Source organism: Mauremys reevesii, unplaced genomic scaffold (genome assembly GCF_016161935.1).
Source record: "Mauremys reevesii isolate NIE-2019 unplaced genomic scaffold, ASM1616193v1 Contig137, whole genome shotgun sequence".
NCBI classification, from domain to species: domain Eukaryota; kingdom Metazoa; phylum Chordata; order Testudines; family Geoemydidae; genus Mauremys; species Mauremys reevesii.
Window position 1 is genome coordinate 1 of NW_024100757.1, and position 70,684 is coordinate 70,684.

General features: G+C 51.2%; 1 protein-coding gene across 4 annotated transcripts; it reads left to right on the top strand.

Moving 5' to 3' along the window:
- The first annotated feature begins 3,893 nt into the window (after window positions 1-3,893).
- LOC120393022 (maestro heat-like repeat-containing protein family member 7) lies at window positions 3,894-39,646 on the top strand. Of its 4 annotated transcripts, XR_005591879.1 has the most exons (19): window positions 3,894-4,007; window positions 4,633-4,719; window positions 6,909-7,013; window positions 8,175-8,310; window positions 11,900-12,000; window positions 13,053-13,202; window positions 13,835-13,989; window positions 14,369-14,513; window positions 19,776-19,954; window positions 20,062-20,199; window positions 20,934-21,048; window positions 22,130-22,270; window positions 24,051-24,272; window positions 26,791-26,946; window positions 27,784-27,885; window positions 28,156-28,258; window positions 28,701-28,760; window positions 29,767-30,063; window positions 39,503-39,635. XR_005591879.1 is itself a non-coding variant. In XM_039517654.1 (18 exons), exons 1-18 carry the CDS (start codon window positions 3,975-3,977, stop codon window positions 29,949-29,951), a joined length of 2,313 nt encoding a protein of 770 aa, XP_039373588.1. In that variant the 5' UTR covers window positions 3,894-3,974; the 3' UTR covers window positions 29,952-30,372. The 4 variants fall into 4 exon arrangements, 3 of the variants coding, with proteins under 3 accessions (XP_039373588.1, XP_039373591.1, XP_039373589.1); XM_039517654.1 differs by lacking the exon at window positions 39,503-39,635 and having other exon boundaries at window positions 29,767-30,372; XM_039517657.1 differs by lacking the exons at window positions 28,701-28,760; window positions 29,767-30,063 and having other exon boundaries at window positions 39,503-39,646.
- Window positions 39,647-70,684: the final 31,038 nt, after the last annotated feature.

The following is a 70,684-nucleotide window of genomic DNA, read 5'->3' on the forward strand; positions in this document are numbered from 1 at the left end:
AAAGGTTTTATGAAATTTGCCTCCTCCCTTGATATGGAGAGAGTATGCCTAACCCTTTGCCCTCCTCCCAGTTACTAATTGTACAAACTGCTATGGCACAAATAAGAAGCAGACTCCTAAACTACAAGAGGTAGATTTTAAGTGGTTCTAAGAGATAGCAACAGAACAAAGCAGGATTACCTTAGTAAATAAACACACATGCAAACTGCTTTCCACACTAGATAGATAGGATCTACACTTGGCAAATCTCTGTGTTGGATTCTATCTCTTGCTGTGCAGCTTGGATTTCCTAGGTTTTCTTAGTACAGGTTAGGAATCTCTCTCCAGCCTGGGACTATCACTTCATAATTCACATTTGTCCTCAGGTGTTTGCAGATGTCTTACTGCAGGGAGCGTGAGGTCCCCTGATGTCATTGTTCCCTTTATCTCCTCTTCCCACCTACAAAACTTTTGCTGCGACCTGGGTCCACAGTTCTACTGTGTAGCGTTATCTCAGAGGTTTCTATGCTGTTTGTGTGCATTTCCTCAAGAAGCCATTGTTTGGCATTTTTACTGTTGTATCTGATAGGCTGTTTTGACCTCACAATGTGTTTCAGGATCACATACAGTGCTGAACTTCATAACAACTGCACATACAGTAAATAGCATATTATACAATCCAAATGAGACATTAATGTCTAGCAGATAAAGACTTTTACAATACCTTTACAATATGCACTTCTGTAGGCAAACATATCCTAATCGACATGACAGTGGTGAATATTGGGGTGTCAGGGTGTCCTACCCAGATGTTCCTCCCACTCTGTCAAGCCCCCTGCTAACACTTTCTGTCTGGCTGCTTAGCTGCCATGTTGCAGTTGGGTTTCTCTGACACCTGCACCCCGTGAGATCTGCTCCTCCTCTGGTCCGGTTTCATACAGAGCTGCCCTGCCCCTCCCCAGATAGTGTCACTCCTGTTGCCGGATGATCGGCCTTCTGCCATTTGGGATACTCAAAGCCTGAGCAGCACTGGGGGAAGCTTCTGACATCTCTCCCACTGGCAGCTCCTTTCTCTCCACGCTCTAACCTTCCTGTTTGAAGTTCAATTCCCAAGGGGCGTAGGATGAGGCCAAGAAACTCAAGTTCTTGGATTCCATCAGCACCTCAGAAGCCTGCCTGCTTTTGTGGACAAAGCCCTGCTAGTGGGGAAGATAAAGCGTGAGTAAACACACACTGGGGCTGTGTTATCTTGGCGGGTTTAGTGATTGTCCTGGAGATCTTTGCAGATTTGTCGAACTTCAGCTGCCAATCATTGGATCGAGTCAGACTGAAGAGCCCATTATCCAGTATTTGCTTCCCCAGGTACTTACAGACTTGTCATCAAGTCACCCTGTAACTTTCGTCTGTTAAGCTGAACTGATTGAGCTCCTTGAGTCTCTCACTACTCAGGCATATGTTTCCCAGTCCTTCAGTCACTCTTGGGGCTGTTCTCTGACCCCCTCTCCAATTTATCAACTTTCTCCTTGAATTGTGGGCACTGACCTGGACACAGGATCCCAGCAGCGGTCACACCAGTGCCAAATACAGAGGGAAAATAACCTCTAACAACTGGAGATTGCCCTGTTTGTACATCCTGGGATGGCATTAGCCCTTTTGGCCCCAACTTCGTGACTGGGGAGCTCATGGGCAGCTGATTACCATGACTGCCAAGTCTTTTCCAGAGTCACCGCTCCCAGGTTAGGACCCCCCATGCTGTGGGTGTGACCTGCCGTCTTTGTTCCTAAACATATAACTGTATTGAAACGTAGATTGTTCCCTTGCACCCAGCTTCCCAAGTCACCGGGTCGCTCTGTGTACGCCAGTCTCCCTGCCCAGAGCCCCAACACCCGCAGTCAGTGCCCACTAGGAACTAGCAACAAATCTGCTCCATAGATTTGGAAAGTCTTTGCTCTCCAGCGCTGCAGAAAGCTTTCCAGAGCTAACCTCCTTCCCTGAACGTGGGACAGCGTGGGCTGGTGGGTGGTCCAGTGGGCTGGGGCTCAACACACCGGGTTCTACTCCCAGTTCTGCAGTAAGACCTTGGGCAAGTCACTTCCTCTGTGCCTCAATTTCTCCCTTGCCTTGTCTTGTCTAGTTAGCTCATGAGCGAACTGGGGCAGGGACTGGCTCTCACTGTGTGTGTGCAGCACCGGGCACAAGGGGGCCTGATCTCAGGTGGAGTCCTTGGGTGATAATGCTGATGGAGCCTTTGCAGAGCACTGGCGTGTGACACTGGGACACTGAGCACAGGCCCTGCACTGCGCTCCCCGGCTGGAGCCCTGCACACCATCAAGCCTGCAGTAGGACGACCTGGCTGCCGAGCCCACGTGTTGCAGGCCCTGCGCTTTGCTCCTGTCGGAGGCCTTGCAGGAGCTTGGAGCCCAGCTGGCATTTCCCCACATTGTCTCCTCAGGAGCTGATTGATCACGAGTCCGTCGACTCCCTGACCGGCGTGATGCGTCAGCAAGCTATGCTCGCCATCATGAAGCTGAGGTACCCAGCCTGCCCGGCCCAGCCCCAGCCAGTGCTACGTGCAGTCAGACACGCCAGCCTCTTGGCATGGCCAGTTTTCCAGGGCATTCCCCACTCTGCTCCTCCCCCATGTTCTGATTCCCCCAGGAAATGTGGCACCAGATGATGGTGCTGGTGCATGTGGACTGGCACCAGTGGGTAGGTGGTGGAGGATCCTTCGGTGCCTGGTGACCTCTCCACGTGGCCTTATGAAGATATGGTGGAGGAGCGTGGAAGGCAGGACCGGTCCTCTGGGGGAGAGGGGCAGTTAGGTGCTGCTGGAGCGAGCGACTGGAGTCGGTGCCAGCTGTGCCAGCTCGTCACACTGGCAGCTCCGCGACTCCCAGTGGCTGAGAGGCTGGGCAGGCTGAGCCCTGGAACTTGCCACTGCCTGTGCCATGGGGGGCTCTCTCTCAGTGCCACTAGCGCCCTGCTCTGAGCTTCCCCTGTCCATCAGGCGTCTGGAAGGTGATGGATGCTGCGGGCTGGAGCTGGGCTCGCTGTTGGCTCGATAGGTTCCCCAGGAATGGGAAGAGGAGGCGGGGCAGGAGCTGGAGCAGCTCTCCCACTGCGCACTGGCTTCCTGACAACGGGCAGGCGACGGCATTGGCCATGATCGCGTCTCTGCGGGGTGAGAGGGGAGGGATTTGCATCAGCAGTGGGCGTAGCTGTTCCTCACTGGCTGCTGCCTGCCACGAGGCGGCTGCAGGGCAGCTCAAGTAGTCACCTGGCACCTCATTGCATGTGCTGGGGCCATGCTCTGGCAGTGGGGGTGAAGAGGTTAATGCTGTCTGGGCTGTCCCCACCTTCCTGCCCCCCTGCACACAGCTGTGTGCCCTGTCCAGCAGGCTGAGAGCAATGGGCAGGGGCAGGGCTTAGTTCCCTGCTTCGGTTCTGCCCGGCTGCGGGCTGATGCAGCATCTCTGTGCTGGCCTGGACTGTGCAGCCGCAGTGCAGACGGCTGTGGTGGGAGGGTCTCTTGCCCCAGCGACAGGACTGGCAGGCTCCTCTGCACTGTGGCCGCTGGGTTCAGAGGCGCTTTGGTGCCAGCAGGCTCTAGTCTCCCGTCCATGCCATTTGCAGGATGTTGTTTCTTGGTGAAGCGCAGCGATCTCTGCCCCAGCCGGTGAGTGCTGGTGGGGTCACAGCAGACAGCTGCAGGCTACACTAAGTCCCTGCCTGCTGGTATGGGAGAAGGCAGCACCAACTCCTTCCACCACCCCCTGGCCTGTTCTCATCTGCCACCCGCCAGCTGGAGCCCCTGCAGGTGTTTCCATGTCCTGGGAGCCTGAGGGCAATATTAGCACATCAGTCCCGCCTCAGACCCCAAATCCTCATGTGTCTCTTCTCTTAGCAAAATGAAGCTACCGCTGCTGGTCCTGACACAACCCAGCTTGCTCGCCACCTGCTTCTCCAGCATCTTCTCCCTTCCTCCAGCAAACACCATGGAGGAGGTGGAGGCTGCTCTCTACACCAAAGTAAGCCCCAAACCGGCCATGTTGAGCCGTCCCAAACTGAGTGGGAATCCTGCCACTCGCTCGTGTACTGTCCCCTGGGTTACCTGGCACTGGCATAAGAGTGTAATGATCACAGCTCCCCGACAGGACTTCAGCTCAGGACCTGCAGCACCAAAGCACAGGCCCCAAAGCACAGGCCCAGATAAAGGAGTAACTCCCGCCTAGGGTAGCAGTAGTAGGCATTTATCCTTCACATGCACTGACAATTAGTGGGGAACAGACACTCCCTTCACAAGCACATTCATCCCCCATGTGTGGCTGGGGGCACAGGCCTGAGATCGGCTGCTTCAGGTGCACATAGGCCAGGGGAGCCGAAGCTTGGCTGGAAATCTGCCCTCCAAATGTGGAGTCCTGTCTGACTCTCCCAGTGGGATAGACTGTGTGCAGTGGGCTTTTTGGGGAGAGCAAAGACGGGGGGGCCCTGTTGCCAAGAGGAGTTTGTAGTAGGTCCCCTGCGGGTACAAGTGAGTGGGTGAGCTGTAATACCAGGGGCTGCTATGACCTGGGGTGTCACACGCCAGGCATTGGTTCATCACCTGGCTGGGTAACTCCACTTGCTCTGGTTTCTCCTCTGCTCTGCATGCAGACTTTGAAAACCATGGATGAGATGCTGAAGGCCTTGGTGTGCGAGGATCAGGAGCCCAACCTTCTGGTGCTGCAAATCATCTTGAAGGTCTGGAGGCGTGGGGGCAGGAAGGCGACTAGTCCTGTAGCTGGGGTGGGGCTCAGGGACCAAGGCTCTGTTTAATCCCAAGCATGGGACACCCCCGTGCCTTCGGCTCCTCAGAGTACGTTCTCTACAAAGGTTCTTGGGCTGGAGGGCCAAGTGCCCCCACTACATCTGAAAAGTCTGTATGGGGTGGGGTGGAGGAGCGTGGGCGGGTTCTGCTGTGTTCTCCACTGAGCCCTCATGTGAACCTGGCATTCCTTTGTGTTCACCATGGGCCCCACCAACCTGGCCAAAGCCCGGAGCTAGATTCCCCCAACATTCTAGTTCTGGGGCCACAGGAAGTAGATTCTGTGGGTGGTTTGTGCTCCCAAAAGAGGGAAATGTCCTTAACAGAGATTCGGTCTCCTCGATCCCAGAACCTGGGAAGAGGGAATCACAGAAGTGCAGGGCTGGAAGGGATCTCAAGAGGTCATCTACTCCACCCCCTTCACTGAGGTAGGGCCAAGCATTCCTAGACTGTCCCTGTTGAGTGTTTGTCCAGCCTGTTTTTTAAAACCTCCATGATGGGGAGTCCACCACTTCCCTAGGACACCTGTCCCAGTGCTTAGCCACCCTTAGACTTTTCCCTAATATTTAACTTAAATCTCCCTTGCTGCAGATTAAGCTCATTACTTCTTGTCCTACCTCCAGGGGACATGGAGAACAATTTGTCACCATCCTCTGTATAACAGCCCTTAACGTATTTGAAGACTGTTACAGGTGCCCCCTCCGTCTTCTCAAGATGAAACATGCCCAATTCCTTCAACCTTTCTTCACAGGTCAGGTTTTCTAAACTGCTGATCATTTTTGTCGCTGTCCTCTGACTGGCCCCAGTTTGTTCACATCTTTCTTAAAGCGTGGTGCCTGCAACTGGACACAGAGCTCAAGCTAACACAATTCAGAATGGCATTTCCTTTTTCACAACAGCATCACACTGTTGATTCATATTCAGTGTGAGACCCATGATAACCCCAGATCCTTTTCTGCAGTACTGCCACCTAGCCGGTTATCCCCCACTTTGTTTTTATGCATTTTTCCTTCCTAAGTGTGTTATGTCACATTTGTTTTGACTGAATTTTATCTTGTTGACTTCAGACCAACTCTCCAATTTAGCAAGCTGATTTTGAATTCTAATCTGTCCTCCAAAGTGCTTGCAACCGCTCCCAGCTTGGTGTCATCCGCAAACTTTACAAGCATCTTCTCTTTTCCGTTAACCAAGTTCTTAATGAAAATATTGATTAGTACTGGACCAGGCACACCCCTGGGGGACCTCACTTGAGACACCCTCCCACTTTGCCAGCGAGTCAGTGATAACTCCTCTTGAGTACGATCTTTCCATCAGTTGGGCGCCCACCTTATAGTAATCTCATCTGGATCAGACTGGCTTAGTTTGCTTAGGAGAATGTCTTGTGGGACTGTGTCAAAAGCCTTACTAAACTTCATATACATCATCATATACTGCCTGCCTCCATCCACTAGGCAAGTAACCCTGTCAAAGAAGGAAATTAGATTGGCTTGGCATGGTGCTATTTGTTATTACCCTATTATCTCCTCTAGATTCTTACAAACTGTTTAATAACTTGTTCAGTATCTTTCTGGGTACCAAAGTTAGGCTGACAGGTCTATAATTCCTTGGGGCCTCCTTGTTCCCCTTTCTGAAGACAGGTTCTGTGTCTGCCCTTCTCCAGTCCTTTGGGACCTCAACCCTCCTAAAGGTTCAGCGATTTCTTTGCCTAGCTCCATCTAGGGTGAATATCATGAGGCTCTGCCAACTTGAATACATCTAACTGACCTCAATTGTCTTTTACCTGTTCTCTCCCTAGTCTAGCCTGTATTCCTGCCCCCTTGTTGTGTTAAGCATCTAGTCGTCATTAACCTTTTTAGTGAAAACTAAAGCAAAAAAGGCATTAAACACCTTGGCTTTGTCTGTGTCATCCATTCTTTGCTCTCCTTCCCTGCTGAGTAGTAGCCCCACACTTTCCTTTGTCTTTCTCTTGCTCCTAATGCATTTATAGAGCTGCTTCTGATTGTCTTTTATGTCTCTTGACAGTTAGAACTCATTTTTGCCTTTGCCTTGCTGATTTTCTCCCTATGTGCTTGGACTATTTTTTGGTACTTCTCCTTAGCAATTTGTCCCAATTTGTTTCTCTCAGGTCCTGCTCCCCTGGACCACATCCAGGGAGGTACATGAGCGGCTGAGGGCAGTGGGAAGGATCAGGTGGCTGATGGAATTCATGGGGTCTCAGTGCAAATTCCAGGTGAGCAGCCTGTGACCCTGGCCACCTCCTAACTACACTGAACAGCCTCGCGGTGCAGCACGCCCTGGCATGGAAAATGCAGGCCTAGAATAGTGACTCAGCAAGATCCTCAGTAGGAGTCCAATCTAACGAGCCCTGATGTCGATGGGTCTTTCCTCTGACTCCAGTGGGCTTTGGGTCGAGTTCCATCATTCTGTCTCAAAGGACTCTCCCCGCTGTTCCCCTAGCACCAAAGTCTGCTCTGCAGGGTCAATGCATTTACACAGGATTGCCCTGACAGCAGCCTCCGAACCCAGGTGTCTGTTCACCCCCTTTGTCAGACGCCTGTGGGATGCCTTGGCATCAGCTTCTGCCAGGCTGCCAGATGAACGCCCCTTGCTCTGCATGCTCAGGGCCATTGAGCTGCTCCAGATGCTCCATCCCCCCCTGTGGAAGGGCTTCCCCTCTGGCAGCTGGAGGGGGGCGCTCGGATGATGTGCCCCCAGAGGCTGGGGCAGCAGAACAGAATGAGGGAGGTGGGAGGGGACACAGTGAAAGGGATGGATGGGGCCAAAAGCGCCAGAGAACTGGGGAGTGGGAGTGGGGAGGCTGTGCAGACCCCGGGAGAGGAGGGCAAGGGGCTTGGTGCCAGGTGGGGAAGAGCAGGGAGCCAGTGCAGGGGCTGCAGGAGGGGGAGACGAAAGGACAAGGCTGCAGGAGACAGCCGGCAGGAGAGAGCAGGCAGGCTGGGGGCGGCACAGAAAGGGAGGGCTCTGGGGAGCTCCAGGATGGAGTGAGAGAGGCAGGAGGCAGAGCAGAGGAGTCCAAGGTGACTCCAAGCTCCTGGGCCTGAGGTCAAAGAAGGGAGGGGGATGGGAGAAGGGGCTGGGATTAGGAACTTGCCCTTGAGATGGAGACTGGACGTTAGTTCATTCGTTACCTGGGTCCCCACTCGGGGGTAACGTTTGTTGACTTTGCTGCCCAGATTTCTCCGTCCCTGCTGAGCTTTCCTCAGCCCCTGGTGATGGGCCCCACAGCTCCTCCTGCTCTCATTGTCTCCAGTCTCTCTGCGGTGGCCTCTGCCTCCCCCTGTTCTAACCCACTGCTAGGGCAATGCCAGGGGGACTCGCTGCGCTAGGTCTGCAGGGGCGAGTGACTCCCTTTGCTCCTTCTCTCCGTCAGGAAGTGGAGGAGTTCAGAGTCCTGGGCCAGCTGGTGGGGTGTCTCACTCTGTGCTGTGTGGAGCAGGAGCAGGAGATCTGGCAATCGGCTGTGGAGGGACTTCACCACCTCTTCTCCTTCATGCAGCTGCTAAAATGTAAGAGCACTGGAGACCCTTGTCCTTCCTAAATACACTAACATGGGGTTTCCAACACAAAAAACATATTTATTGAACACTTCCGTCTTTTCTGCAACCTTTTATACAGTCTCCATCTAGTAATGAGCCTACACCACTGCTACGATTTCTTTTGTTCCTAATACACTTTTTTTAAAGAAACCCTCCTTAGTCCTGCAAGCAATTGAGTGTCCACAGATGTATTTTGCTTCCTCTATCCGTATTCTACTCTTCATAACTCACATAAGAATGGACATACTGAGTCAGACCAATGGTTCATCTAGCCCAATATTGTGTCTTCAGATAGTGGCCAGTGCTTCATGTTTCAGAGGGAATGAACTGAACAGGGAAATTCTGAGTGATCCATCCCCTGACATGCAGTCCCAGCTTCTGGTAGTCAGAGGTTTAGGGACATGCAGAGTATGGGGTTACATGCCCTGATTATCTTGAATCCAATTATACTTTTAGCCTTCACAACATCCCACGGCAACAATTTCCACAGGTTGCCTGTGCATTGTGTGCACAGATACCTTCTTTTGTTTGTTTTTAACTTGCTGCCTATTCATTTCATAAAGTGACCCCTAGTTCTCCTTTTATGTGCAGGAGTAAATAACACTTCCCTAGTCACTTTCTTCATACCAGTCATGATTTTATAGACTTCTATCATATCCCCCCTTAGTCATCTCTTGTCTAAACGAAATAGTCCCAGGTCTCTACTACAGACCTATATTGTTATAACTATATTGCTCAGGGGTGTGAAAAATCCACACCCCTGTCGGCAGGAGCACCTCTCCCACTCACCTAGCCAGCGCCTCTCGGGGAGGTGGATTAAGAGCTTGTTTGCATAGGAGCATCTTCACTTAAACGCTACAGCGCCAGTGCAGCTACGGCGATACAGTGTTTGAAGTGTACCCTTGTCCCCCATATTTTTTATCTCTCCTCATATGGAAGCTGTTCCATTCCCCTAATCATTTTTGTTACCCTTCTCTGCACCTTTTACAATTCTGGTATATCTGTTTTGAGATGGGGCGACCAGAACTGCAGGCAGTATTCAAGGTTTCGGCGCATCATAGATTTATATAGAACCAATAATGAGCTGCCAAAATCTTAACAACCGGTTCCCTATAAAAAGTTCTGATTTAAGGGAGGGAAGCAGAGGAGAGTCTGGGGGCCCCTGCAGGGCCTGGGGCAAATTGCCCCACTTGCCCTCCCCCCCGCAGCCCTGGAGCTCGTAGTCTCCCCCGTACCTTACCTTGCCGGCATCTCAAAGCAGCAGGATGACTCAGGAGCTCAGCTGAGCTGCCCAGCTGCTGGCCAGGCTGAAGCTCTGCAGGGGGGGAGGGGGAGGGGGAGGGGCCGGGAGGAGACATCCTCGTGGGGCCAGGGGGCCGTGGCAAATTGCCCCACTTGCCGCCCCGGAGCTCGCAGCCCCCCATCCCCTTACCTTGCCGGCAGCCCAGAGCTCAGATGAGCTGCCCAGCTGCTGGCCATGCTGCGGCTCTGTGGGGTGGGGGAAGCAGGGGAGAGCCCGGGGGAGACATCCTCGTGGGGCCGGGGGCCCCTGCAGGGCCTGGGCCAATTGCCCCACTTGCCCCTTCCCCTTCCCTCCCCTCTGGCTAGCCCTGGAGCTTGCAGCAGCCCCCTCTCCCACCCCACTTGCTGGGCTACTCAAAAAGCGGCAGCAGGACGACTCCCGAGCTCAGCTGAGCTGCCCAGCTGGTGCCGGCAGCTGGCCACGCTGCAGCTGGGGGGAAGCAGGGGAGGGTCCAGGGGAACCTCAGCCTCCCCAGCTGGGAATCCTGGGAGCAACAGGATGGTCCCGCCCACGGACCGGAGTTCTTTGCCCACCTCCTGGCCCTTTAACAACCGGTTCTCCACGGAGGTCTAATTTTAGCACCCGGTTCTTGGGAACCTGTGGGAAACGGCTCCAGCTCACCACTGTATAGAACCATTATGATATTTTTCTGTTTTATTATCTATCCTTTTCCTAATGGTTCCCAACATTCTGTTTGCTTTTTTAACTGCCGCTGCACATTGACTGGATGTTTTCAGAGAACTATTTACGATAACTCCAAAATCTCTTTCTTGAGTGGTCATTTCAACCCCATAATTTTGTATGTATAGTTGGGATTATGATTTCCAATGTGCATTACTTTGCATTTATCAATATTGAATTTCATCTGCCATTTTCTTGCCCAGTCCCTCATTTTTTTTAGATCCCTTTGTAGCTCTTCGCAGGCTGCTTTGGATTTAACTATCTTGAGTCATTTTGTATCATCTGCAAATTTTGCCACCTCACTGGTTACCCTTTTCTGGATCATTTATGACTATGTTGAACTACACTGGTCTCAACACAGATCCTTGGGGACCACGTTATTTACCTCTCTCCACTGTGAAAACTGGCCATTTATTCCTGTCCTTTGCTTCCTATCTTTTAACCACTGACTCATGAGAGAACCTCCTCTTATCCCATGACGGCTTCCTTAGGTTAAGAGCCTTTGGTGAGGGACCCTGTCAAAGGCTTTCTGAAAGTCCAAGTACACTATATCCATTGGATCACCCTTCTCCACATCCTTGTTGACCCCTTCAAAGAATTCTAGTAGACTGGTGAGGCATGATTTCCCTTTATAAAAGGCATGTTGGCTCTGCCTCAACAAATTGTGTTCACCGACGTGTCTGATAATTCTGTTCTTTCCTATAGTTTCAACAATTTGCCTGGTACTGAAGTCAGGCTTACCAGGATCACATCTGGAGACTTTTTAAAATTCACTCACATTAGCTATCTCATACAGAGGCCGATTTAAACGCTAGGTTACATACCACAGCACTGCACATAAGTCTGTCTGGATGTCTCGTGATAGCTGCAACCTTTGCACCAGGCAGGCAATTTACCATGCGGTTCTCCCAATCATCACAAACCCAACTGTTTATATGTCTATTGATTGAATCCCCCATTACTATTTCCTGGCTTCTCTTTGTAAGCGGGATTCCCGCCTCAGGAGGGGTAGCCTCAGTGTGAGAGGACATCATGACTTCATCTGGAAGGTGGGTCCCAACTATGGGATCGTCTCCCTCTGCCCCAGCTCGATGTTCTCCTTCCCCGAAACTTTCACCCTCCTCAGCAGCACAGAGGCTGTCAGACTGGGAGTGGGACTACTCTACTGCATCCCTAAAAGTCTCCTCTATGTACCTCACTGTCTCCCTTGGCTCCACCAGTTCAGCCCCTCTCGTCTCCTGGTCTCCGATGGCCAGTAGCTCCTTGGGCCAAATGCCCACATATGCTACCTGCCCACAGGGCTGGTAATCGTACATGCTGCATTCAGTGCAATCAACTGGAGAGCCCCATGCTGCTGCTGCCCTTCTGCCTGGTTTATTTTTACTCTTCCAGGGAGGTTAGTTTGTTTAGTTTGGGGGAGGGATGGGGGAACAGGTTATTGGCCTGAGTTTACAGTATGTTTGTTAGATGTACTTTTCTCTCACACACCCTCTCTAAACTTGCTTGCAAAACTCCTGTTTGTAACCGAAGGTCTGATTTATATTGCCTGTTGTCTGTTTCCCCTCCCTGGGTCAGCCAAAATGCTGGTGAATCACAGTGCAGAGTATCGGCAGATCCTCAAGGACAGTCAAACTGAGAGAGCCTTCTGGGTCACCAACATCAGCAATATCACATCGGTAACTACAGTCAGTGCTTCCTGGGATTGTTGTGCCCAGAGTTATCAGGAGTCAGAAATTAACACCCTAGGTGTCAGGGGGAAGGGACAGACCCAGGATGTGACTAACCCCATCCAGCTGGGACAGAGACCTGCCTATGGCCCACTCCACCTCATAGAATAATAGACCTCAGGAAATTATCTAGTCCAACCCCTTACTCAAAGCAGGACCAACCCAACTAAATCATCCCAGCCAGGGTTTTGTCAAGCCTGACCTTAAAAACCTCTAAGGATGGAGATTCCACCACCTTCCTAGGTAACCCATTCCAGTGCTTCACCACCCTCCTAGTGAAATAGTGTTTCCTAATATCCAACCTAAACCACCCCCACTGCAACTTGAGACCATTGCTCCTTGTTCTCTCATCTGCCACCACTGAGAACAGCCGAGCTCCATCCTCTTTGGAACCCCCCTGCAGGTAGTGCTGCTATCAAGTCATGTGCCCCAGCCCCCGCATCATTTTCATTGCCCTCTGCTGGACTCTCTCTGATTTGTCCACATCCTTTCTCTTGTATGGGGCCCAAAACTGGACGCAATACTCCAGATGTGACCTCACCAGTGCCCAATAGAGGGGAATAATCACTTCCCTCCATCTGCAGGCAATGCTTCTACTAATGCAGCCCAATATACCTGCCTACATGACACACCGCAAGATGCACTGGGGCTCATCCAAACCTGATCCCAGCTCCTTGTCAGGTTTGCTGGGAGCTTCCTCAGAGATTAATGCAATAAAAGGCATCATTGCATCTGCGCACGAGCACCAGCCCCTGCTGAGCACTAGAGAGTGTATCCGTGCTGCGCAGTATTGTGCCCCCGTGCACTGCCACGCTGGCCTCTGCCATGCATGACAGCTTCCGATTGCTGGCTGGGTACTGTGCTGCCCAGGTGCAGTAAGCCAGGCCTGTCCCGGTAGAGTGGGGTTTGCCTGCACTCCTGGCCGGGCCAGTCCTGGCTGCTAGGCCACTGACCGGATCCGCGCTGGGCAGCAAAGGGGTTTCACTAGCAGTTTGTTTCAGCTGTTTGGGAAGTACTTCAACCCGTCCGAGAGCATGGACTTCCTCCTCGTTGCTATCGACGGCGTGAGAGACTCCAGCGTCCATGACGCAGTGACGGCCAGGAACATGCTGCATATGATCCTGGAGGTTCCCGGCCTGGGCTTGGTGAGGGTAAGAGCTGCAGTGAGAACACCGTGCTGGGGGAGCCCATCCGTGGGAGACTCTGTCTCTGGGTGCTAGGCATTATTGGGGGGCAGTTCTCTGGCCTGTGAAATGCAGGGGGTCAGTCTAGGTCAGGGGTCAGCAACCTTTCAGAAGTGGTGTGCCGAGTCTTCCTTTATTCACCCTAATTTAAGGTTTCACGTGTCAGTCATACATTTTAATGTTTGTAGAAAATCTCTTTCTATAAGTCTATAATAAATAACTAAATATTGTTGTATATAAAGTAAATAAGTTTTTTTAAATTTTTAAGAAGCTTCATTTAAAATGAAATTAAAATGCAGATCTCCCTGGACCGGTGGCCAGGCCCCGGCAGTGTGAGTGCCACTGAAAATCAGCTCACGTGCCACCTTCAGCACACATGCCATAGGTTGCCTACCCCTGGTCTAGGTGATCACCATGACCGCTTGTGGCCTTGCAGTCTATGAATCGGTAGGCTGGGAACTGGTGCTGTGTTCTAGGCCTGGGGCTGGTGAAGAGGTTCTGGGAGGGCAGATGGCTCTCAGGTGCAGCAGGTCCTTGGCTCCCCAGATCAATAGCCGTGCAAGGAAGCCAAGGCCCCCATCTCCCCATTTCCCTTCCAGGTGTCAGAGGCTGTGAGGAGCATTCATAACCACCTGGACTCCATCAGCGAGCCACTTGCCCGGCAGGAGCTGCTCAGGGCCCTTCTCCTGCTGGGTTCCCAGTTCAGCGAGGAGGTGGTCGGAACCCTGCTGGGCTGCTCACTGTCATGTGACAGGTACGGGGCTGCAGCTACCACCACTTGCACGCTGGGTCCCCCGGACTGGTCCCGCTGCCAGAGACAGGGGAGTGCAGAACCCTCCAGAGATCTCCTGCTCCCTGCAGAGCTGCTGCTTCTCCTGGAGGGTTTTGCGGGCTGGCTTGCCCTGGACACAGGCCAATCTGCAAAACCCTGTACGGCATCCCTTGGCCTCTCCTGTGGCTGACACTCAGACCTGGCTCCATGTAGCCTGCACCAGCCAACGGGGTCCTTGCAGGAGCAGGAGGGCAACAAAGGGCCGGCCGGTGAGGGGAGACCCAGCAGGTGTGCCAGTGCTGAGGGGTGCAGGAGGCTGGCAGGGCTCTGATCAGGTGCCACTGGCTCTCTCCCTTTGCAGTGTTGCTGCAGAGATGTGGAAGATACTGACATCCCAGCCCAAGAGCACAGAAAAGATCCTTAGGGAGCTGGTCAGCAGGCTGCAGGGGCAGGCTCCGCGACGGCATCAGCTCTCTCAGAGACCGGCCGGCGTCGCCTCCTTGGCCGTAAGTACCAGCCCCTGCAGCAAGGGAAGGAGTGCCGTGTGTCCCCATCGTGGCCTGAGGGGGTCTCTCAGTCTCCCACGGGGTATAGTCATTGGGCCAAAGAGAGAGAGAGTGTGACTTTAGCCAGTGCTATATTTGAGCCGGAACACGCCAAAACGCTCTCCTGGTGCTATTCAGCAGCACTCATAGAATCACAGGGTGAGAAGGGATCGCAAAGTCAGCTCGTCCAGCCCCCTGCAACAATGCAGGACTTCTTGTTTCTAACCCACCCTTGACAGATGGCTCCAGCCTCCTTCTGAAAACCTCCAGCGAAAGAGTTTCCACAAGCTCCCTAGGCATCTTTCCCATCGTCCTACTCTTCTTACAGTTAGGAAGTTTTTCCTGAGGCTTAATCTACATCTGCTGTGCTGTAGTTTGACCCCATCTCCTCTTGCCCTGCCCTCCGTAGCAAGAGAGAACAACTTTTCTCTTATCTTTTTTTATGGCAGCCTTCCAAGTATCTGAAGACCATTATCTAGTCCCCCCTTAATCTCCTCCTTTCCAAACAAAACATAGCCAGTTCCTTCAGCCTTTTTTCTTATGGCTTGTGTTCCATCCCTCTAATAACCTTTGTCACTCGCCTCTGGATCCTTTCCAGTTTCTCCACATCCTTTCTAGACATTGGTGACCAAAACTGGACACCGTACTCCAGCTGAGGCCTAACCAGCACTGAGTAGAGTGGTACTATCGCCTCCCATGACTTGCATGCTATACCCAGAGGCGGCTCTAGTAATTTCGCCGCCCCAAGCAGGGCGGCATGCCGCGGGGGGCGCTCTGGCGGTCGCTGACCTGCTGCAGACGTGCCTGTGGAGGGTCCGCTGGTCCCGCGGCTCCAGTGGAGCATCCGCAGCCATGCCTGCGGGAGGTCCACCGGAGCCGCGGGACCAGCGGACCCTCCGCAGGCACTTCTGTGGGAGGTCCACCGAGCCTGCTGCCCTCCCGGCTACCGGCCTAGCGCCCCCCCCCCCCGCGGCTCTCATTGCCGCCCTAAGCGCGCGCTTGGCACGCTGGCATCTGGAGCCGGCCCTGGCTGTACCTCTGTTAATGCAACCTAAAATTGCATTTGCTTTTTTTGCAACAGCATCGCATTGCTGACTCATGCTGAGGTTGTGATCCACCACAGCTCCCAGATCCTTCTCAGCTGGTTATCCTCCATTCTGTATCTGTGCATTTGCTTTTTCTTCTCTAAATGTAGCACCTCACATTTGTCTTTGGTGAATTTCATTTTGTTATCTATAGCCCTGTGACGCTGTAGGGAGAGGGATGGATTGATCTGGAAATGGTGTTTAGTTTTACTGGGACTGTCTGCATGGGGGATGGTAGAGCAGGGGATGACTTTAGGTGAGGGTCAGTACCTGAGGCTGTAACCTGAGCCAGAAAAGGGGGTGGGATGAGTCGATACTGCGTACTAAGGTTATTCCCTGTTTACACTGGTGCCCCAGCGCAGCAGCAGCAGCGCAATCCTCTTTATTTCTCTCGAGGAGGTGGAGTACAAGCAGCGCTGTAGCCAGGGAGATACAGCGCTGTATGTGCCTTGCCAGTGTGGACAGGGAGTGAGTTACAGCGCTGTTGGTGGCTTTATTGTGCTGTAACTCTTAAGTGTAGCCAAGGCCTAAATCCACGTTCACACTCAGCCATGCTGCATGAAATCTCACACGTGGAGCTGAGCAGTGGTTTCAGCTCAGCTGGCACTTCTGACCAGTATAATCAAGAAAGTCATGCTAGGCATTGACAATTCCTGTCAGTGACAGGCCAGATTGGTTACACAGCTGCCCTACCTCCTTTTCACTTTATCTAAGGCCTTGGCTACACTTGAGAGTTACAGCACAATAAAGCCACCAACAGCGCTGTAACTCACTCCCCGTCCACACTGGCAAGGCACATACAGCGCTGTACCTCCCTGGCTACAGCGCTGCTTGTACTCCACCTCCCTGAGAGGAATAAAGAGTATTGTGCTGCTGCTGCTGCTGCTGCTGCGCTGGGGCACCAGTGTAAACAGGGAATAATCTTAGTACGCAGTGACTGATCTCCGGAAGCTTCCCATAATCCTTTTAAGTGAAGGTTCAGCTCTTTGTTTTGTTGCAAACTCTGGGCTCCGGGAGCTGCTTATTAAAAAACCAAACACAGCTCCTGTTTGCTGTAAATGAGCAGAGGCAGAGGGCTCCCTTTGGAAGGAACACAGCTAGTGTTTGCTTGAATAGAGGGGGAGGGAGCGGCTGCTTATCTGGTCTGTGAGGAAAAAGACAAAGAGGTGCTGTTCACTTTCAGTGAGTCAGAGAGGGCTAGGGGAGGGGGTTGGAACTTGCAAGGCAGCTGCTGACACAGTGTTGGCTCCAAAAATCCCCCCTCTCTCTCCCCCACGCTCCCTGTCACACTCCACCCCCCCTTTTGAAAAGCACGTTGCAGCCACTTGGAACGCTGGGATAGCTGACCATAATGCACTGCTCCCAATGCCGCTGCAGATGCTGCAAATGTGGCCACGACAGCGCTGGCAACTGTCAGTGTGGACAGACTGCAGTGCTTTCCCTACTCAGCTGTACGAAGACAGCTTTAACTCCCAGTGCTGTACAGCTGCAAGTGAAGCCATACCCTCAGCCACATGACTATGATTGTGAATGGAAATGTAGCAAGGGGCTTATTCCGCATACGTCATCACTCACGTTTAGCAAGCTACATGGCCCTTCATTTTCCATGTGGCATCCTCTCAGCTGTGCCAGAACTTGGCTCAGACATCCTTGTTCTCCCTCTGATTCACAGACATAGAAAATACAATATGGAGAAAGACGCTTTGTGGAAATACTTGTAAAAATTAGATCAATGCATTACAGCAGGCCTTTGCTACTCCAGCCCGTTATGCCTTGATGTATTTTGTGTTACTTGTGTAGCCTACTAGCTACATTTAAAATAAACTTTTATTATTTCAGCCTGATACAGTAATGTCTGTAGTGCAGCAGCATGATTTATTTTCTATTTTCATTAGCCTATAGGCTAAAGTAAAAAGAAAACGTGCTACGCATTCATTGGGTTTTTACCACTGTACTGTACACTACTGTCTAGAGTTATATCTTTTACATATTCTATTGTAGACACAGTAATGGCATTTCTATTGTATTCTATTGCATACACAGTAATGGCATTTCAGCACAATGATTTCAACATTTAAAATAAATTGAATAGCTACTATGGGGGGGGGTGTACAATTAAAAAAAAATCCAATACCTTGTTATTTTGGACAGCTGGCCTGTCTCCAGCCATGCCTGGTTTAGCCCAGGATTACTGTACCAGAAATTCAGTAGACAAATAAAATGTGAATTTCTATAATTCATATTGAAGAAAATCAGTATTTTAGTGGCATTCCAGGACCTTCATATTTTCGACTACACCACTGTCTCTAGCCCAGTGGTTAGAGTACCCAACTGGGAGACCTGGGGTCAAAACTCTGCTCCAATGACTATTTAAGAGTTCCCAAGTAGAGATAGATACCAAATTCCCTTTAGGGGTGGGGCTTAGGCCACATCCCTCTCCGCCGCATTTCCTATTGGTTGGTTTAGGCAGCTCCTCACTCTTAGCTTCATAGAGTTCAAGGCCAGAAGGGACCTCTGCGATCATCTAGTCAGATCCCCTGCCTGACACAAGCCAGAGAACTGCCCCCAGATCATTCCTAGAGCAGGTCTTTGAAGAAAAACATCCCATCGTGGTTCAAACACAGTCAGTGATGGAGAATCTATCACCACCCTGGGTAAATTCTTCCAATGATTAATTACTCTCACTGTGACGTTTATGCCTTATTTCCAGTCTGAATGTCTACCTTCAACTTCCAGCCACTGGATCATGATAGACCTTTCTCTGCAAGACTGAAAAGCCAATTACTAAATATTTGTTTCCCAGGGAGATACCTATAGACTGTAATCAAGTCACCCCTCAACCCTCTCTTTGTTAAGATGAATAGATCGAGCTTCTTGAGTCTCTCACTATATCTCTCACCAGAGGTCCTGATTTTTATAGGGACACTCCTGATTTTAGGGTCTTTTCCTTATATAGGCTCCTATTACCCCCAACCCCTGTCCTGTCTGGTCACCCTATCACTATAAGACATGGTTTCTAGTCCTTTAATCATTCTCATGGCTCTTCTCTGAACCCTCTGCAATTCATCAACATTCTTTTTGCATTGGGGCACCGGAACTGGACCCAGGATCCCAGCAGTTGTCACACCAGTGCCAAATACTCCCACTCTAGATTCTTCTGTTTATTTATCCCAGGATCACATGAGCTGATTATCCACCAGGACTCCCAAGTCCTTTACAGAGTCTCTGCTTCCCAGGATAGAGTCCCTCATCCTGTTCCTAGATGTATTCATTTACAATGAGCCATATTAAAACACATACTGTTTGATTGCTCCCCAGTTTACCAAGTGATTCAGATCGCTCTGTATCAGTGACTTATCCTCTTCATTATTTACCACTCACCCAATTCTTGTGTCATCTGCAAACTTTATCAGTGACGATTTAATGTTTTCTTCCAGGTCATTGATGAAAATGTTAAATCGCTTAGGGCCAAGACCCGATCCCTGCAAGCACCATCCTGGAAACACACCTGTGCAATGCTGATTCCCAGTTTACAATTACATTTTGAGACCTATCAGCCACTTTATAATCCAATTCAAATGTGCCACGTTACTTTTGTATCTTCTAGGTTTCCGATCAAACTGGAGTGCAGCGCCAACTCAAGCGCCTTACAGAAGTTTACATACATTATGTCAATACCATTTCCTTTATCTACCAAACTTGTAATCTCATCAAAAAATTGTTGATTTGCATTAAATAAATTATCCTCTTTAATTCTTTATTAATTGAATCTTATACGAGCTGCTCCATTATCTTGCCTGGGATCGATGTCAGGCTGACAGGCCTGAAATTACCCAGGCCATCCCTTTCACCCGCTTTAACAATTGGCCCAACTGACTCTCTCTCTGGAGTGTATACGGAGCCTGGGCACTTAACCCAGGGCTGTGAGTCCACTGGGCAGCAGGGCACATGCAGCTGGGCATGGCCACGCTGGGCCGAAGTCCCTTGTGTGGTTCTAGCCAAGGTCTCACAGGCTAGGAATTGAACCCAGCATCCCAGGCCTTAGCCCCCAGCCCAGCCCACCCCTCTAGGTGCCCTGGGGGAGCGTGGGAAGGACGAAATCCCTGCAGCGATGTCTGTCTCCTGTTCTTATCTGCAGGCCACAAGAGCTCTATATGTGATCCTGCAGGAGCAGGCCTGCAGGCAGGAAGTGAAGGAGCTCTTCCCTCAGCTCTACGTCGCGCTCCTCTTCCACATCACCCACACAGTGCAGCACACTGCTTCGCAGGAGAGGGAGCATAACCAGGAGGACACGGCCGCACCCCTCAGCCCCGTCAGGTACCGCCAGCCCGACACCCAGTGTGGGTTCTGCAGCGTCGCCCGCAGGCACGCGGCAGGGCCTGGCCTGGGCTCACTCAGTAACAAGAGGCTCGCTCTGCACACAGGTTCGCAGTGAAGGCCATGGAAGCTTTGCTTCTATGCGCTGGCTACAAGGAGCAGGCCACCTTCATGATGAAGCATGGCCGCTGGGACCTGCTCATGAGCTCTGACACACACCACAAAGGTGTCTGCCTGCTTGCCCGGTGAGTGCTGCCCAGAACCGATCACAGCAGCAGCTCCCCTCCCTGGCCCAGGACATGGCCACATTGCCTTCCCTGCTGGGTGAGACGCAGCTCCCAATCGCCTGCATGGAACAGGCCGCAGCCTCTGTGCTGTTGGCCAAGGGGTCAGTCGGCTACTTCTCCACCCTGCGCTGCCTGGCGTAAACCGCTTCCTGCGTGGCTCTGGCAGGCATGGCTGGGCAAAGACAGCCTCCGCCATATCTTTCCGCAGCGTTGGTGTAGCCCTGTCAGGCCCAGCACATGAGAGAGACAAGGTGGGGGAGGGAATGTCTTTGGTTGGCCCAGTGACTGTGGGTGAGAGAGAAGCTAACACAGAAAGCTCCAGCGCTTGTCTTGGGTGAATCTAAGATATTCTCTCACCCACCCTTCTGTCTCTCATCACCCAATATCTGGGCACATGAGGAAGACCACCGACCCCACCAACACCTTTCTTTGTCTGCAGTTCTCTTGCAGCCCCAGAACTACGTGCTCAGAGCTGGCCTCATGGAAGGGCTCCCTGTCGAGTGATTAAGGGTTTGGGTCTCTAGCACATAAGCCGCTGGGCATTTTAAGGCAGCAGGAACTAGTCCGTGCCAGCAGTGCGTGACTAGTCGCCCGGGATCCCCTGTCCTGTGGCACTGGTCTGGTTAGATTCGTAAATGGAGGACCAGTCCTTGCCCACCTTAATGATGTGGTGTTTGTGTTTCCTATGCCAGGGCCATGGTTTCGCTCAATGTCGAGGAGCGAAACTGGATTTTCCACCATCTCATGGCCATCCTCAACGATCGGGACGATAGGCGGTACGTCCCGGCCGTGGCTCTCTTCATTCAGGTGAGCCTCACCAGCGGGTGAGGGTCATGAGAAGCGCCCTGGCCCAGCGGTGACTGGGGCATGGGGCTGACCTATGGCCAGGGACGGCAGATTTGTAGAAATTTTGGTGGTGCTCAGCAGAACCTGCCCCTCCAAACTCTGCCCCCCTAAACTCTGCCCCCCACCTGCCTAAGTCTCTGGGAGGGAGTTTGGGTGGGGGTGGGGGCCGGGGGTGCAGGCTCTGGGATGGGTCAGAGGGTGGGAGTGCAGGAGAGGGTGGGGATGCAGGCTCTGGGAGGGAGTTTGGGGGCCAGAGTGGGGTGCGGGAAAGGGGTGGGGCCACAGGGAGGGGCTGGCAGCCATGGGAGCAAGCAGGCAGGAGGCCGCTCTGCTGCGCTGCCAGTGGTGGTGGGGGCCCCAGGCTGTTTTAAATGGCCTGGGAGACGTGGGGGGAAAGGTGGGGCTGAGGCCCATGGTGCCCAGGCACCATGGGCCAATGGAACTTGCCGCTCATGCCTATGGCCAGGAGAGGGGTGGCCCTGAAGGCCCTGGGGGTGGGTGGGTGAGCAGGGGCAGGGAAAGCTCCTACAACCCTAGGGGTGGAGTCACTCAGTCTGGGCATTGTTACCTGTCCCAGCTGGTGTCACGGGGCTGGAGCAAGGCCCAGGGTCAGGTGTCTCTTGTTCCCCAAGGCTCAGTTCCATAGAATGGTCCCTTGTGTGACCTCGGCCCTCGAGCCCCCTCTGACATCCGTGTGCCATGCACAGGCCAGGCAGCCGCCTGCCCATTCATGGCCAGTTCACCTGCCCCCCGCAGACCGGGCGACCCTTTGGAGCACAAGGCTGCAGACCCCACCCCCCACACCACTGCTCCGTGTGCAACTGAGCCTTAGTGAGGGAGCAGGGTAGGCCTTGATCTCAGCTGGAGTCTCGAGGGGCCGTCGCGCTAGAACGTTTCAGTGGGGCCCACACGGTGACCAATCGCGATGCCCTGCATGCAGCCCATGCCGGGCCTTGGCCAGTGGAGCTAAGGGCCCCGTGGCAGAGATGAGTGGCGAGAGGCCAGCCCCGTTCTCTAGCTTGATTTGCTGTTGGTGTGTTAGCTCCTCAAGTGCCCTGACCTTGGCAGCGAGCTGGAAGACGCCATCATGGAGGAGATGAGCAGGCTGCTGAGCGACCCCAAGACCGTGGTGCGCTGGTTGGCGCTCAAAGGCCTCCTCAATCTGGCCCTTCGCCAAGAGAAGGTGAGAGGGGAGGAGGGCTGGGGGATAAACCCAGAACCGCAGGGAGCTGCTGCAGGGCTGGGGTCATTGAAACCTTCCCAGGGGGTATGGCCCTGGCCTGGAGTCAGGAGCCCTGGCTTCTATTCCTGGCTCTGCCACTGACCTGCGGGGTGCCCTTGGCCAAGCCCCTGCCTGGCCTTTGTCTGCTGTTCTGCAGGGCAGGGCCTGGCTCCTGCAGGGTGCGTCTCTAGGTGTGTGGAGCATCTGGCACAGCTGGGCCTGATTGTGTCTGGGGTCTCTGTGATCCAAAGAACCCTAGCACTAGAGTAGCAGCAGAGCTGCAGACTCTAGACCCCCAGGGATTGCTGGCGACCCCAGTGATCAGGGACGCTTGGATAGAGCCATTTCACTACAATTAGGAACCATTTTTTCCTACAAATCCCCTTTTAAAGCCTCATAGGTTTTAACTGTTGACGTCACGGCTCTGTCCCGCAGCACTCGCTCCTCTGAAGAGCTCTGGAAGGGCCTTTTGCTGCTAAGATCTCATAACAAGTTTGATACCCACAATATAGTGAAGGCAGAGAAAGCCCTTGGGGCTTAAATACACAGATCTGACAGCCTGGTAAAGAGGAGACAATCTGAAGGCAACTCTCGTTAATGATAATTTACTTCGCCTGAGAATAGGGGGTCAGTCCGGTTTATTAAACCCGGACTATGACTAGATCAGACATGGAGAGGGTGTGACTGTAATTCTCTTTGTTATACACCATTCCCATCATTCCATGCACTTCAGCCTGGTTTTCACTTGCTCGTGGTTCATTTTCCTTTCCGGAACCGGTTAGCTTGTATATGACCTATTTTTTCCCTGATGCCGGTTGAGATTTTGTGGGGCTGTCTTTGAAAGGTTGAAAAACCAAACACAGAAATGACTGAATCTGGCTTTTAGTAACAGCCTAACCCTAGAACTAGTGTTCAAAATCGACTCCCTCCCCTAGGCTGGGCTGTAAGGACCAGGATTCAGGAGAACCCAGGTTCGGTTCCTGGCTCTGCCAGACTCCCTAAGTGACTGTGGGCGAGTCACGTAACCTCTCTGTGCCCGAGTTCCATGTCTGTACAATGGGGATAGAAATCCTGCCTTCGTTTGTCTAGCCTGTAAGCTCCAGGGCAGGGACCGTCTCTTCCTGTGCCTGGAAAGCCCCCAGCACAAGCCCTCATTGCAGACAGGCCCTTGAGGTGCTATTCGAACAATAATACACTTGATTTATTTGGGGTCAACGTGTTGTGTAGAGAACTTTCCACGGATGATATCTGCTAATAAAAACCATCCCCTGAGATCTGGAGTACAAGGAAGCAGCTGCTTATGTTGCAGGTTGCCGGACCCACTGCCCGTGATCTTAGCTGGCTGTGCAAAGGCTTTGAGGCTGTAATATGTCTCTGGAGGCAGGGGCGCTGGAAGACTTTTTATAGTGGAGGTGCTGCACACACACCCCCTTACCCCTGTCCACACACCCCTCCACCACTAGAGCTTTGGTCAGGAGCAGGGCCATGGCTCCAGGAGGCGGGGGCGGGGGGTGGATGGGGCAAGGGGACCAAGGCTGGGGCCATAGCTGGGGGTTGGCACAGGGCCGGCAGCTGGGACCCTGTGTGTGGGGCCAGGAGCAGAGCCCTGCGTAAAACCTGGGAGTGCTGCAGCACCCCTAGCTCCCGTGCCTCTGTCTGCAGGGGAGGCAGACATTGTTTTGGAAATGGCTTGTTGGGTCACTGGAGGGTGTTTCGTAAAGCAGCTCCTTGTTTCACACAGGTGGGGAAACTCCAGCATCTGCTGCCAGATGTCCTGGAGCGACTCCAGGAGGTAGACAGAGACCTCATCCGCAAGGCCATCGCCGTGCTGAAACACCTCCTTGCCAGCATGGACAGGCAGAGCGCCAGCCACGTGGCTGTGCAAGTGGCTGCGCAACTCCTGCCGTTGTTTCATGATGTAAGGCCTGGCAGCTCACAGGAGATCCCATCAAACTGCGGACATGTGAGTGGGGGCTAGGGGGTGGGCTAGCAGGGCCTGTGCTATGGTCCTAGCCAGAAAACGGATTGTCATAAATCATGAGCCCATTCCCGCCTTCCTCTCACTCTCCATGAGAGCACATGGCAGAAAGGATGGGAACCCTGGTGTCCCGCAGGCCTACTGACAAGGATGAGGGCAGCCTGGGGACGAGGCTCCCCTTGGGGAAGGACGTGCATTCCTGAGCCTGCATGCAGCGAGGGGGCCTCTGCAGCACAGGGTGCTGCAATGCTCTTGCTGGCTTCCAGGGTGACAAGTGATGGTACCTTGGTGAAAATCTGCCCCTCCTTTCCCTGGCCAGGAATCCTACAGCTGGCCTGTCAGCTCCATAAGGAAATGGCTCTGTCTGAAGGTTCTGCAGCTACCGCCCTTTCCTCTCCCCTTCGTTCTCATGGCAGGGCAGCGTCAAAGGAGGGGAAAGTTCTCCTCAGATCTTTTGTACCCACAAACTAGCCCCCGCTGGCGCATTCACCAGACTGATGTTCAGTCCCACACTGGGTGGCGAGATCCAGCAAGCGGGCAGGAGAAAGGGGCCCATCCATTACTGCCTTCCAGGGGTAATGCCCCAGTGGGGGCTCCTGGAGGGACTCCCCAGCTCTCATAATGGTAAATCCTACTCTCAGCCCTCCCGAATTCTGCTGGGACCCTGCCGCTCTTTATTTACTAGTGGCACAGGCCTGGCTAAAGCTGTTCCCAGGGTCTCCTGGATCCCCAGCTGGCCAAAGGGACAGGGCAGCCTGGACCAAGGATGCAGGATCTCGCCCTGGGGTGAGCCCTTTAAACCAAACCCCTCTCAGGCCCGGGGGGAACAGAACAGGTTCTTTATGGGGCAGGGGTTATATCCAAATAGTGTTAATGAACACAACGCCCATTGTTGTCAGAAGTGTGTTGTCAGAGTGCTACCGGTGTGGTGCTCTGCTTTCTCCTTGTTGATATCACTCGGCTGCGTGCGTGTGTTCCCTCTGTGTGCTACCCCAGCTCTGCAGAGAGCTGACACAGCAGACCCGACGACAACCCCCAATAACCACAGAGTCCAGTAAGATGCAAAGCCACGTCGGCTAGGTTTATTGAGACCTCGGACACAATTGCAGTTCCCTGTAGGTTTCTTAGCCTAATTCAGGGCATACTAAGAGAAAGTGCCTCTTGGCAATGGACCCGGCTCAGTGGCGGGACTTTCCACTGCCCCCTCGGCCGGACAAAGGCACCGCCCCAGGGATGCATTCTTATACACAGACACAAACAAGTTACACATCACACCTGACGTATGAGGTACAACCCCTCCACGTAGCACGGTACAACCTTTCTACGTAGTTAGGTGCCGCCTTCTACCTTGTACATGTTGGTTCGATCAAAACAACTCTATCCATCATTTTACCCTTTTGCCCCTGTCATTGGGATGGGCCAGCCTGTTCTTTGTTATCTGTGTGGAATATGCAAGTTTGTGAATGTTCAGTACCTTTTAGGTACGTATCAGCCCTTTCCTTGCCAGCTTCTGTGAGCAGGGCCTGCCTCTGGCTCACAGCTTACCTTTGCTTTATGTTAGCAAAGTCTTGTTCATTACTTTAGTTCAGGCCTCAGGCCTCATACTGGGCCTTTATCATGGCCTGCACTTACTACACCCATCACCAGGGAAAGGCAAACAGGCCTCAACAACTGGAGGGAAGACCAGAGAGGTGCCAGTCCAACATCTGCCTGTGCCCACTGCAGTGCAGCCCTGATGCCCCCATACCCCTCCCACGTGTTTTGTACGGAGCCTGCCCAGCTGACCAGCTCAGCTGACCATCTGACCATCTGGGCTCAGCTGCCCAGCTGACCATTTGAGCTGACCCCTCACCCCACCCCAAACCCCTGGAGGCTGGGTGGCTTCCAGTCATGGCTTCCAAGGCCCCCTATCTGGGAGCTCCTGCACATTTACCACCCCTTGGCCCTGGTTAAATTCACCCCAGGTCCCTGTGCATGACCCAAACAAACACCAATGTAGGAATTTGCCTCCTATGCCTGGCCCCCTTGGCCCAGCTAGAGGGCTGCTGTGGGTCAACACCAGTGTGAGCTGGGCCTGCAAAGCGGGTGGACAAACTACACCCCCCCTTCGCTCTTTGAATCTTTCCTCATCGCTCCCTCTCTGCCGCCCCTGTCCTGGCACTGCTCCACCCTGAATGTTTCCCCTTGGCTGACACAGGCAGGTGCTGATGTCAGTGCACCCAGAGCTGGCTGTGAGAGCCCAGGGGCAGTCTCACCCCAGCTTACTGCTCTCCCTGGCCAAGAAGTTACCAGGCCAGCCCCTCAGCTGTTGGAAATCTGCATCTCTATTGCCTTCAATGGCGCTATGCCCATGAGACTCTGGCCCCAGCTGTGGCTGTATGGCTGGGGGTGAGTTACCAATACCCGCTGCAGGGCAGACATCTCTGGCACAGTGTGCGCTTGCCCCGCTGGATGAGAATGACTGTCACAGTGTCTCCTCCCCTCCCTATATCATCTCTTGCAGGTGACCAGCAAGCTCCAGGTGCTCTCCATCACCCTTTTTAAAGACCTGCTGGAGCTTGTAAGGGGGCCCAACCGGAGGCAGATGAAGGAGCATGTGCTCCAGAGCCTGGTCCCACTGCTCCTCCTTGTGCATGATGAGCGTCCCAACGTGTCCCAGGTGAGGCCACGAATTGGAGTCTGTGGCTGAGATAGTTACAGAGCGACCATTTGTTTGGGGGGGGCAACATGTGACACCCCCCTTTAAAGGGTCTGGCCGGTAGAGGGCAGGTGCTCAGAGCTGTGACAATCAGGCACTCAAAATCACTTGAATGTTGAGTCCAGTAGTGCCATGACCATGGCACCCCACCCAACTGCTGAGTCTTCTCTGCATCCTCTGAGCTCAACACCCCCCTGCAGCCAGGCTGAGAGATTAGGTGGGGCGAGTGGTCACCTCACCACTCCTACAGCCACTGGCTTCCGCACACTCCCCTGGCTGTGCTGGTGGGAAGAGCACAACCCTAGCCGTATCCCTACCAGGAGCAGGGCTACTCAGCCTCCAGATGGTGCACAGGACCCAATGTGCCCTTAGCCAAGCGGCCCGGACAGCCCGTACTAGCCATGACATGCCCAAGCCCCTCCCCCCCATGCCTCTGCACATGCTAGTGCTCATGGCCCCCATCACTTGGGACACAAATGCCACCAGCACTAATGAATTCACCCCATGAGGTGGGGAACTGAGGCGCAGCCTCAAAAATATTGAACCCCCATGGGCATTAGGCACCTAAATCCCTTTGCAGCCCTGGGCCTAAGCAACTTGCCTGAGTTCCTGCACAGAGAGCTGGGAATTGAGTCAGGTCTCCAGCCATTGCCTTAGCCACACCGCCGCCCTTCCGCGAGCAGCCAGGGCAGGGAAGCGTTCAGCATGCACGGCCTCCCTGGCCTCCGGGTAACTAGGCTAGTGGCTTCCAGCTCCCGTAACTGTGTCCGGCTCGCCCCGGCCCCTCTTGTTTTGCAGGTGTGTTGGGACACCCTCAGCAGTGCCGCCCAATTCCTGAGGTGGCACCAGCTCAGTGGCCTCATCCAGCACAAGGAAACCTGGCGAAGCTGTGACTGCCTGGTGAGGGAGCCCTCTGGCCATTCACTGCACAGCCCTCGCTGGCAGAAGTGGAGGAATCAGTGGATAGGGCACCCCCAATTGCCTGGCTCTGTGCCCACACTGAGCCCCAGCCCCGGGACCACACCTGGCCCTGGGTGTGGTCCCTCTGCATGATCCTCCCAGCACAGGAAGGAGGGGAAAAAACAGGACGTGCGCTCCACACACCTGGAAGCTGGCCTGTGGGATGGAAAGGCCTTTAATAATCTTGTGCTCCTTTGTTCTGGCTCCTAGGTGATCCACTACAAGGAGAGAGCTGATGACTTCCTGGGCCAGACCATGGCCTTCCTGCAGAACCCACAGACTCCAGTTAGGGAAGCAGCCATCAGGTTCCTAGGTAACCACAGAGCAGAGGGGTCCCTTTAGCAGAGGGGTTGGATCTGGTCCCAGGCTCTCCTCAGTCCCTGCCAGCAGCAAGAAGTGATCCCTGGGCTCCTGATTCCCTAATGAAGGCGAAGGGGTGTCAGAAACCCACAGGAGCAAGCTCACCCCAAACTGCCCTGATCGGCTGATGGGACCCCTCTAAGCCCACTGCTCCTCATGCAGTCCCCATTCTCCGCCCCCACATGGGCTCTTGGTAGTGGACCTTCAAGGCGCTGTGCTCTCCTTTGGCAACCAGCCCTGTAGCCATCTCTGGGGACTCGCCCTTTCCCCTGGGGATTCAGGAGCGTGTCCTGGCCAGTGAGGGGCGGGGGAAAGCCGCGGTGCTTGGAGGGTGACAGGCTCTTTAACACCCTCGCTGGGGACGCGGGGATGTGATGAGCTGTTTGTGTGTGTAGGGCTCACTGCCCGGCAGCTGGACCAGGGGAGCCAGGACAAGCTGGACGCCATCTGCGACAGTGAGTGGTCCCGCTTTGAGTACTGAGCACTAGGGGGATGAATGGCCCAGGGCTGCAGGGTGGGTTCAATCTCCGACGCCAGCAACGTGGTCACAGGCGAGAGCCACAAGGGGATACAAAATGTAAATCCCCAACCCCCTGATCAGCTGCCCCCTCACCCTGTCGTGTCTGCTGGTTGGCATGTGCCCAGGCACTTAGCCCTGACCTCAGAGCGGCGGCCTGGTAGATCCCCAAACTGGGTCTTAGCTGGCTGGCCTTCGCAGATGATTGCCCCCCACAAACACAGCCAAAGTGGGGTGCTGCCTCCCCCCTTGCACTCACTAGCCCAGTGTTTGGAGCAGTCACCTCCACGTGGGACACCTGGGGTCAAGCCACTGCTCCAAATGAGGCTGAAGTGACATCCGGTCACCTACCTCCCTGCTGCGTGTCCGGACTCCTGGGCAGCACAGGGCAGAGCAGCATCTCCACCACATTTGTTCGGGAAAAGGGAAGGGTGGGTGACATAGCTCAGACTCCTCACTCCCAGAGCAGATTCACAGCTGGGCCTCCCAACCGGAGCTAGAGAATGGCTGAGCTCCCTCCTTGGCATTTCCTGGAGGGCAGCAGAGCACCTGAAGTTAGGCAGCGCCTAACAATGCCCAAGCCCCTTTTGTGACTCTCCCCCTCTCTAGGCCTAAGTGCCCATCTGTGCATTGGGGGGGAAGGGGGAGGGTAAATACAGGCAGGGATGAGGCTCTCAGATACTGCAGGGAGGAGGCAGTCCTAGAAATAGTGAGTGAATGGGGTTCATTGGGACTTCTTGCCTGTGTCTGGAGGCTCCCCCAGCTGTGGAGGGCGGCGGGGATGTTTAGTGAGGGTTGCTGGTTGTTCCCGCTAGTCCCCTGCCTCCTGCCACCTGGCCTGCTGCCTCCTTGTCGTGGGCCGAGAGGTACAGAGCTGGCTTGGCCTGCCGGGGCTCTCCAGAGTGCCATGGCTCTGACCTCCATTTCCTTCCTTTCAATCTTAGACCTCAAAGGCTTGCAGCAGGACAGCAAGTCCTCAGTCCGATGCCTGGCTTCTCAGACCATCTTCATCCTGGAGGCCTTCAAGAACCAGCCTCCAGCCTGCTGCAGCCTATGGACATTGGTCCATAGGATAAGAACAATGTGCACTGCGGAGAGCCAGCTCATTGAAGCTGCCCAGCTGCCCTAGCTCTGGGAAAAGCCAGCCTCCCTTCTCTGGGGGCTTGGTGCATCAGAGCCCACCTGGAGCAAGGTGGAACACATGGCTTCTTCCCAACTGGCCGCCTGCCCTGCCCAGCCATGTGAGTAGTTAACTGCTCAATAGCTTTCATCATCATGTACTTTTGGACAGGTTTCCATGCACGGTGTGGCATTTACGTCCTGCCCTCCATCCCCATTTCCAGTCGTGTACGTTTTTGATGCCGTCGGCCATTTTGAAAATTTATTTTGTATTATTTTTCTGTGTTTGGCCGGGGGAAGGTTGTGTGCTTGTGTTTTGACATATTTAGAGAAAAAGTACGAATGAGTAGAAAGAGAGGCTGTAAAGGGTTTGCAGTCCCCCCCCAGGCCCCACCGTCCGTACATCTGGGTGGGAGACCACACCCCTTGCTATGATACTTCCGGGTATGGTGGTTCAGGGGAAAATTAGCTCAGTGTTAATGGCTCTAGCCTGCAGTCAGGCCAAGTAACGGTAGAGAGTATGTTTGCCTGGGGCCCTCAATCAGGGCAGGGCGTCAATCGAGAAGGGGATCTGGCCTACAGTCAGGCAGGCAGAGCAGCAGGCGGTCCATTTGCCTGGCCCTTGATCAGGGTAGGGCAGCAGTCAAGTAGGGGGGCTCTGGCCTACAGTCCGGCAAAGCTGTCGCAGTCTAGGGGAGGTTAGCTCTCTGGTGGGAATGTCAGGACAACCATCTGGCATCTGGATTCAGGTGGGTGCCAGACCAATTCAGGCCTCCTGACAACCAGGGGGGAGGCTGCCACTCCTGACGTTGAGGTGGTAGGGGCAGAGGAACTCGGTCCTCCCATTCCACTTCATCCCAGCCCAGGACCCTAACAGCAGTGGAGTTGTCCACCACTGGGTCAGCGGGGAAAGTCCAGCCGCAACACGCTGGCTGGCTTATAGTCAATAACACAGCCAAACCTAATTCTGCTTCCCTTGGCTCCATCCGACACACCCATTCCGTGTGTACATGGGTTCCAGGGTTGTTGATCGCTTCGCTGGGATAGACAGCTAGTGGCAGCCCCCCCAGCTCCTCGGAGATCCTGGCGTCTGGCAGCTTTGTCAGCACCTCTGGGTCTCTGTCAGGAGAGCGGTCTCCGTTAGGTCTGGGCTCACGCAACAGGGAAGAGACGTCCTGCTCCTCAGGCAGCCCTCCCCCGACTGAGCTGGAGGACCAGCCTTTTATAGTTCCACTTCCTGTCCCACCCCTCTGCTTCCAGCGGGGAGGCCATGCAAGTCCCCATTCTACCCACCAGGGGGGCGTTCACGGATCCCTCCCTGTCTGTCAGGACAGGAGACTATGCCATCTCGCTACAGAGGCCTTAAAGAAAAGGAGTTTTAAAAAAAGAAAGATTGCTTAGGCTTAGAGGAAAAAAGGAAAGAAAGGTTATCTTAAATAGAAGAAAGAGGGGAAACTAGAGAAAGCAACAAGAGAGAGGAGTTTGTAAGAACGTGGTAAAAGGTTATTTTTGTTGGGACTAAAAAATTATAAGAGTAAAAAAAATTGAACTCAATTTAAAAAACCAAAGGCTAATTAAATAGAATAGGAAATATAAAGGAAGGTTGAGAAGGTCGGGTGAAAGAACTCACCTGGCAGAATAATTAGCGAGAGATTCTGTGTCAGTGACATAGGGCTGTGTAAAGTACAGAAAACAGCAAGAGAGAGAAAGATCCCTTTTTGTTAATAAGCAGAAAACAGAGCTGTGCAAAAGAGAGAAAGATCCTTACCATTTCCCGCCGTTGTTCAGCCATCGTCAACCAAGCAGCACAGCTTCCGCTGCAAACTCTGCTCTCCCATTCTTGCATCAGTAGCAAATTTCTCCATGTTGTCGGTGCTGGGCTCCACTGAAAGCTACAGAAGGAAACCATTTCCCGCCTTTTATCAGCCATCTTGAACCGAACAGCTCTCCTACGTTTCATGCCATTTTTCCAGGATTACCCATGCAGGCACCATAGCGCGGCAAGTATGTAGCCCACTCAGATCTCTGCTGCAGTCTTGACCATTGTAAATACCTCACGCATTATCCAGCAGTATGTGAAGTTTCTGCAAAAATGGGCGAGGAAGCGACGACAGAGCGATTACTGTACTGATGAGGACATGGACACCTCTGTTCCTAGAAGCACAGCATGCAGCGATTGGGAGATCATGGTGGTGTTGGGCCAGGTTCATGCCATGGAACGCCAATTTTGGGCCCAGGAAACAAGCACAGACTGGTGGGACCACATAGTTTTGCAGATCTGGGATGATTCCCAGTGGCTGCGAAACTTTCGTATGCGTAGGGCCACTTTCAGGGAACTTTGTTACTTGCTGTTCCCTGCCCTGAAGCACAAAGACAGCAAAATGAGAGCAGCCCTCACAGTTGAGAAGTGCGTGGCCATAGCACTGTGGAAGCTTGCAATGCCCAACAGCTACCAGTCAGTCAGGAATCAGTTTGGAGTGGGCAAATCTACCATAGGGGCTGCTGTGCTGCAAGTAGCCAATGCAATCATTGACCAGCTGCTATCAAGGCTAGTGACTTTGGAAAATGTGCAGACCATTGTGGATGGCTTTAATGCGCTGGGGTTCCCTAACTGCAGTGGGGCGATAGACAGAACACATATCCCTATCTTGGCCCCGGCACACCGGGGTGGCCAATATGTAAACTGTAAGGGGTACGTTTCCATGGTGCTGCAAGCACTGGTGGATCACAAAGGACATTTCACTGACATCAAGGTGGGATGGCCGGGAAAGTGCATGACATTTGCATCTTCAGGAATTCTGGTCTGTTGGAACAGCTGCAGGAAGGGACTTACTTCCCAGACAAGAAAATTACTGTTGGGGATGTGGAAATGCCTATAGTTATCCTGGGGGACCCAGCCTACCCCTTAATGCCATGGCTCATGAAGTCGTACACAGGCACCCTGGACAGTAGTAAGGAGCAGTTCAACTATAGGCTAAGCAAATGCAGGATGGTGGTCGAATGTGCTTTTGGACGTTTGAAAGAGCGCTGGCACAGTTTACTGACTTGGTTAGATCTCAGCACAACCAATACTCCAATTGTAATTGCTGCTTGTTGTGTGCTCCACAATATCTGTGAGAGTAAGGGGGAGACGTTTATGGCGGAATGGGAGGTTGAGGCAACTCGCCTGGTGGCCAATTTCGCACAGCCAGAGAACAAGGCGATTAGAAGAGTGCAGCAGGGTGTGCTGTGCATCAGAGAAGCTTTGAAAGACAGTTTCATGATTGGCCAGGGTACAGTGTGACACTTGTGTTTGTTTATCTTGAAGTTACCCGCCCCCTATATATATGAAAGGAAATAAAGTCACAATTGTTTAAAAACCATTCTTTAGTATTCATTGCACAACACATGGAGAGAAATCAGAAGGTAAATGGGGGGAGGAGGGGTTGGGTTATGGGGGTGGAGAAGAAGGGAAGGAGAAGTCCAGAAACCAAATCAAAAGTTCACATATGCCAACTTTCTGCTGCTTGGGTGAGCCTCTGGGGTTGAGTGTGTGAGTCCCCTTAGTCTCCCCCGTTGTGTTCTTGGGCGTCTGGGTGAGGAGGCTATGGAACTTGGGGAGGAGGGAGGGCAGTTATACAGGGACAGCAGCGGCAATCTGTGATCTTTCTGCCTTTCCTGCATTAGATCCACCATACAGGGCAGCATGTCAGTTTGCTCCCCCATGAGCTCAACCATAGTGTCCTGCCTGCTCTCATCGTGCGCATCCCTCCTCTCTTCGTGTTCCTGTAATGCATTACGTGACTGCGCAATTGTTTACCACCACGCATTCAGCGGGGCCCTATCAGCGCTGGAGGACTGCATGAGCTCGGCGAATATGTCGTCCCGAGTTCCTTTTTTCTGCCTTCTAATCTGGACCAGCCTCTTGGATGGAGTAGATTGGGGCTGCGTTGAAACATTTGCACCTGCAGGAGGAGAAAAAGGAAGAGTAGTATTTTAAAAGATACATTTCTGAGAACAAAGGACACACTGTTTCTCAGTGAAACAGGCAATTCATAGTACACAGCACATCACACACAGCTGGGCAACAGAATTCAGCTTGCAGCCAGCCATGGTAAGCCCTAGGGGCACACGGGGTTCTGTTTCTTCCGCATTCATTTCAATACTTTCAAACTGCTGGGCCCCCTTTCTCATAGCAAGCCATGCCTGGTAGGTTTGCAGTATAAAAGGAGGTCCTGCAGGCTCTCTGGGATGATTGCTTCACACAACACACACACACACACAGACTCGCACCCACTGCGTGGCTCCGATGAGGCTCTGAGCAGGGATGAGCCCTTTAAACTAAACGCAAACAGCCCAACGTGGCTGTGTTTTCCCCACCCCGCCACCGCATGGCTCCGATCAGGCTCACTCGCCAGAAGTACCTTCTCCAGGATCATGGAAGTGGGGTGGGGGCTATTAACTCCTGCATTAAGAATAGTTCCTGGCTAGGGATGAAAATGGATTCCCCACTTGCCGCCTGTGCACTGTCCTCCTCCTCCTCCTCTTCGTCCTCCAATAACTCATCCTCCTCGCTCCGTTCAACTTCCTCCTTGGAGATATCCACGGACAGTGGTGGGGTAGTGGTGTCGTCACCCCCATAACTGCATGCAGCTCACGGTAGAAGCAGCATGTATGCGGCTGTGACCCACAGCGCCCATTTGCCTCCCTGGCATTTTGGTACGCTTGCCTGAGCTCCCTGATTTTTGTACAACACTGGTCTGTGTCCCTGGAGTAGCCTCTTTCCGTCATGGCCCTGGAGACTTTAGCGTACATATTTGCATTCTTTTCTTTTTAACGTAGTTCTGCCATAACAGATTTTTCTCCCCAACATTCGATGAAATCCAGTACCTCCCATTCGGACCATTCTGGAGCTCATCTGCGAATCCGGGACTGCGTGGTCTCTTGTGATGGTGCTCTCTGCATGATTGCCTATGATAGTGGACTGTGCTGCTGGTCACCTGTGCTGCTGGTGACCAAACAGGAAATGAAATTCAAAAGTTCCTGGGGCTTTTCCTGCCCACCTGGCTAGTGCATCAGAGTTGAGAGTGTTGTCCACAGCAGTCACAAGGAAACATTCTGGGATACTTCCCGGAAGCCAATAACTTCGAATTGCATCCACACTACTTTTAATCCGGGATTGCGATCTCGATTTAAGCGCTACTCTACTTGCCGAGGTGGAGTACAGAAATTGGATTAAAGAGCCCTTTAAATCGAAGAAACCAGTTTGGTCATGTGGAAGGAATGATTTTTTTTTCTCCAAATTAACTCGGCTAATTCCGAAATAAATGACTAGTGTAGACCAGGCTTGAGAGAGGGAGAGTATAGAAAACAGCAAGAGATCGTTTTTGGTTAGTGAGAGAAGGACAGTATAGAAAGCTGCAGGGAGGGGACACGGGGGAGAGAGAACTTACCCTTGTGGCTGCTTCTGGGAAAAGAGGCTCACAGCCGCCAGCATGGTTATCTCCGCCTCTTGGGATAGCTAGATAGATAGATGTGGTGTATGGAGATAGATAGATAGATAGATAGATAGATAACCCTATTGGCTTTACGCCCTTTTACATTTGATGTGATTTTTCTCTAATCTCAGCTCCTTGAACTTTTTCATGGTCCAAAGCGAACAACAACCCTGGAACCCATGCACACCTGGAATTGGCGTGTAGGAAGGAGCCCAGGGAAGCTGAACTGGGTTCAGATGTATTATTGACTACAAGCCAGCCAGCGTGTTATGGTTGGACTTTTCCTGCTGACCCAGTGGCGGACCACTCCACCGCTGTTAGGGCCCTGAGCTGGGACGCAGTGGAACGAGAGGGCCTGGGTTCCTCTACGCCTACCACCCCAACGTCAGGAGTGGCAGCCTCCCCACCTGGTTGTCAGGAGGCCTGAATTGGTCTGGCACCCGCCTGAATCCGGATGCCAGACGGTTGTGCTGACTCTCCCACCAGAGAGCTAACCTCTCCTAGACTGTGACAGCTCTGCTGGACTGTAGGCCAGAGCCCCCCTACTTGACTGCTGCCCTACCCTGATCAAGGGCCAGGCAAATGAACCTCCTGCTGCTCTGCCTGCCTGACTGTAGGCCAGAGCCCTTTCTTGATTGACACCCTGCCCTGATTGAGGGCCCCGGGCAAACAGACTCTCTACCGTTACTTGGCCTGACTGCAGGTTAGGGCCATTAACACTGAGCTAATTGTCCCCTGAACCAAGGTACCCCCGGAAGTATCGTAGCGAGGGGCATGGTCAAAGGGGCTGACGGCGCCAGAAATGGGGATGGGGTGTGGAAACCTGCCAAAAACTGTTTGGTGATGAAAGCTATCAAATGGTTAACTACTCTGTAACGGGCCGGTGTGGCTCCCCTCCTCCCCTGGGAGGGTTGAGCCCCGGAACACCAGAAGGGGCGGGGCTACAGAACAGTGAGCCCGCCCCTCAGAGGGTCAGGCGGCGACCCAGAAGTATAAAAGCCAGCCATCCGAGCTCAGTCAGAGCCCAGCCACCGCCGGGAGCAGACCTGCCCGAGGGAGCTCGTGACTGGGAAGCCACTGGGGCCCAGAGCAGTTGCCCGGACTGGCCGGAGCTTCCCCTCACTCGCTACCGGGAGGACCCGCCGGAGCTTTCCCGTGCCACCTACGACGAGGAGCCACCAGAGACTTCCCCTCTCCGCTGTTGTTACCCCGAGGATCCCCCGGAGCAGCACTGGCCGGACTTCCCCGAGGAACTGCCGGATCTACCCCCCACCCGGGCTGCGACGAGCCCATGCTGTGGGACTTCCCGGGAGTGGAGGTCGCAGACCAGGTAGGCCCAGAGGGAGAAATTGGAAGTGGCCCGGGGGCAGCCGACCCTAGTCAGGCTGCAGATCAACCCATACCCATGTCAGTGTGTTGCGGTGAGGATCCCCACTGACCGTCAGCCGTGGTAGCCGCTGCCTAGGACCCCGGGCCGGGACGCAGTGGAGTGAATGGGCCTGCGTCCCCCCTGCCACCCCACTGATGGGTGGCAGTTTTCCCCCTCACCCCAGTGCTCAGCCCCTGCACCAAAGGGCCTGGGCCTGCTGAACTATTTGTACTGTTGCTCAGCCCCTGCAGCAAAGGGCCTGGGCCTTCTTGAACTCTTTGTGTCGCTGCCCCGCCCCTGCACCAGAGGGCCTGGGCTTGCTTGAACTCTTTGTGTTGTGGCCCAGCCCATGCAACAGAGGGTCTGGGCGTCCCCAAACTGTTTTATATTGTTGCTCAGCCTTGCAACAGAAGGCCTGAGCCCTAATTGACTCATGTATTGTTGCTCAGTGTAACGGGCCGGTGTGGCTCCCCTCCTCCCCCGGGAGGGTTGAGTCCCGGACACCCACGTTTACAGTTGGTACCAGAAGTGGGGAGTCGAACCCTTGCCTCTGTGAGAAGGGGCCGGTAGGTGGGTGGTGATTCACCCCCTTCCTAGCCAGGAACATGGATATGCAACGGCTGTTCCAGCTGCTGGTGGAGAGCCAGGAGTGGCAGCAGGCAGCCCAGCAGCAGCAGCAGCATGCCGCCCAGCTGGAGCAACAGCAGCAAGGAGATGCCGCCCAGCTCCAGCAACAGCAGCAGCAGCACGCAGCTCAGCTGGAGCAGCAGCAGCAGCTAGTACAGCAGCTGGGGAACCAGCTGCAGCACCTCATGGGCCCCGCACCCCACCCCGCTGACTGGCCAGCGGGGGAGGGCACTGGGGGGGGGGCATGTTCGGCTGCCCCCCTGCGCCTGATCAAGATGGGCCCGGACGACGACCCCGAGGCCTTCTTGGTCATGTTTGAGCATGTGGCCCTTGTCGCGGGGTGGGCCCGAGACCAATGGGCCACTCTTTTGGCCCCGTATTTGACTGGGACGGCCCAAGCGGCCTACTGCGGACTGGCAACAGAAGAGGCCAGAGACTATGACCGAGTAAAAGCTGTGGTCCTGGACACTTTGGATGTCAGCCCAGAGACCTTTAGACAGCGGTTCTGTCGCCAGACCTACCCTGCGGGCGCCCGTCCCCAGATGGTGGTCCAGACCTTGAAGTAGGCCTGCCACCGGTGGCTGCAACCAGAGGTCAGGACGGCGGAGGAGGTCACCGAGCAGGTTGTCTTGGAATAATTTGTCCATACCCTGCCGGCCCGGGGAAGGCCTGGGTACTCCGACACCGGCCGGCGACCCTGGCTTACTCCGTCTCGCTGATGGAAGGCTTCCTGGCTGCGGAAGCCTCCATAGGACCCACCTTCCGGCCACCTACCTCCAGGCCCGAATGCCCCATAATGAGAAGAAGGCGACCAACCTGCCCAGCCAGCGAGGTCCAGGCCACGGATCAGAATCCCGGCTGGGGTCCCAGACCCAGCACTCAGACACGGCTTCCCGGCTGGCAACCCTGGCCTTCAATCAGGGGGCCCCGAGGGCCCGTCGGAGCCCCCCCACCGAAGTACCCGAGTGGCCCTCCCTCGGAGCGGGTGTCCCGAGCTCGGTCCCTGCTTTGGATGCGGGAAGGCGGGGCACCTACAACGGGACTGCCCCGAAATGGACTGTAGCTTTGGGCAGGTCTACGCAGGAGCCGGCCGGACCCGATTACCACAGGTCCCCAAACTCACAGTCCCGGTGATGGTTGGGGACCAAGCCACGCAGGCTTTGATTGACTCTGGGTGCGGCCAGACGTTGGTGCGCCAGGCTCTGGGACCCCCAGTCGACCCCCATTTGAAGCCGATCCGTCTGCAGTGCATTCATGGAGACGTCCGGCCCTACCCGAGCGTTTGAGCCCGACTAACAGTGGGTGGTATCACCCGACAATTAGTAGTCAGGCTGCAGATCAACCCATACCCATGTCAGTGTGTTGCGGTCAGGATCCCCACTGACCGTCAGCCGTGGTAGCCGCTGCCTAGGGCCCCGGGCCGGGACGCAGTGGAGTGGATGGGCCTGTGTTCCCCCTGCCACCCCACTGATGGGTGGCAGTTTTCCCCCTCACCCCAGTGCTCAGCCCCTGCCCCAAAGGGCCTGAGCCTCCTAGACTGTTTGCTGCTCAGCCCCTGCCCCAAAGGGCCTGAGCCTCCTAGACTGTTTGCTGCCCAGTCCCTGCACCAAAGGGCCTGGGCCTGCTGAACTATTTGTACTGTTGCTCAGCCCCTGCAGCAAAGGGTCTGGGCCTTCTTGAACTCTTTGTGTCGCTGCCCCGCCCCTGCACCAGAGGGCCTGGGCTTGCTTGAACTCTTTGTGTTGTGGCCCAGCCCCTGCCACAGAGGGCCTGGGCTTCCCCAAACTGTTGCATATTGTTGCTCAGCCTTGCAACAGAAGGCCTGAGCCCTAATTGACTCGTGTATTGTTGCTCAGTGTAACGGGCTGGTGTGGCTCCCCTCCTCCCCTGGGAGGGTTGAGCCCCGGACACCCACGTTTACATACTCACATGCAGCCTCCTCCGCCCCCTTGTACATAACAATCCTCTGTTTCATTTTGATGTATTTTGATGTATTTTAATGCTTTTATTCATTTTATTTATTAAATAACTGTGTTTACAGTAATATAGCAAGATATAAAATATATACACATCTTGTCCTGTACACAGAACACAGACCGCTCCACTGGATCCCACAACCCATACAGGGAGAAAGCCGTAGAAAATGCTGACATCTCCAAAATCATATCAGGGCAAGAAAAGGCACTTGCTGTTTGCAACACTTGTACAGGACAGACACAGGGTGAGGGCTAGACTAAGTGGACATGGTTAGTCCTGCTCCATCTCTACCGTCTCAGTTTCCATCTACAGCTGTTCACACTCAAAATGCAGGACAGGGGTAAGGTTAGCCCATCACCAAAAGAACCTTAATGTAAAGCAGTGTTCCTTCCTGTGCCTGGTGGGGATCAGGCAGACAGACAACACCCCAGGCTGGGCATTGTCCCAGGGTAAAGCAGGGCTGTAGCGTAAGGTGGAGTCATCCCTGGATGAACAGGGTGAGGCATGGGACAATGCAGCTGAGAGTTGCAGGGCTGGGCACCAGAAGAATCGCCGGGTGGAACTTTGGGATATGGCAGGGAGGGGTGGAACAAGCCCTGCTCTGGGTCAGTCCCAGTGCCATTGGCCCACTGCCTTTGAAGAGGCCACCGATGAAGGCCATTTGTCCTACTCCCCTGGGTCCCGCAACCCAGCTCTCCCTGGAGAGAAACTTTGCCTTGAAATCTTAAAGCAAGTGACTTTGTTGTTAGGGCTGAAGGGGGTGGTGGCATGGGAGACACTGACCATGTGATGACACCAGTCAGCTCAGAGAGAAATCTGCCCCTTGTGTTCTTTGGGGGATTGTACCTTAAAAAGGGGTCAGCGGGAGGTGGAAGGGCTGAGTGTAAAGGACCAGGAAGGAAGTAGGGTCGTGGGAGAGGGTCAGTGCCAGGACATCCCGTTGCTAATGAGAATCCGCCTTCCAAGTAGCACCGCCCCAGGTCTGTAATCCTTATGCTGGAGAGCACTGTGAAGCGAAGTCTCCCGCTGAGCCACATGGCCCTGCCCAACATAAGGGCTGCAGAGCAGGGCCCTCAGAAGGGTCCTGAGGAACATGAGGGATGGGACCCCTCGGAACCACAGGCTTCCCCCAAGGCTTTGGGGGCTAAAGGAGTTGGCTTCTGAAGTGGACACTGTGCCCTGTCACCAGGGATTAGAGGGAATGGGCTAGCACTCTGGCTCTGCAGTGCTAACAGCTAATCCAGGGCCTGAAAGGGGTGAGCCGTGGAGTACTAGACCTTAGTCCAGTAGTGTAGCTAGTGGGGTGCAGGGGAAGCAGCTGCTTCCCCTCAGCACATTTTCAAAAAAGCCATGCCTGAGGCGAGGTTACCATTGCGCCAGGGGCAGGGCCCATGCTCCACTCTGAAGCTTGGCCTGCCTGGCTTCCCCCAGCTTGCTGCATACCCCGCCTGCACCCATCAGCTGTGTCTCCCAGCAGGAGGGAGACAGCTGATCCCAGGGCGGGGAGGGGAGGGGAAGAGAAGAACTGAACTCCAGCAAGCTAGGCTCCTGCAGGCAGGCTTTGCTGGCTTCCCCTAGTGTGCTGCATAAACCCTGCTCCCTCCCTGCCTTGCCGATTAGCTGTCTCCCAGCAGGAGGGAGACAAACAGCTAATCAGCTAGGGAATGGGGGGAGAGGGAAAGAACTGAGCTCCAGCAAGCTGGGCTCCTGGGGAGGAGGAGAGGCTGGGGCCTTGGGAAAGAAGGGGGTCAGTCAGGGCATGCCCCCTCTAGGGGGCAGAGGCACCTGCCCACAAGCCATCAGCTGTTCAGCCAGGGCAGGGGCAGTAGGGTAGCTAGCTAGGGGAGTGCGAGTGCTTGCTGATTAGCTGGTTTTTGGCCACCAGCCAATCAGTGAGGGGAAATGCTCCTGGAGCAAGGGGCTGAGCAGCTGAGACACCCCAGCTCCTTCTCCTACCTGCTTCTTGTGGCACTGTGGCAGGTGTGCTTTCTCTAGCTCTGCAGCAGCAGCTCCTAACCTCTTACCCAACTAAAGGCAGCCAGTAGCAGCAGCTGGTAAGTGTATTTCAAAGGGGGTCTTTCTTGTGGTGAGGCTGGCTTGGGGGCGGGGAACTGGAAACCCTCTAGGTGGCTGTGAGAGCCAGCACCTGGCTGCTGGTAGGATGGCTGTCTGCCTTATACTGGGATTGGGAATTAGTGCCCTTACATGCAACTCCTCCTATTGTGCCAGTGTAGATCCTGCTGTTAGTACAGCTATTTGCAGGTGCCCTGTGTTTAGCTGAAACTTTGGACTTAGTTTAGTGGGGATGGACTCAGACTGAGAGCTAAACTGACACTACTATCCTGCTGTGTGGATCCCAGTTTGCTTGTACTGTGAATGTTTGGCATGCACATGTGGCTATATTTATCTCATTGTGCAGATGTGCTTGGTGTGATGATGACATTATGCTAAGATGAATCGTGAAAATAGTGTCCTGGTGTGATGGTGGTCACTCTGTGCTGTTCATGTGAATCTTGCATTTTTGTATGCTGGGTTGGTGTAGCCCTGTTGTTCCCAGGAAATTAGAGCCACAAGGTGGGTCAGGTAATATCTTTTATTGGAACAACTTTTGTTGGTGAGAGAGAGAGGGAGAGAGCGAAGCTTTGGAGCTTTCATGGAGTTTTCTTCTTCCTGAAGAAGAGTTCTGTGAAAGCTCAAAAGCTTGTCTCTCTCACCAACAGAAGCTGGTCCAATAAAAGATATTACCTCACCTACCTTGATATATATTCCCCTCCGCCCCCCACCATATTACCTCATCCAGCTTTCCGGGAGTGAGTTTTCATCATGACATGGGAAGTGCTCTGACTTGTCCTGACTTCTCTGTATCAGCCCCTCTAACTTGCACTGCAGCCCAGTACTTGGGGGCTGGGTGCCTGCAGTGCTGAGATCTGTGAGATCAGGGACTCTCAGACCCAGCTGGGAGGGGAAGGGCACTCCTTGTCGGCCTCTCTCTCTCTTGCTGCCTCCTTTTTTCCGAGTGCCTCATGATGCATAGAGTCAGCGTGGCTAGGTGCTGCATTGGAGAGCCTCCCAGTGCAGCCTCCAACCCCCTCTGCCCCATGCGAACCCCCAACAGACCCTGCCCACCTCTGTCCGATTGTCTCTCTTATGTGGGGGACTGTGCCCCCCCCCCATTCCTGTGTGCTGCCGGCTTCCAGGGGCCCCAGAATGCAGAGCAGCCCTCAGGAAAGATGAGAGGGCTGTCCCACCAGGTGCGTGCACAGCCCTCCGGAGCACTGCTTTGTCCCGTTATATCCGAATTTGTGTTATATCGGGTCGTGTTATATCGAGGTAGAGGTGTAATTTAATATGTCGTGTGGCACCTTTTTTTATGTGTTGGCTCCCCCTGATTTTAGAACCTGGCTATGCCACTGCCTTAGTCAGCCCTGCCACTGCAGCACACATGGTAGCAGATGAGACAGAATGAGGCCCAGCTCCAGGAGGGTACCACAGCCAGTGCTGCAAAGGGAGCTGCATGGCCTGTACGGCTGGGAGAGGACAAGGGTGGTCATGGGGGAGAAGAGAGCCTGGCAGAGACAAAATACTGCAAATTATGCAGAAACAGGGCTGAGCAAAATTGTCTCCAGTGTCCGTTAGGGTGGATTTCCTGCACCCAGCCACCCAGAAGCAGGTAAGGGAACAGGGCCCCTGGGTGCCACGCTAGGGGTACATGCAGTGCCCACAGCCATTCCAGGGAGGCAGCTCAGATATGTAACTTACATCCCCACTGGTCAATTTCACCATCGTTCTGCAGGAGGCGCCATTGCTGCAGAAGCCCTGAAGGCTACCTGCATTGAACCGTCCCTCCCAATGAAGGCCAGGGCCTGGAGCCACTCCCTGAATTAAACCCCCTTCTTGTGCAGTGGGTAGGTGAAGGCAGCCAATGGCCTTTCAAGTCTTGGATGGTTTCAGGGCCAGAAAGGGGGATGGAGAGAGAGGAGGTCGGGGAGAGGTTACATCCACCCTGGACTCCTCTCTGCATTTCACCCCAAGTTACTAAGCTACAGCCTCCCCCCGCCTCTGGTGCCAATGCTGAGGAGACTCTTGGGGGGTGAATTGGTCTCCTGCACCCCTCACTATCCTTCTCTGTTACCTGCTTCCCACAATAGACAGACACAGTTAAACTCTCCCAGTGTCACAGTTACTGTCACTCACTGCCCCTGCACAGAGGCATTTGTTCCCTGTCTTCCCAACTTACATGGTACCATGGGGATGACTACACCCAAAAGAACCTCTCGATTTGTGCTGTCCTTTCGCCTGTGTTGCCCCCTGAAAGCACAATCACATGCAACCACTAGGAGGCAGATTTTGAAGACAAGAAACCAATATAACTCCATAGTTCTAAGAGGCGAACGCCCCCAGCTACAGACAATAGCAGGGGTATGACAGGGGGTGTGCTATGAGTTACTGCCCCGCAGAAGGGGTGCGGCATATATAGTTTATGGGAATGTGCTTCCCCTTTGATTGTACATTACAAGGCTGCTCCTTATTCCTGTGATTAAGCGGCATTGTGCTTTCAGCCAGGGCTGTTCCAGGATTTGCACCTTCGCATGAGGCACATCGGTGGGGGGTGCGGTCTGGACCGGGCACCTGGAATTCCAGTCTCCACGGCTGGCGAGCTGCCCAGCAGTACGGCTGCAGGCTATGAGTCTTGGGGGGCTCGTGGCATTTCTCACACTGGGTGGCATATGCAGATGTGCTCAGCACTGGCCTCCTTCTGCTCCCACTGAGGTCAACAGAACGGCGCCTTCCCTCCCGCTCGCCATGGGAGCAGAGTTAGGCTGACGCTGAGTGCTCTGGACTACCCCATCCAGAGCGTCCCCTCCTCGCCAGGCTTTTGGCAGGCAGCAAGCCCCTGGAGCTGGCACGTACAGGAGAGCGGAAGTACAAAAGGTGGCTGGAGAACTCAGCTGGGAGGCAGCCGCCAGAGGAGCCAGATGCCTCCTGTGAGCTCCCAAGCCGGAAGGCTGCTGCTGACCCCGAGGGAGCCGAGGACTGGCCAGGGCCATTTACAGACCCAAGCAGGGAGGAGCTGCAAGCTGTGAAAGTAGAATGAATTATATTGTAAAAATAAGAATGGATTAAAGAAATGTTGTATGTACCTTTAAGCAGAAATAAGAAATGTTGAAATACAGGTGCCAGGAAAAGAAACATTAGGCATAAACAATGGTGCTAATGGCAAAACATTAACAGAAGATCGGGAGTTGCAGCGCTAGATGTGCCTTGCAGGTGTGGACGGTTACTAATTGCAGCGCTGGAAAGCCTCTACCAGCGCTGCAACTTGCAAGTGTAGCCGGGCATCGCTCTGAAGAACCCAAATTTCCTTCTTGTGCGATTGGTGTGTGAAGTCCTCCCGTATGGGTAACCAGACGTCTAAGTCGGGACAGTTCCCTAAACGAACGCTGGCTCATTTTATATATTTAGGATGGGTCCGGACTCCTGTAAATTTCTGGAAAAATGGTCTAGGCTAACTCAGGGGGATTCCAAAACTCAGTGGCCACTGTTAAAATCTTGTAACAAAGACCGAGTGGACGTCTTAAAGAACAAACTCGGCCAACCGAAAACTAAATTGGCTAAAGAAGAGGTTAATTGTTTCATTCAGTGGTGGGAAGAGGCAAATCGTAGCTGGACAAAATCAAAACTCACCTCTCTCAAATATTCAAATAATAAGTTAAAAGCTTTATTAAAAGCCTCCTCTCCCACCACCAGACTGAGCGCTCCCCTTTACCCCGTTCTCAAAAAACCTCCACCCCGGATCGATCCAACCCCTTTAATACTCCCGTCTCATTGTAAAAAGGACAAAAAGCTCCTTGTTCTGTTCCCCTTTGTTGTCTGCTTCAAAAACTGATTCTTTAGTGTTCCACTACCAATTCAGCAAAGAGGGTGAGCTCCTCAACTAACCCCTACCCTTCCTGGTCCCTTTCCTTAAACATTTCTTTCAAAATTGTGAAGTGACCACAATATCACTCACAAATGGTTCATTGGAAAAAAAAAGCAGGATCGGGCCCAGAAAAGCAGGCAAGCAACAGATAAAGAAACTGAAAAACAGGTTGGAAGCCCTAAGGGCATAGTGTTGGCAGTAAGAAAAGCAGTAAGTGCAGGCATGAACCCCTGGAACAATACTTAAAATGGTGAAATCTGAGGTGATAAAGGTATCATTTTGGGAGATCCAGTGATTTAAGGAAAGAGAGTGAAAAGTTAACTCTACAGAGGCTGGAGAGAATTAAGCAATTAAACCTTGTGAAAATGTTAAAAAGGACCATGTTAAAGAGAGAGAATTCTTGGTTTCTTTGCAGCCATTCTGAAGGGAAAATGGGCCCTTTTCCAGAAGAATGCCTGTAAATAATCCAAATATATATATATACAGCTATGTAAAAACAAAGCAGTGTAAAGGAATGTTAAGGACAAGAAAATGTGTATGTATCTATTTGTCTGTGAAAATATGTAATGTTCTAAGAATCTAAACCAGCACATCTGGTTTGTAAAACTCCTGTTTTGTAGGTGTAAGATAAATTGGTTTTGTTTTTGTTTTTAATGACACTAAAAATTCATTTGACTCTTTTAATTTAAAGTTTCAAAACAGATAAACCTTTTTGCAAGACACAGGTAATTAGTGGTGTTTGGCTTTGGGATTTAGCATTTAACCCTTAAGGGGTAACTTGATTCTTTATAAAATTTAAAATGTTTTTAAATAAAGACCAAGTCATGGCTGCAATAGGGCAGTCAAAATCAGGAGAACAGGGAGAGATTCTGGAGTCTTTTTGTTTGTTTGGATGGGTTTTTTTTTTTGTAACAATAACAGATAAGAGCTGTAGTGAAAGAATAAGAAATTAACAGTGACCCTCTGAAGCAACAGCAGAGGTGAGGTGCACAAAACAAAAAGAAGCAATGTTAAAAACACTGAGCCTTAAAATGGCTCTGTGTAATCAGACTGTCACTTTGATAAGGGTACATGAAAACTGTAAAAACAAAAGAAACAGTTACACCTTATGTAAAAATTGATATGGCTAATGTTTAAAAAAAAAGAGTTGTAGTATAGAAGGAATGCGCTTTTTTCCTAGGACATATGCAGTGTATATTGTAGAAAGGGGTAAAAGAAATGCAAATGAAACGTGCTGCTGAATTAAAATCCTATTAGGGCTCCAAAAAGAGCCGCAATAGATTGTGTTTTCTTTTTCAGATCTCTGTGTGTTTTGCAAGCAGGAGCTGAAAGTGGAAAGAAATCAAAATTCTGGTGGAAGTTGATTGTGTCCCTTTTAAGACAGAGTCTCTGAGCCCTGCTGGTGGCTTTGAATCCAAAAGCCAAGCCTGTGTTGATGCAAATGACCTAACTGATAAAGTAAGGTGAAAACTGCCAGCACAAAAGAAATTGCCTAAATAAAAGACATGGTATAACAAGATATCTTTAATAGATATGACGCTAATGTTATTGTTAATATTAACATTGAAATAAATGTAATGTTAGTAAGCACCCCTGTAACAATGTATAGTATGTATGATTTTTGGAAAAATCCTTTAAGGTAATATGGTAATGATGCTTCTCAGCTATTACCTGTGAATAAACTTAAAGCTTAACACAGCAGGAAAAAACATTACAAACTTGGTCTGCTATATAAGAAGAAAAACTTGAGGTACACCACCTCATGGATTTAATAACTAAACAATGGAATAATTTCCCCATAACCCTTAAAAAGTAGAAGCCATTAAAACCTGGCCTGCCTATAGAACAAAAACACACAGGAAAATATGGGGGTAATTCCTTTGTTTTGTCTGCAATCAGCAAGGGTATTTGTAAAAGAAAGGAATCTTTTAAGCGATAATCAATGCCAGCCTGAAAGGGGTAGAAAAATGTTATTTTTGTCTTTCAGAAAATCAGAAAAAGCTAATACCAGCTACAGAACAACCTATTACAAAAACAAATAAAAGTTAAAAAACATACTGCAATAGCTATGGAATGTACTGAAATGCAGATATTTAGAACATAAGATGTTTTGGGTAATATCAGAGAATATTAAGGTTTTGATACATCTGTTAAAGCAAAGAAAAAGATAGGTATTAAACAATTATCAATATAACTGGATGCAGTATGTCTCCAGTATGGTAAAACAAAACTTGTTAAGTGAAGAAATTGTTGTTAAAATCGCACACCAACAGGCTCTGGAAGCAAAGATATGGAAAGTTAGCCCACTCCACCAATTGCACCTGGGATCCTTCTGGCTACCCCAGATCTCAAGCCAGTGGGCTGGGGAGGAAGGGAAACTATTGGACACTAGAGGTTGTACCAAGTGGACTCCTCAAAAGTGAGTATGCTTATCCATGCCTGTTGCTCCAAAGCCCTGTAGTAAAGACATCTCACTAGGATCCTGTATGTGGGATAAAATTAATAATTAGACCAAAGTATTGTATAACGGGCAATGTGTGTGTTAATTCTTGGAAAGAAGTTTTTTAAAAGGATAAAAGTGTTAGCAACCCACCAGTAGACAAATGTACATGTAATGTAAGTACTGTGTTTAGCAATAATCACATTTACTATTTGCCACAACCAAAAAGTCTCAGCTTACTGTGCGCACTGATTTTGCTGAGTTCTCTATCAATCTTGGCATTGAATGGCAAACAGTTACCAATCATCTGTTTAAAAAGGTAAAAAGGGAACATAGTTCCTAAAAACAAAAACAAACAAACAAAACAATGTGGGAAACAGAACCATTCATATTATCCACGCAAATGGGGACATGTTAAGAACTGCCACTGCAGAAAAACATAACAGCTTACAATTGGTATAACATATTTTCTGGATGGTCTCCCACAACTACTGGCATACTAATGTTACTATCCCTAATTGTTTTTGGTTTTAAATTGTATGTGTTTAATTAAAATGTTTAAAATGTGCTGGTGGATAAAACAAAGCTAAAGCCACAGGCCCAAATCACCTCCCACTATTTTCTATCACGTGGACTAAATAAGAAGTGACACTGGCGATTAATAATCTTAGTGTCAAAAGGGGAATATGTAGGAGCAGGATTTTATAATGTCCCATAAGAATTAAAGTATAATTTGATTTCATCCTGCTAGCCATCCTCTTTAAATAGCAGAAAGAAATGACGCTCTGGGACTATAAGATTCTGTTTTCCCATATGCATTACAAATTGGGCCCTCTCTAACTCTTTGTTTTAAGATTTAGGTAGTAAGAGACAGGATTCTCTATTGTGTCTGTTTAAGTAAATTAGAGAAACATTGAAGGCCTTGGTCTCAATGTAAATTGTCTTGGTTATTAACTGTAAAACTTAGCAAGGTTTAATGTGCAATGCCTTTTTGTTGGATATAAAATACTACTGTTTGTATTCTCAGTCTGTTTGTGTGAATGAGGAATGTCTGCAGCAGGAAAAGATAAGGTGTGAAGGCCATTGTTATAGCCAGAGTCAAGAAAGAAGTAGTAAAGAGACTTAAAGAACATCAGAGAATCATCAGGCACTGCTTACTAGCCAGATAGCTGTTAAACTGTCTGGCATTGCAGAGTGGATACATGCTTCACAGTGTAAGAATGCACCACCCCCAGTGAACCAATCATCACCTCGCGACCACGCAGAGTCAATTTTGACTCCAGAAGAAGATGTAGAGGAACAGCCTGCAATACCTTACAATCTACGCTCTCATAAGGGTTGCCAGAAGCAGACGACGACCTAAAGCAAGGCCCAAGAAGAAGCAGTAGTGAGCCTAGCGCCTGCTGCCTGGTGGACGTAAAACCGTGACTGTGGTTCCCTCAGTTGAGGTTATCAGAACCAGAAGGGCCCTGCCTCCAACATGCGCCTTTGGTGGCGCCTGTTCCTCAGCTGCTGGTGTCTTAAGGTCTGGGGAATCCACAATGACAATTCTTTTATCCAGCAGCAAGTGTGGATAGCTCAGACCCTTAATATTTCTAAATGCTGGGTCTGCAGCCACATCCCAGTCCACTCTCAGTCTGGTGTTCCTGCCCTGGCTATCCTACTCAATTCCCCAGACCTCACTGGAGGACCTCGTCCGTTTAACACAATATGGAACAGCAATTACACCTGGGAAGAGACTATTGGCAGTTCCTTTATCCCACTTGGGGGAGTAATACACCAGGCAAAAAGGCTCCTGAGGTTACAAGCAGTAGTTAAAATAATGGCAAATAAAACTGGAGAAAGTTTAAGAGCCCTGGCCAAAGAAACAGGGGCGATCCGACAGGTGGCCCTCCAAAACCGTCAGGCATTGTACATAGTGCTGGCGGCCAAAGGAGGGACCTGTGCTCTCATTGGAAAACAATGTTGTGTGTTTATACCTGACGAAGCTGTTAGAAAAATAGGCCAATACAAGCCTGTTAGCAAGACTAGGCCCTTAGCATGGGTAGACTCAAGGCCCTTAGCATAAGTAAAATCAAGGCCTTGAGATGCAAGCAGAGAGAAAAGCCTGTGTCAGCTATTATCAGCTTAATGCTTGGTTTGTATTAGTCCATGCTTATCAGCAAGGCCCACGCGTAACATATGTGCAGCTGTCTTTTTATGGCCAAAAGCAGTTAGCTTAATGGGTCATCTTCTCATGCATGAAGCCAAGAGTAGTTAGTATGATAGTATAATAAAAGGGGATATCTTATGTCTTCCTTACAATGATAATTACAATGATAAATGTATCCGTGCAGCTGCACTGTTATCATGATGGATGTATCCGTGACAGTTATGCATATCTTGTTCCTTTTTGATTGATATATGTATTCTATGTACTTCCATATTCCCTATAGATACATTTACAGGACCTATAGGGTCAATAAGACGTCAACAAAGTTGTTTGTTTCGGGTATAAAGGTAAGCCCATCTGGCCATGTAAGGTGTGTCTCTCGAACACCCGCTCAGCTGATCGATCAATAAAGCTAATGGTACCTGTTTCCGTGCTTCGTAAGGAGAATTGGCTAACAATACCAATGAGGTAATTGATCACGCTAGCCACTTAAAACAAATCGCATATCTTCCCCATGAAGAGCCAAGTTCTTTATGGAAATGGCTAAGTAACCTGTTCAATTTCTCTGGTATAGGAAACTGGTTGCTTCAGGCAGCCCTGACTATCTTGTTTGGAATCCTAATAATTTTTGTATGTTTTCAGTTAGTCTCCTGTTGTACCCAAAATCGTATATGGCATGCCATCCAGGTGACTGCCCCCAAACAGAGTGCTAATATGATGATTTTGAATATTGCTGATGAACAAACAGATAAAGAATGGTTAATATGTGGAACCCAGTAAAACGTTGGTCATGGCGTGAGCTTGACCAAAAGGAGGGATTGTGAAAGTAGAATGAATTATATTGTAAAAATAAGAATGGATTAAAGAAACGTTGTATGTACCTTTAAGCAGAAATAAGAAATGTTGAAATACAGGTGCCAGGAAAAGAAACATTAGGCATAAACAATGGTGCTAATGGCGAAACATTAACAGAAGATAGGTAATAGTTAGTAAGAAAATAAGATATGCATGTAACTGCTTGTTACCACTTATAACCACTTAAAATCTACCTTCTCTTAGATAAGACACTTTTCTTGTTTATGCTATAAGCCAGTTTGTGCAATTAATATATCTGGGTAGGGGCAGGGAGCTGTGCACATCTCTCTCCACATGGAGGGGAGGGCGACTTTCATAAAACCTTTGGATCTGCACCCCTTAAAGGGAGAAGGCATCTGGGTGCTGTAATAAGCCCTAAAGCTGGCCTCTCTCTGTGCAGCTGGGTGTGGCCCTGCCTGTGTGCTTGTCTGGGAGAGATTTGTGAGCCTGACCCAGGAAGATCAGATAATAGGGAGCCTAGGTTGGCAGAAAATGGGGGAACTCAGTCATTTTCCAGCACATCAGGTGACTCCCCAAAGGGTGCAGCTTGTTACAGTGGTGACCTTGGGCTGTGGGGCTTCAACCCAGAGCACCCTGGGGATACCACGTCCCTGGGCACCATGGGCCGTGATCCCAGCCTCGGGTTAGGGGTGGCTATCTGGGCTCAGGAGCAGTGTCAGAGGGGCTCAGCGCACCAGCCAGTCACCCCAAGGGCTGCAGTGCTGGCGCTGCAGTAGCCAGGGAGAATCAGGAGGGGGAGCTGGAGCCATCGCAGGAATTTCCTTTGATTTCTGACCCCGAATCAGCTGGATCTACTCACAACTTATTTGTGATCCGAGGAGAAAAAACTGTGCCTGCCAAATCCTGACTGGCCCTGTGTGCCCTCTTTGTACTTGCCTTCAGCCACTGATGCCTTGGCAGCATCCACCAGTATTCAGCCGTTAACCTGTGCAGCAGCTGTGCAAGAAACAAGGTTGGGGAATTCCTCCCAGTACTGGAAGACCAGGAAGGTTCCCGGGTCAGTCCCCTTGCAACTAATCCTGCTGGGGGACTGCCAGATTCCCAAGGTTAACCCTTCGACAGCTGCAGATCTCAAGCGCTCCATCCTCCTCCTAAATGCTCACAAGGTTCGCAATCCGGACTGAGCCAGGGTTCATTTCAAGGAAGGGCTAGAAAGTCTCCCTCTCCCTTCCAATGCAGAAGAGAGGAATGTGGGGCTGGAGCTACAGGAGATCCCAGACTTAAAGGACCAGCCTGCAATCAGCACAGCTTGGAATGCACCTACACACAACCCATAACCCTGCAAACTGTGTCAGTAGGGTTTTATGCGGGGAGAAAGGCATTCCTACCCCACTCCAACGTTTTCTCTATCCTCCAGCTGATGACAAATGGGTAGATATCTACATCTGTCTCCTGTCTATCCTTCTCTTACCTTACTTCTGCAATCTCTCCCACATTCGCCTTCCCTTTCTCTTCCATCCTCACTCCTTCCCTGCCAGTGACTGCAGGCTCACATCCCCATCCCAGTGATCCAGCCCATCCTCTACACTGGAGCTAATGCTCATCAACAGCAAATCCCAATCTATGCCGGTGAGCAGAGAGGCCGTCCAGGAGACTGCTTCCCGCAGCTATCACCACTACCCACCTCCCCCTTTGTTCTGATAGGTCTCTCCCCTGGATTTTTTGCTCCGTGTGGGTGCTTTGCTTCTGGATGGCCTATCATCGGTCTCATTCATATGGGGCACAAACACTGATCTCACCTGGGGCAGGGGCTAGTCGGATCTGCTGCCCCAGCTAATCTGGCCCACTAGAGTCACTCTAGAGTCCATGGCATGACTACCTGGCTCAGGCATCAAACTCAGCAGGTACCATTCTCACCTGGCAGAGGCATTGGTCTTGTCAAGTGTGGACCTGAAGGACACCAAGCACTCGCATCGCATGGACACCTGGCTAGGACCAGGCCCCAGCCTCACCCTCTAATGTTCTAGATCCCATCCCACCAGCCATGCTGGCTGGGCATGATACTTACCAGCTCCTGCAGCTTATCCAGGTGCTTTTTGGTGATGATATTCTCACAGTAGCCTTTCTCCTCCGTTTCACAGGTGCTGCAGGCGGCGAGGAGGAAGAAAGTCAGCAGGGTGCAGGAGACTGGGCATGCCTGAGGAAGGGAGAAGTTGTCAGGAACATCTGCCATCAGAGAATCCATGTCCCTGGGCTCCCTGCTGCCCCTATGGCTAGCAGGCTCCAGGGCAGTATCCCAGTGCTGTTTCCTGTGGCTATCCCCTTGCCTTCGAAAGCTTATGCTCAAATAAATTTGTTAGTCTCTAAGGTGCCACAAGTACTCCTGTTCTTTTTGCGGATACAGACTAACACAACTGCTACTCTGAAGCCTTTGCTGTGGAGCTCTTTGTGCCAGTCAGTGGACGTAGAACGATGCTGCCAGCCCCCATGGAGAGCCCTATGGATTCCCGATCTATGGCACGTCCCAAGGAACTGCCTGGTTTGTCTGTCTCTCTGCCATACAAATCTTTCTCTCCCTCTGGAGTTAGCACCATTAGCAATGCAGAGATGGCTAAGAGACATGGGCGCTGAGGGCATGGCATGGTAGGCGGGCATTGTGTGGCACTCCACCGGAAGGGTAAAAGCTGTACTGATCTGCCTGAGTTGCTGTGCCAGTAGCTCGGGCCATGAATCCTTTTTAGTGGGCACCCAAGCGTTCAGTCTGTGAACACTTCTCCCCTCCCCGCTCTCTCCCCCTCCAGGTCTGCTGTTATTAGAGGAGCAGGTCAGCTGAGCCGCCCCTGCTGGGAATTCCCCAGCCCTGCTCTCCCGGGGGCCAGCTGAGCTGCTCTCTCAGAGCCAGGCTGCTGACAGACGCAAGTGTGTACAACCCCTCCGTGCAGAGCAGGAAACCGCGGCTGCTGCCACCTGTGCCTCCACCAGTCGCTATCTTGTCCTGTCTCCACCGCCCCATCACTTATCCATCACTTCCCACTCTCTCCATTGTTCTTTGCATCCTCAGGCTCCTTTTCTCACCCCCCTCTCATGCTCCACCTCCCAACGATTGCACCCCTTCTTCCTCCCTCCTCCAACCCCTCTTCTGCACCCCCTTTTCTCATCTCCTCCAGCTCTCTTTCCCACCGCCCCTCCAGCTCTCACTCGTCCCTGCAGTCTCTCCCTTCCCTTTCTCCTCTCCTGAGAAGAATCTTAATTCATTGACCTCCTCAAATCCATCCATCTCAGAGCCAGCTGCAAATGTGTCCTCCCTTTCCAGGACCCCTCACTGCCACTCTGCCCCAGCCTTGAGCTTCTCTTTGCACCTCCTTTCACATTGCCCCATCACTGAGTCATGTCTCTCCGTGTAAGCTGAGGCTAGGCGTTAACGCCATGAACTCTTTTACACACAATGCAGTTAGCCTGTGGAACTCATTGCCACAATGTAGCAGAGAGGCCAGAATCTTAGCAGGATTCCAAAAGGAATTGGACATTTATGTGGATAACGAGAACACCCACACCCACAAAGGCAAATGCTAAAGAAATAACCAAGAGGCTGGGAAGGGCTATAAACCTGCCTGCTACATGGCACAACCACCCTCGAACTGACTGGGGTCATTCCCAGGGGAAGGTTAACCCAGGAGTGGAGGGTTCCTTGCACGTTCCTCTGAAGCAGCTGGTGTGTGTCACAGTTTGACACAGGATCCTGGGCTAGAGGCCCGTTCTTATGGTCCTATGGCATTAGCTGTAACCTCCCGCCCTGGAACTCCAATGTTTTCAGGGAGCTGGATCCATGGACCCTTCCATTAACTCCAGTGGGCTTAGGAACAGGCCCAGAACGGTACAGCAATGCCTTCTCCAAGCAGGGCATGGGACCTCCTGCACTGTGATCCACATGCTGTCAGGAGTGATCCTGGCTGTGCTCTTGAAGGACATGGCAGAGGATTCCTCAGCCAGGGCACTCCAACTTCCAAGGGCTACAGAGAAAACACAGGGCAACCCTAGTGTGACTCCCTTGAAACCAATGGGATATAAATGGATGGGTAAATGAGAGAAGTGGAAAATAGCCATCCAATCTATGTACTGTATAATAATAATGAGAGAGAGATGTGGTTATGGGGATAGGTTGATGTGGTGTATGGGGATAGATAGAGAGACAGATCATAGTATACTGATTGATCTAAGATGTAGGTAGACAGATGAGAATACTAAGATACATTTGTCTAGCTAACTATCCTCCTAGATCTTAGAATACCGAATAATTAATCTAGCTAGCTAACTAGCTAGATCAATATACTAAGATCTAGGAGGATGGATTGGTAGCTAGCTAGCTAAATACATTAAGATCTAGGAAGAGAGTTAGCTAGATAGATAGATCAATTGACCGATCGGAATCCTATCTTGCTAACTGTCTGACTAGATCTTAAAATACTTATCTAGCTAGCTAACTACTTATTGATCCTCCTAGATTTTAATATACCAGTCTAGATTGATCAGAATACGAAGACCTAAGAGCATAGATAAACAGAGAGATAGATAGACATTTATACTGTTCTAGTTAGCTACCTATCAATCCTCCTAGATCTTAGTATTCTGATTTAGCTTAGTATTCTGATCTAGCTAGCTAGCTAGATCGTTTGATGACTCAGTATCCAAGGATAGTTAGTTAGCTAGATAGATAGACTTGGTCTTTAGCGCTATGTTCCAACAGGCTGAGGGGATCCCAGGCAAGCAGCCCACTCAAAGGGGTCAAACACAGTCCTCTGGGACGCGTTCTCTCCAAACCATCCCCAAGCTCCTTGTGAGGCCCAGGCCATGACAAGCTTCACAGGCAGGTGACAAGGAGCGCTGCACAGTCTTCCCGGCTCTGGGCATGCCCCTGCGTGCACCCGCTCCCGCTCCCCGGTATGAAGAGCTCTGTCTTGGCTTAGTGCCCGGTGCATTTTACAAAACAAGGCACAGAGGAAAATTTGCCCCAACCTCGCTTCTAGCCCCTGCCCTGCCAGCACACAGTGCAACAGGGAGAGCGCGCACGGGAGAGGACCTGTTGTCTCCATCCAAAGGCAAAGCCCAGCAGAGCGAAGGAGCAAGAAAAGGGCAAAAAGAAGGAGTGTCGGGCGAAGGCAGAGAAAGCTGCTCTGAGTTTGCTCCTGCAGGATTGCACTCAGCCAGCCAGGACCATCCTTACAAAACCAAAACGGGACCAAATGACCAGAATCGCTCATAACAGCAGCACACGATGAGGCAGGCGTCACAAAGGGACTTAGGCGCTTCAATACCTTGGCGGACTGGAGCGAGGCGCCTAACGCCCTTGGTGCATCCCAGGCTTTTTGCAGGCTGCGTAGCTGTGCAGGGGCTGTCAGCAAAGCGCGGCCGAATGACTGGAGCGCAGCCGGGCCGGCGGGGGGAGAAGCAGCAGCGAAGGCAGAGCAGGGAGCGCAGAAAAGCAACACATGCCGCCGCCAGCTGCAGCGTGGATCTCCCAGCGCGGACGGCTCGCCGCGGAGCCGGGCAGCGGGTCCCTTGCGTTGCGCGCACAGCGCCCCTACCTTGGGGCCGAGCCGGGGCATGGGCACCGCCGGTCGCTGGGCTTCCACCTCCTTGGCGCGGGGCTCGGGGAGCGCGGGGCTGGGCGCTGCAGTCATCACGGCTGCCCCGGGGAGCTGGGAGGAAGTTGCACTTCGCGCAGCGCCGAGAGAAGGAGGTGGCTGTCTCCTGCCTCCCTTCTCCTGGGCTCGGCCCTTATACTGCTGCTCCGGAGCATGTGGTTTATGGGAAATCACCTTGGCAGCGGGCCAGCTTTGGCAGCGCGCTCCCAGGCCTGGGCGTTTGTTTCCGCTCGTGGGGGCCGGAATGGGAATGGCAGGGCGAGCTGCTTCACCTTGCAGCGTGCCTCATCCCCCTCCCCCGCTGCCCCACACAGCCCTGGGGCGGTCCCCGCCTGGTAGGAATTCCCTGCCCCTCCTGTGACGTTATTGATATAAATGGGAACCATATAGAACATGGGTTGCAACCAAGGTCCTGTGGTGGCACCAAATCCTAAGTAAAGGGGGTCATATAAGATGTCTAAGACCAGGTTCCGGGTTGCTGGTTATGATTATGCTGTCTGTATGTCTGTGTATCATTTTGTAGTTTAAGTATAAGTATTGGCTCTACTGTCTATATTTTGTATTATGCTCTGCCTTGTAGCCCTGAGGATTAATCTGTTGGTCTGTATAAAATGTCTTTTTGATAAAAGTGTGTAGGCTGCATAGATTAATAGAATTTGCAATAGCTATAAATGCAAGATACCTAGAAGCTTCTAAACCAGACATCCTGGCCTATTTCCTCTGTGATGCTGAAAGCAACCTTTAAGACCCTTACTCAGAAAAGTGATACTAGGAAACAAACCTACGCAAATTGTCTAGGGACTTTCTGAATATCTGCTAACCTTTCACCTAGTTAGGGTAAAAAGGAGGGTATTTTTGACCACAAATGTAACACATACACCCGCAGATGCGTCATTTAATACGTACACAAAGGTCAGCCTATGAAAACAGGTACCCTCACCTTTCCATGGGGAAAAGACAAATTTGGGCATAAAGGGAAGGATTTTTACCTATAAAAGGTGTGATAATCCACCATTAGGGCAGGCGATACATCTCTCTGTTTCCTGGTCGTCTCAACCTGCTTCGAAGCCTTTTTCTCCTACGAAAGCTGTCAATGCTAGTCGTAGTATTAATTCTTTTCAAAGTTGTGAGTATGAAATAATTCTTAATTTCTACTTCACCTCTAAAGCATCTATGCTAAGAAGGGTTTAATTTACAACCAGTTTCTTTATAACTATACTTCCTCTAGCAGAGGTGTGAAATTCACTTTAGTACTCTTTGCTGCAGAGTGCATTTAGAACTGTATAATATCATATCATATCTCTTAAAGAACTGTGATATTTTGTAACTTTGTAATCTCATACTGCTTTTAACATTTTACATTTACTTCTTGTTTCATTGATTTTAAATAAAAGGTCTTGTTTGACTAAACTTTGTCTCAGTGTAAATTCCTGTTATACCCCAATCTCCTTGTGTTAAATTCTGTGAAGCCTGATTCAAGACGAACTTTTATCTTCTGATCACACATATTGGCGAGCCATACCCATATTATTAATATCTATTAATTATTACTAACATTCTTAATTAATTAGAAAATTAATTATAAATAAAACTAAATTAAGTGGATAAATTCCACTGTCCCTACTAACCCTCCCCAAATCAGGCAACAGACTGGCGAGCCAGCCAGGAGGAGATTTAAGGAGTGTGTGACAGGAATTTCAGGGAATTTCTTTGAACCGTAAGTAAATAGTTAATTTCAGTAAAATTCTGAACTCTTATTCTTAAACCAGAGACAACTTCCTGTGATTATTGTTGCTGGCAGTACGCCCAGTATTTCCGTTTTGTATTGTGGTTAAGCAATCTTAAGGTCTTTACTTTCACTTTTGCCTAAAGGATTTTAACTGTATTGATAACTGAATATTAAAGTAATATTGTTTTAAAGTGATAAGCGCGCACAGAAAGGGGTTTTTATATGTTGAAGAAGTTAATGAATGGTACCAAATAAAATAATTCGCAGTAGCATTGGATCCGATGACCCACACTAGTGGTGGCGGGGAGTTAATAAAGCAAGGTATTCATAGCCGCCAGAAAGGCCGCAATCAGTCAGAACTTGAATAGTTCAAAGATACCTTATCTTAGTCCCATTAACTCTTCCGGACTGCACCTCTGATCCGTCTGCCTCAGTATTCCCCGATATTTGGCAGGTCCCGACAGAGGGGAAAGACCTCTCGATCTGCTATAAGCCATCGAGAGAAGAGAGAAGAGAGTATCCCCACTCCCTCTATTTACTTGGGACTTTTATGATACAGTGTTTAAACCGGTGTTAAGGGGTTATATTCCTGTTGTTTCTGTAAAAGGGACACCTTTTTGTGTATCAGAAGTAAATCAACAGAGGATTGATTCTAGTGAACATACTAGACAATACTAGATTCTAGTGAATATACTAGGAAAAGAAAGAGATGAATTCTCTATTTCGTAGTAAGAGTGTTAAAAGTGAAGATAGAACAGGAGTGGAGTGTGTTGGAATTTCTAGCAGTTTAGCTTTGGAAAACTTTGCTAGGAAATATATTCAGGAACATGGTGGAGGTTTGGAGCAGCTGAGAAATAGTGGAATGATTTCTGAGCAGAGAAACCCATGGGGTTTTGTAAGTAATGTATTTGAGGATGAAACAGAGCAGAAAAAGAAAAGAGCTAAGGTGGTGAAGGGAATAGCTGTTGAATGCTTGCTTGTAGCTTGTAGTTCATTGGGAAAGAAATTGGATAAAAAGATGGAGTTACTCAGGGAAGTTCAGCAGATGCTGGTAGCCTATAGATTAGACTGTGGTCGGCTGTTGGAAAAGATTAAAGAACTAGAAAATGGAGAAAATAGAGCAGAGGAAGTTGAAGAATTGATTCCCATTCCTATTGGTATGGTGGACCCGACAGAGGTAGAAAATCATATTGGACCAGTGACTAGAAGTAAAACAAGAGAATTAGCTGAAGCAGACACAGTACCTTCAGAAGCGAATCTTGAATCTGTAGAGTCAGAGGAAATTGGCAGTGCAGACGATACTGACAGTCTGCCGATAAGAGACGGAAGTTCTGAAGTGACAGTTCAGGAGGCGGAGACAAGTGTCACAGTCAGTGAAGCAGTTAGTGACACAAACAGAGAAGCAGAGAAAGAGGAAAAGATCTCTACTTCTGTAGAGACAGCTTCTGTGAGTGTACCTTTACAATCGGTCATTGTTCAAGGGTTAGAAGAGGCTGTATCACAGGTAACACAGGTAGCTAATGCATGTGATGTAGTGATCTCTAAGTTACAAAGAGAGCTACAACAACAAGCAGGGAATAGAATTCCTGCTCCTCCACCCAATGTTACATTAGCACCATATAGAGTAGAAAATCCAGTCCCTTTGGGTGGACATTTATTGGCATTCGGGCAATCAACATTGCCTAGACCCCAGGAATTTCGTGGGTCCTCTACACCCCCGTGGTATATGCTGGTATCACCTAGTGTATCAGTAGAACGCCCTACCATGCCAGACTTTAGTGGACTAAGGGATGTCCTGCGTCAGTGTGGAGACACTTTGAATGTAACCCATAGACATTTCATGGAAAATTATCCTAGATACCCAGGATTATCTCCAGTGGAAAGTTTTGATGGTTCAGATGAGGAAAATGTGAATCCAGGTAGAATGAGGCAAGGAATAGAAATTGTAGATTTAAGCTCAGATGAAAGCTCAGATGAAAGCTCAGATTCAGATCCAGAAGAAGGAACTGCAGGTTCCAATTCTGATTGTCCTGTAGCAGTTGTCACAGATATTAAAACCTTAGACCTGGTAGCTAAGCAAGTAGGAATGATGGAGGATTCTTCAGTTGCTATGCATGCACAACGTGTGCAGGAGACAGCAAAAGTGTTTGGCTTACCAAGGGAAGATTGGGTTAAAATCTTACAGCTCACAGTGAATCGAGCATTGTGGAGTACTTTGCCACTTAAGTTTAGGGTAGGAGAGAAAAGTTTTCAAGAGACAGTAGCCCTATTGGAACATAACCAGCACCCAGGGCAAGCTGGAGTAGCAATTCTGTCTAACTTAAAGCAGAAACCTAATGAAACTCCACATCAGTTTCATTTGCGGTTAAGTGCAGCTTGGCGGAGTCATATCAAAGAAGAAACAGATGAACTGCCATATATCAGTCTGTTAGTTAATAATTCTCTTCCTCAGTTAAGAGAAATGGTTAATATGCATATCACTGATGATATTTCTTTAAAAAGAACATTAGCCTTACTGGCTAAAGCACATGCACAGGGAGGCTCTAAATTAGGTTGGCGTGGAGCCCCGGTTGCAGTACTTCAGGAACCACAAACTAATCCTACGGTGAGGATTGAGGGACCTCAACCTCAGCCAGGATTAGGACGAGGAGTTCCTAAATTCCCTAAGTATCAACGTTGGCAAAATGACCCTAACCCACGTAATAACCCTGGACCTTCGAGTGGCCAGGCCCCTCGACAGGGTTATGCGTTTGGATCCTATGCAGGAGCCCGGGATCATGTTCCTTTCTTTTCAGATGCTGCACAGAACAGTTCACGTCTGCAGAGACCTAAATCACCGCCTTTGCACAAAACTGAGGACTCAGTTGTGAAAATGTTTAAAACAGTGCAACAGACGCTTGAGGCTCAACGACGGGCTATCCGAGAACTTCATGCCTGTGTGAATGAGCTGATGATGATGGAAGGCCAAGGCTCAGCAACCTTGAACCGTCCAGTGGCCTCCGTCGATCCATCCCTTTTTCCCCAGTGGACAGCCACTCCTCCAGAATTGGCTGCCTCTGAGGAGATAGAGGAGGAACCCCTTGAGTATCTGACAGCATATGCTGCATGACTACAAACAACCCCGAGTGTAGTCATAACCCCTGTAGGCAGAGATACAAGTGGAAGACCCACAATATCTGCAGTGATAGAGGGACTAGACAGGAATCTCATTATAGATACTGGAGCAGCAATCAGTATTCTCCATGTCGAGGATCCTAGATCCTCTCCTCTATCATCAGGATGTACTGTCGAAGAAAAAGACACTTGCAACCTTTGCAAGTAATCAGGTTACTACCACACTTTCTACACCCCTTGAAGTACAGATAGGTCACCTAAGAAAGAATCATACTTTTGCATTAATGAAGTTAGCAGACCCAAATAATTCCTTATTGGGAACTGATTTCTTATACAAACAGGGATGTGTTCTTGATTTGTGTAACCAATTATTGTGTCTTTCAGTAGAACAGGAAAAGGATGACTCTCCAGTAGTCATACCTGAGTGTGGCATGGTATCTCCAGTGGAGGACTTTGAACCTGAAGGGTATGATTTGGACAAAATAGTGGCTAAACATGCAGACCAACCTGAGTTACAGGCATTACTGTACAAACATGCAGATGCCTTTGCTAAACACAAACATGACTGTGGATGCATGGCCGTCACTATTGTGGTGGAAGGAGGAGAAATTTCAGCCCCAAAACAGTATCCTTACCCAGAACAAGCAAATCCATACATAGAAAAGACTATTAAGTCCTTGTTGACACAGGGAGTACTACGAAAATGTACTTCCACTGCAAATTCACCTATTTGGCCTGTTAAGAAACCGGATGGTTCATGGCGTCTCACAATAGATTACAGACGCCTAAACCAAGTCACACCAACTTGTGCCCCTACAGTGGCCAAAATGCCAGATTTAATTAAATCCTTTGATCCAGAGGCTGTATGGTTTATTGTATTAGATATCAGTAACAGCTTTTGGACATTACCATTGGCACACATTTCACAGTACCGTTTTGCATTTAGTTTTCAGGGAGTGCAATATTCTTGGACACGCTTGCCCCAGGGATATAAAAACTCTCCAGCTTTATTCCATGCACAAATGAGACGAATACTGTCACCATTTTCTAAACCAAATGTTCTATTTCAATATGTAGATGATCTGTGTTTAGCAACACAGACGAAAGAGGAGCATTTAGAAAGACTTGACGAGCTCCTGCAAATTTTAAAAGAAGCAGGGTTAAAGTGCAATCCAGCCAAAGCTCAGCTAATGGCTAATTGTGTCCCTTTCTTGGGCCTCACCCTGACAAAATGGGGTAGAACCCCAGCGCAACAGAAGGTGGATGCAATCCAAACATTGCCTTTACCACAGGAACCTACGGCTTTAAGAGCTTTCCTAGGTTTAACTGGGTACCACAGGGATTTCATCCCTAATTTTGCTTCTATTGCAGGTCATTTGTACCAACTTCTAAAGAAAGGTGTACAGTGGGAATGGTCTGAGCAACACACGGAGGCAGTTTCCCAACTAAAACAGGCCATTATCAAGGCTCCGGTGTTGATCACACCAAATCCTGAAATACCCTATCATCTGGAGGTAGCGGTGAGTGTTAATGCATTGGCGGCTGTGGCCTCACAAGAAAGGCATGGGAAAATCAGACCTGTGGCCTATGCCTCACGTTTAATGTCATCAATTGAACTCAAATATGACAATTGTGAAAAGTATCTATTGGCAACCAGTTGGGCGATACAACACTTTTCTTTTCTAATTGGCCTCAGCCCGATCATATTACACTCATCGCACACTCCTCTTCAGTTTTTACTGTCCAATAGGGTAAAAGATGGGCAAGTTTCAAATGCTCGCCTTGCTCACTGGGCATTATTACTGCAAGGGAAAGATATTGCAGTCAAACCTATTAGGACACCATCCTTGTTACCAACAGCTCTATTATATCAGGGAGAGCCACACAAGTGTCCCAACTTTGATCAATTGGATCTAAGGGGGGAGGAAAAACAAAAGCTCTTTCAACCTTTAATCCAGGAGACAGATCCCATTAATAGGTATAAATTCTTTGTTGATGGTTCTAGTTATTACCATCAAGGCAAACCCTATACTGGGTTCGGAATCTATGCAGTTCCCCCTGAGGGGAAAGGAGAGCCTTGGGAAAAGGCATATTCATGCACTCCACATTTGGCTCAATATGCAGAATTAGCTGCAGTGGCTTGTGTGTTGGAGTACTGTGTGCAGTTCTCCATCACCACCACATACCAAGATATCTGTCTGTTTTCAGACTCTGCATGGGTATGCAATTCTCTCACAGAGTTCCTACCATATTGGGAAACAAATGGTTTTACATCTTCTGATGGCACACCTATTAGGTATGCATCACTGATGAGATACATCCATTGGTTAACAGTAATAGTTACTGTTTCAGAGCGGCCAATCAAAATAAAAAAGGTAAAAGCTCACTGGAAATTAGATCCTTATGCTATGGAAAATGAGAAAGCTGATAAATTGGCCCGTGAAGGAGCCCGATCAGGAGAATTTTGGGAAAGTAAGGATCAGGAGTATTCTGTTATTACCCCTAATCCTAAATGTCCTGTAGCTGCAACTAAATTGGTACAACCCAATATACCAGATCTAAAAGACATGCAAAAATTGGATAAGGACATAATAAAAGTAATTTTAGAGCTTTCCAAAATAGACAAAGAGGGATCACTAACAATAGACCCTTTGTACAAACGACATGAACAGCAGTTACAAGTCGTAGATGGAGTTCTCATGTATACAGGAGGTCCTTTCCCTGTGTGGGTAGTTCCAGCTCACCTACGAAGGGAAATGATGTACATGGTCCATGACACTCCTACAGGAGGACATCAGGGAGTGGACAAAACTGTCCAACGTCTTGCATCTGTAGGGTGGTGGCCACTTCTTAGGATGGATGTGCAACAATATTGTGAAAATTGTCTGGCATGTGCCCAAGCTAATCCTACTCCATCCAAAAGAAATGCGCCACTAAGATCCCAGGTGTATGAAGGTCCGTGGATGGCTTTGCAGATTGACTTTGTAGGTCCTTTGCCAAGGACCCAAAGAGGTAACCAATATCTATTGGTGATTATCGATCCTTTCTCAAAGTGGATAGAGGCATTTCCTCTTAAAGCCAATACTGCAAAAGCCACTGCCAAGGTCTTGGTAGAACAAGTCTTCTCTCGCTGGGGGATCCCTGCAAAGGTAGAATCAGACCAGGGATCACATTTTACAGGACAGTTCTTTAGGGATTGTCTTAAATTGATGGGAGTCCCGCAGAGACTACACATCCCATACAGACCACAGTCATCTGGGATGGTGGAACGAACCAATCGGACTATAAAAGTGATGTTGAGGAAACTGGTTGATGCCAATGGATGTAACTGGGACACCCTCATGCCTTTAATTTTAATGGCATTGAGGGCAACACCGGCTGCATCTACTGATAAAACAGCTTTTGAAGTGATGACAGGCCGAACAATGAGATTACCAGAACATTTAATTTGGCAAGCTAGTGGCACTCAATTAGAGGGAATAAAAATGGATACCTACCTGCAAAATCTGCAAAAACATTTAAATCACATTCATTTGCAGGTAGCTGCTAAATTGGGAAAATCCAGACGTAAGGCAAAGGCTTACTTTGACAAAAACCAGAGAGAGAATACTTGGGAGGTAGGAGATCAAGTAACCATTAAAGGGCCATCAGCTACACAATTGACCCATGGAGAGAAGGCAGACACGCCTTGTGACTCAGCAAAGTATGCAGAAACTTGTTCATGTGACTGAAAACTCCATATTTTTTTTGCTGTAAGTTTCCACCGTGAGGACAAAGGGATTCTTACACCTGGAAAAGCCTATATAAGGCTAATGCCTCATCTCCATCTTGTCTTCAATCCTGCTTCTAACCTCTGGAAGGACTTGGCTACAAACTGAAGCTCTGCACGAAGGACTGAAGGACCCATCCCAGTGGGGGATGTTTTCCAGAGACTTAATCTGAACCTGCAGTTTACTCCAGCACTGCTGCAAGCCTGAACTAAGAACTTTGCCATTACTGTATGTAATTGATTCCATTTAACCAATTCTACCTCTCTTCTCTACCTTTTTCCCTTTGTAAATAAACCTTTAGATTTTAGATTCTAAAGGATTGGCAACAGCGTGATTTGTGGGTAAGATCTGATGTGTATATTGACCTGGGTCTGGGGCTTGGTCCTTTGGGATTGAGGGAACCTTTTTCTTTTATTGGGGTGTTGGTTTTCATAACCATTTATCCCCAGGCCGAGTGCACTGGTGGTGATATTGGGAGACTGGAGTGTCTAAGGAAATTGCTTGTGTGACTTGTGGTTAGCCAGTGGGGTGAGACCAAAGTCCTTTTGTCTGGCTGGTTTGGTTTGCCTTAGAGGTGGAAAAACCCCAGCCTAGGGCTGTAACTGCCCTGTTTGAGCAATTGGTCCTGATTTGGCAGTCTCAGTTGGGTCCCGCCAGAATCGCACCGTCACACCTCCCCACGCGGTGCCTGGAAGTGCCAAGCCTCAGAAAGGGGTTGGGAGCCTGAAGGCTGCTTTGCCCCACGCAGTGCAGGCGAGGAGCAGGGCCTGAAGCCAGCTGAGCCCTGCTGCTAGCCTGGAGTGAAGTGTGCCCCCAGCATAGGGTGACCAGATAGCAAGTGTGAAAAATCGGGACAGGCGGTGGGGGGGGGGGTAATTGGTGCCTATACAAGACAAAGCCCCAAATATCAGGACTGTCCCTATAAAATCAGGACACCTGGTCACCCTACCCCAGCAGGGCCAGCCTTAGGGGGTGGGCCACTGGGGCGACCACCCAGGGGGCAACGGTGTAGAGTCAGAAACTGCTCCCGGCTGGCAGGGGAGCGCTGCATGGGGGTGGGGACAGATTTCTCCCTGCTTCTTCCTGGCAGAGGAACATGGGGCGGGGGTGATGCACAGATACTGCTCACACCCTCCCTCCCTTAATGTTCCTCTAGGCCCCTGTAGTGGGCTGTGATGGGGGGAGCGAGGAGCGACACCAAGCGCTCCGGGCATCCAGGTCACTTTCCCCACCTGGGCTGTGCTGGGAGTAGGGGGCGGCTCTAGACATTTCACCGCCACAAGCACGGTGGCATGCCGTGGGGGGTGCTCTGCCGGTGTCTGCGGGAGGTCCACCGGAGCCGCCTGCCGCCCTCCCGGCGACTGGCAGAGCGCCCCCCGCGGCATGCCGCCCCAAGCACGCACTTGGCATGCTGGGGCCTGGAGCCACCCCTCGCTGGGAAGCATCAGGAGCTGCTGCTCTCCTGCCCTCCCCTTACACAGCCCAGGTGGGGAAAGTGACCTGGATGCAGGGAGAGTTAAGCTGGTGTTGCTCCCAGCTCTCCCCTCACAGTCCCTAGGGGGGCATGGAGGAACGGTGGGGGTGGGGAAGGAGCAGCAAGGCCAGCTGCTCTGTGCATCCAGGTCAGTTTTCCCATGTGGGCACAGGAAGCGGGGTGCAGGGGTTAGGGGCATAGCCTAGCTGTAGTTTGTACCAGCAGAAGAGGGCTTTGGTCCCTATAGCTCGCCCCACTTCCCCAGAGGAATTAAGCTATCCCGTGGAACTTCAGAGTTACCAGCACCTGGGAAGTGGAGGTGGTTCGTGACTCTGAAACCTTCACAACTCTGTACAAAACGTTCTGGCGGTGCCTTCAAAAGTTCACAACTGAACATTGATGTAATACAGCTTTGAAATGTCACCGTGCAAAAGCAAAATGCTGCTTTCCCTTGGTTTTTTTAGTAGTTTACATTTAACACACTGTTAACCTAGGACTGTACTATATTCCCCTTCCTCCCCACCTCCCCCCTTTTTATCTCTGCTGCTGCCTGAGCGTGTACTCCTGGTTCCCAATGAGCTGTGTGGTTGACTGGTCAGTTCGTAACTCTGGTGTTCGTAAGTCTAAGGTTCTGCTGTACTGGGGAAAGCCCTTTTATGCTGTTACAATGGTGTCTAGACTAGGGCTATGGTCTATGTAAAAATGCCATCAAAACATCACACCGCTGGCCAACGTTACTCTGCCAGCCAAAGTTTGATGTCTAGGCCTGGCTGTCAGATTCATCTGCACACTGCAAATTTAAAAAAAAAGGGTGGTTAGAGAACCTCAGTGCTCAGGTCAACTGATTCGGGCTACAGGGCTAAAATACAGCTTATAGATGTTTCCACATGGGCTGCAGCCTGGGCTTTGAGAGCCCTCACCTCTTGCTGGGTTTCAGAGCAGGGACATCTACACTGCTATCGTTAGCCCTGTTGTGTGAGCCTGAGACAGTTGACCTGGGCTCTGAGACTCATTGCTGGAGTTTGGACTTTTTTTGCCATGTAGCCGTACCCTTAGTGAGCACAGGTCAGTTTCAGTCCAAAAATACTGCATTGGTACGAGCATAGGCATACGTCTATGAGTTTGCATGTGTCTGTGTGTGAGAGACGAGTGCATATATGTATGTGTGTACATGTGTGTGCAATGTGCATGTGAATGATCATGTCTGTTTGGCGGGTGTGGGGGTGTGAGAGCATGTGTCCGGATTGGAATGTGCATAGGATATGTGTGAATTATCAGTGAGCATGGATCTATGACATCATGCACAAATATCACAGAAAGCCGCTGTTACAGTCCTAGGGCAGAGACTTGCTCGAGTAGTAGAGGAACATTGTCACCTGTCAGACCAAATCTGGTTTAACACACAGGTGGTTTTTAAGAACAATAGAAACCATCTTTCTATTACTCTGTTCTTTAAAAATCTTGTTGGAAACAGCTGTTTGTAAGGAAGGAAATGTCTTCGCTGACTTGCAGCTCAAAGAGTCGTGCATACCACAAAATGGAATGGACCATAAGAAAAAACGAAACTGACTTTATTGACTCTCACTGCCTGAGGTGGGAGAAATTAACTGCATTGTCCAAGATTTCCCATAAACCACATGCTTCAAGGAAACTGTATTAGGCTGAGAACAAAGGCAGGAGTTAGCTTCAAAGAAATCCATCAACCTCATGAAGAAACTTGCACAAATACAGACAGATATCATCTTCCTTTCCAAATGCAAACAGATGGACATCATACCAAATGGACTAAAGGTAAAAAATCCACTGCTATCTACATACTACACAGACCACAGTGAGAGATTATGCCATACTTTATCAAAGAAACTGAGGAACCACCTGATCAGCATCCTATACAGCAAACAGGAAAACATCAAAAAAGAGCTCTCCAACCTGGAGACTCTCATTAATAACCAAACTTCCATACAAACGGACTTCACTAAAATAAGACAGGAGATCTACATTAGTCACTTCACCTCTCTACAAAGGAAAAAGGACTGTAAGCTGTCTAAACTCCTACCTGCTACATGGGGCCACAACTGTGGTACCCCTAACCCACCCAGCAATATCATCAATCTATCCAACCACACACTCAGCCCAGAAGAAAAGTCTGTCCTATCTCAGGGACTCTCTGCCCTGCCCTGCCACCCCCACCAACATGATACAGTTCTGCGGCGATCTGGAAGCCTACTTTCGCCATCTCCGACTCAAAGAACACTTTCAGGACAACACTGAACAGCGCACTGATACACAGTTACCCTCCCACCAACAGCACAAGAAGAAGAACTCCACATGGACTCCTCCTGAGGGTCGAAATGACAGTCTAGACCTATACATTGAATGCTTCCGCCGACGTGCACAGGGAGAAATTGTGGAAAAACAGCATCGCTTGCCTCATAACCTAAGTCGTGCAGAACGCAATGCCATCCACAGCCTCAGAAACCATCCTGACATTATAATCAAAGAGGCTGATAAAGGAGGTGCTGTAATCATCATGAACAGGTCTGACGACCAAAAGGAGGCCGCCAGACAACTCTCCAATACCAAATTCTACAGGCCACTTCCCTCAGATCCCACTGAGGAACATGGGTGGCAAGTTTGTAGAAATTTTGGTGGTGCCCAGAACCCGCTCCCCAACTCCACCCCCCCAAACTCCGCCCCCACCTGCCTAAGGCTCTGGAAGGGGGCTTTAGGGCGGAGGTCTGGGGTGCAGATCCTGGTCTGGGGATTAGGGTGCAGGAGGGGTGTAGGGTGCAGGCTTTGGGATGGAGTTTGGGTGCAGGCTCTGGGCTGGGGGTGGGGACATAGGAAGACGTGAGGGGTGCACCCTCAGGGAGGGAGTTTGGGGATAGGAGGTAGTGCAGGGGTGAGGGCTGTGGGGCTGAGGATGAGGGGTACATGGTGCAGCGGTGCTCAGGGCTGGGGCTGAGGATCAGGGTGCGGGGGGATGAGGGATCTGGCTGGGGCTGAGGATCAGGTGCGGGGATGAGGATCTGGCTGGGGCTGAGGATTAGGGTGCGGGGGCTGAGGGCTCTGGCTGGGGATGAAGATCAGGGTGCGGGGGGTTGATGGGTGGGGCTGGGGATGAGGATTAGGGTGCGGAGGGGATGAGGGCTCTGGCTGGGGCTGAGGATAAGGATAAGGATGCGGGGTGATGAGGGCTCTGGCTGGGGCTGAGGGGTTCATGATGCAGGAGGGGCTCAGGGCAGAGGGTTGGGGTGTGGGGTGAGGGCTGTGGGGCTGAGGATGAGGGGTTCATGATGTGGGGGGGCTCAGGGCTGGGGCTGAGGATTAGGGTGCGGGGAGATGAGGGCTCTGGCCGGGGCTGAGGATTAGGGTGCAGGTAGATGAGGGCTCTGGCCAGGGATGAGGATTAGGGTGCAGGGGATGAGGGCTCTGGCTGGGGCTGAGGATTAGGGTGGGGGGGGAGGAGGGCTCTGGCTGGGGCTGAGGATTAGGGTGCGGGGATGAGGGCTCTGGCTGGGGCTGAGGAGTAGGGTGCAGGGGGGATGAGGGCTCTGGCTGGGGCTGAGGATTAGGGTGCGGGGGGATGAGGGCTCTGGCTGGGGCTGAGGATTAGGGTGCGGGGGGATGAGGGCTCTGGCTGGGGATGAGGATTAGGGTGCAGGGGGGATGAGGGCTCTGGCTGGGGCTGAGGATTAGGGTGGGGGGGATGAGGGCTCTGGCTGGGGCTGAGGATTAGGGTGCGGGAGGATGAGGGCTCTGGCTGGGGATGAGGATTAGGGTGCGGGGGGGTGAGGGCTCTGGCTGGGGATGACGGGTTTGGGGCATTGGGGAGGCTCAGGGCAAGGGCGGAATGGCAGGGTAAGGGCAGCCTGCCCTGCCATTATTGGTGGGCAGGCACTAGGACCCTGGGGCAGCAGACAGCCGTTCTGCCCAGCCGATCTCTGACAGCTCCAGCAGGCAGGGGAGACACAAGGCTGCTTTTTGTCAGGCAGGGATGCAGTGCGGCGGGGGAGGGGGACATGCGGGGGGGGGTGGGGTGGCAGGCGGGGGCTGGGACCTGCTCCAGGCAGGGACGCGGCGCGGGGGAGGCCCGCGAGGGCTGGGGCCCGGTCCAGGCAGGGCCGGGGGAGAGACCCAGCTCCAAATATTGCTGGAGCAGGGCACCCGGCCCTGAATATTCCTGGAGCCCGGGCACCTCACACAGATATAACCTGCCGCCTATGCTGAGGAATA

Excerpts from the sequence above, each read along its gene's own strand:
- LOC120393022 (XM_039517654.1), top strand. The coding sequence starts at position 3,975 with ATGGAGGAGGTGGAGGCTGCTCTCTACACCAAA. Across the intron at positions 13,203-13,834 it reads CCGGCCTGGGCTTGGTGAGG|GTGTCAGAGGCTGTGAGGAG; the intron begins GTAAGAGCTGCA and ends TTTCCCTTCCAG. Across the intron at positions 19,955-20,061 it reads GCACCCCTCAGCCCCGTCAG|GTTCGCAGTGAAGGCCATGG; the intron begins GTACCGCCAGCC and ends CTCTGCACACAG.